This window comes from Martes martes (genome assembly GCF_963455335.1).
Source record: "Martes martes genome assembly, chromosome: 10".
In the NCBI taxonomy this organism is placed as follows: Eukaryota; Metazoa; Chordata; class Mammalia; order Carnivora; family Mustelidae; genus Martes; species Martes martes.
The window spans coordinates 56053037-56113984 of record NC_137898.1 but is presented as its reverse complement, the minus strand read 5'-3'; the positions used below and the strand labels follow the sequence as shown (position 1 = coordinate 56113984).

Below are 60948 nucleotides of genomic sequence, written 5' to 3'. Positions count from 1 at the left end.
CATTGAAGTAGAAAGTGACAGTGAGATTGTGCATATGGACATGGCTTCCTCTGATGGGGCCAATGACCTAATGACAAGGAGATTTCACATGTAGGCATAATGTAGTTTGTTTCAGAGCAAATGCAGTTTTGGTAAAAATACAAGCATTGGTCTTATATATGAGTTGTTGTGCCAAATCCAGTCATTCTTTCTATGGCTGTTACCTCAAAGTTTATCTTAAGGGGTAGAAAACACTTAGGATTCTTAATAGGCTGTTAAAAATATATAAATATATATGTGTGTATATATATATATATATATTTTTTTTTTTTTTTTTCTGAGAGGTTTCTGTTTTTATAGATTCATGTCTGTTCAACCTCATTCCAAAGTCAGTAACTCCACCTTTCTCCTTGCGGGTTTCCCTGGCCTGGAACGGGAATACCCTTGGCTCTCCATCCCTTTCTCCTGTATCTATGCTATGGTACTCTCAGGGAACTGCCTGGTGCTGCACGTGATTAGGACAGAGCCGAGCCTGCATCAGCCCATGTTCTACTTCCTGGCCATGCTGGCCCTCACTGACCTGTGCATGGGGCTGTCCACAGTACACACAGTGCTGGACATCCTGTGGGGGCTCAACCAGGAGATTGGTCTGGACGCGTGCATTGCTCAAGCCTTCTTTGTTCATGGTCTATCATGCATGGAGTCTGGAGTCCTACTGGCCATGGCCTTTGATCGCTTCACTGCAATCTGCAATCCTCTGAGATATACATCCATTCTCACCAATACAAGAATCATCAGCATTGGTGTGGCCATTTTAGGGAGGAGTTTCCTGTTCATCACTGCTCCCATTGTCCGCCTAAAGTTCTTTGATTACTGCCGCCCCCATGTCCTCTCCCACTCTTTCTGCCTGCACCAGGACCTGCTTCGGCTCGCCTGCTCTGACATCCGCTTCAACAGCTTCTATGCCCTGGCTCTGGTGATCTGCACACTGTTTTTGGATGCAGTGCTCATTCTGGTCTCCTACGTCTTGATCCTGCACTCAGTATTGACTATTGCATCCCGGGAGGAGCGATTCAAGTCCTTGCAGACCTGTGTCTCCCACATCTGTGCAGTTCTAGTTTTCTATATCCCAATCATTGGTCTGACTATGGTGCACCGTTTTGGAAAGCACCTCTCTCCTGTGGTCCATGTCCTCATGGGCAACATCTATATCCTTTTCCCACCCTTGATGAACCCCATCATCTACAGTGTCAAAACCCAACAAATACGTATTAGGATCCAGAGATGGTTCACTAAACCAAACTGAGCACTGGAGGTTAATGTGTTCTAAGGAAGGGAAGGGAGTGTTTGCGATAGGAATGACAAATTACAACATGTGGCAGAAGTAATACATTTTTATGTAATATTTAACAGATTAAAAGCAGACTTTAGAAAACAATCATTTTCTAATTTAGTTTTCCAAAGCTAGAGAAATATGCAGAGGATATGTTCTTGATCTCATTCCCTAATTTTAAAATTCAGTATGATGTTAGTTAGCTACAGTGAGTTATGTTCCAGAGTGTGTCAATGAGCACTTGCCTGGGTAATTCCCAAGTTTACAGTACCATTCGTGCTTTTTGACTTCTAATTCAGAGTGTGATTTTATTTTCTCGTGGAACTGGTATATTTGTACATTTACTATGTATGAAATGAATAGCCTTTACATATTATTATCAGTTATTGCAAGTCGACTCTGTTAAGGTTGTTGAGAGGAAAATTTTACTCTATCCTTCAAGGTTCTCCTAAACTGGTCTAAAAATTAAATTGGCATGAGACAGATTAACAGGGAAAAAAACCAATATTTAACCCCATGCACATTAGAGGCCCAGTAGTAAACTTCAGACCCTAAGAAATGACCAATGCATGAAGTGGGGGTTTTTTTCTTTGTTTTGTTTTGTTTTGTGTTAAGATTTTATTTATTTGAGAGAGAGAAAGAGAGCAGGAGGAGAAGGAGAGAGAATCTGAAGCAGACTCCGTGCTGAGCACAGAACCCCAGGCAGGGTTCGATCCCATGATGGAGAGATCATGACCTGAGCTGATAAACAACAGTGGAACTCTTAACCGACTGAGCCACCCAGGCTCCCCAGCATGAAGTGTTTGTTCATTTTAGACAAAGGATAATTTATCTGCGAGGAATGGACAGGACAAAGAAACCTTATGCTCAGGAGCTTGAACCAGTAAGGAACTGTAATTTGGACTAGAATCTGGGCTGAGGTAATATGTTAGTAGTAGTTACAAGCTGTATTTATTTTTATCTTTCTATTTTTTTCACAAGGTTTATTTATATAGGCTCCTTTGGCCCTACATTCCCTACCTCAGATGATAGGATGTCTCTTTACCTCTTGGTGCAGACAGGGTACCTTTCTCAAGGGAGATGGATCTCCTGCTTTCTGGAGACAAAGAAGAGTCAGTATTCTTGTACTGGCTGTTTCTTAAATTACTTCAATTCAAAATAATCTTTATGACATTATGTCATACTTTGGGGCCGCTTTCCCTGGGCCCCAACAAAGTCACTCACACCTCACCTCTTCTACCTGTAATTAAGCCAACGTGCCAGGAAAGCCCATTCTGACTCCCTATAGAATACTGGATGGGTAGGTTAGATTAGAGTTGAGTGCAAAAGACTTGGTGAACACTGACAGAATCGACTATCACATCTCTACATATGCTACCGTGTGCCCTGAATCTGTATAGCTTACAGTGCTCATGAGAGCTGTCAGTTGACTTCAATCTTGGTGTCAGCATATGTGAAATTTTAAAGACAGTTTGAGTAACCTCTTTATTTTTAAGGGAGGTTGCTAAGGCCGAGAGATAGAAGTAAAACGTCGGTAGCTAGGTTGGGGATAGAATTGTGGTTTTGAGACTCCTTTCAATGTATATTTCACTTCTAAGTCTCATCCTCTTCATAGATAAAATTAGGAAATTCAATTCAATCATAAAAAGCAGATGTAATTTTTTGGGTACTTGCTTTTTAAAAATATTGACCTCCTAAAATAAAAAATAAAAAATAAAACACATAGTAGCAATCTCAAGATGTTTTTCATTTCTTTAAATATCGTCTCCTAATGACAGCTGTGTACTAGCCATGACTGGGCAGCAGAGTCACCAGCAGAGACAAATTACAGTTAAGCCGCAGAGATGGGAGGAAGAAAATTGTTGCACATGTACCTTCAGGTAATGAAGTTCCACCATCAATATCCGAATAAACAGGGAAAAATTCAAGTTTGAAAATTATTGTTTGGCTTGTTAACTTTAATTTGTCTTTTAATATTTTATTAGAAAATTAGTGTGACTCTTTTTAGCTTTTATCTGTTTATTTGAGTAAGTGAGAGAGAGTGTGAGAGTATGAGTTTACAGATTTGTACTTTATTTTAAATAAATTGTTACTAAATTGATAGCATATTGAGAAAGTAGCTATTAAAGCATTGTATATGTGTATATGGATATATATCTACATATGCATATTTGTGTGTATACATATTTGTGTATATATACATATACACACACACATGTAGTCAATCCCTATTATTTACAGATTCTGTGTTTGTAAATTCACCTACTTGTTAAAATGTATTTGAAACCTCAAAAGCAATGCCTCGGTGCTGTCACCATCAGTGGAGATCTAAGTTTTTGCAGAGCAGCAAAAACTTTGAGTTGCCTAGCACACACGTTCCCAGCTGCGGTTGGACAAGGCAAAGCTCTGCCTTCTGGTTTATATCTAATAGGCGTAAATGAGTATCCCTTTCCGTGGTCTATTTAACACTCTGTTCTTTCCATTTGGTGGTGGTGGTGGTGACGGGAACTGTTGAAGATGGCCCCAAGCATGTTGTGGAAGTGCTGTCCAGGCTCATATACATAGGCTGTGGTCCATCTCACAGAGGAAATAAGCGTGTCGGATAAGCTGCCTTTAGATCATAGCTTTGTTGTCCGTGAGTTCAATATTAATGCATCAAAAATGCTGTACATTCAGAAAAGGCACGAGGAGGTTTACCCATCTGTGTATGAGGCTCTGCCTCAAGTGCTAAGGTAGCATCGAGAATATGTGATGAAACTATGGCAAAGAGAAGAAAGTGACTAAATTTGTGAATCCAGGAGGTAATGACAGATTAAATAAAGTGTAATGGATGGCACCGTTGTAGGGTGAAATTTGAAGGAATCTACAAACACACGACCCAGAGCCAGGAAAACGGGAAATGCTTCTCAGCTAGTGTCTTACTACAATGAAATAGCGCATGAAATTCATTATTTGTAGGAAATACGTATTGAAATGTGCCTTTAGACAGAAGCATACACAGATTATGTAAAACTGGTTATGGAAAATGTGATCACAGGCTCAAAAGCAAAAGCAACGTAATGGTGTGTTTCGCATTGATTAGTGCAGTGTTTTCGGCAATTCAGGAGAATATAACTGCAGCAAATAACAAAATGATCTGTATATGGGGAGCCTGGATGGCTCAGATGGTTAAGTGTCTGCCTTAGGCCCAGGTCATGATCTCAGGGTCCCAGGGTGGAGCCCTGCATTGGGCTCCCTGCTCAGCGGGAAGCCTGTTTGCCCCTTTCTCTGCCTGCCTCTGCCTACTTGTGATCTCTCTCACTGTCAAATAAAATCTTTTAAAAAAATAGGTGGTATTTATATTTGTACTGCAATTCTATTTTTACTAATGCATAGAACAAAATTACTTAGAGCTATGAAAAGACGAAATTGGGCATAAACGCTCATTACATCATGAATGTGTTTCCAAAACTCTTTATTGAGAGAAAAAGTTAACTGAATTATGGTACTTCTATAATATTCATTGTCACGGGCATATTGGAAGTGAAAAATCCCAAAAGCGGTACGTTACAAACTTGCCTATATTATTACAATAGTAGCTAAAAACTGTGCAGAACAACATTTATGAGATGATCTAATAGTACTTAAAATAATTCTACATGTATTGAAGTATAGAAAAGCCTGAATATCGGAGCACCTGGGTGGGTCATTGGGTTAAGCCTCTGCTTTCAGCTCAGGTCATGATCTCAGGGTCCTGGGATTCAGCCTGGCATCAGGCTCTTTGCTCATTGGGGAGCCTGCTTCCCCCTCTCTCTCTGCCTGCTGCTCTACCTACTTGTGATTTCTCTCTCTGTTAAATAAATAACTAAAATCTTAAAAAAAAAAAAGCCCAAATATCATACTCATTAGGGAGAAGTATTTTATATTGAGTTTTATACAATTAATAGCATTCTTTAATTTTAAAATATATATTTTTTCAGAAGGATTTTTGTCAGGATGTGGAATTATTTTAACTGACCCATGGAATTTTCATATACATAGACATCACAAACTATTTCATATATATTACAGACCATATATACATTTTGTGATTGGCACAGTTTTCTAAGCATACCCAAAACTGTATTAAAAAGGGAAAAATGAGGAAAATTCAAAATGTTTTGTGTATAAACTCCAAATTATAATTCAGCCCAAAAGGAGCAAGAAGGAGAAACTAGAGGCAAAAGCTTACCCGATGAACAAGTAAAGAAGAGATTAAAATGCCATCAGAGATGTTCTGAAGCTGTAAGATTCCAGAGAGGAGTATTTCTGATGTTGGAGAAAGCTGACTTTCTGAAGCCCCATTTGCCAAGAAGTTGGGGTTAACATAGAGCATGAACTCAGCCATTAATACCTCGCTTGCAAAAATGTTACACAGAGGCTGTTATGGGGGGCAGGGAAGGTTTTCCAGAAGAGTATAGGCCTTTGGAATGCTGAGGTCTGCAATGACCACTGTGCCATTGGAATGCCCAGGGAAGCTGCCTTCCTGGAAGCTTGCTTAGCCCAAACAGAGGCCCTGTGATCTAAGTTAGGTATGCACTGTCCCTTAGGCTATGTCTAGCAGGACTCCTAGAACAAGCAGATTAGCATATCTTTCCCCAAAACAGATCCTCCTAGTTCCAGTAAGACCCCTTGTCAAACATCACTGCCTGAGAAACAGTGATAAGCATTTGTGAGTATCCTGAAGGACCTACAAAAGTTCGAGAGCAAAGAAAAGCCAAGGCTTGTGTCTCTGAGCCTTGGCCCCCACACCCCTTGCCTTCTCCTCTCTTTCACAGCAAAGTCTGGAGTCATCCTTCATCTGTCAGTACAGGGGTTGTTGGCCATTCCAGGCACCAAGAGCCATCTGCTATTTCTGACCCAAAAGCAAGATTTTTCCCAGCAGAAAGCTCATTTTGAGAGTCAGAAAACAGAGATTTTGGGAACTCTGGCAGAGCATAAAAGACAAAAGTAGGCAACAAAAAGATCTCATTCCAGGCGAGAAAGGAGGAACAGAGACCTGACACTGACAACGTGTGTTAGTTTCCAGAGGAAACATTTGCTAACCTCTGAAACTGCATGGAATGGGAAGTCAAAGAGTATGCAGAGAGCATTTGAAAAATAAAGAAGGAGTTTGGGGCAGTCTTCCCCCCCCCCCCTTGACAAACAAAGAGTATAGCCCATACTGTGGATTGTACCCTTTCTCAGAGTTGAAAGCCTGGGCAGGTTAAGCCTTAGATGCAAAAGTGCCCCTGGCCAATAAAGTTGTAGAATAAGCTTCAACTCAGTCATATTTTGATCAGATCAAGGTAAAAGTCCTATATGGAGTTGATCACAGAGCAATGGCTGAATTATTACTGGAGGACAATATAACTTCATCTGGCCTTCATAATTTTCATATAGGAAATCTAACACCCAATAAGAAATCAGTAGGCACAGCAAGAGCCAGGAACATGAGTTCATGAACAAGGCGAAAACAGAAGAAACAGAGCCACCCACGCGTGTATTTATTGTAAATAGCAGTCAGGGATTTTAAAGTAACAATGCTTAATGGGTTCAAGGAAATAAAAGGATGGATGACAAAGGAATTTATTAGTTTCTATAAAATAAAGAGTTGGGGAATTTTACCAGGAAGATAGAACATACTAAAACTTAAAATAAAGAGAGACAGATAGAATGAACCAGATGGACGTTAGAGAATTCTGAAGCACAAGAGCTAAACCTAATAATTCAGGAATGCAGAATTACAGAGAAGACAGGATTGCTGAGCTAAAATAAAGGCTAGTAGAAAATAACAAACCTGAGATTTTCCGAGAATAGAGAAGGAGAAGGGTTTCACAGTGATATAAAGGTCAATCAACAAGGAAGATCCCTCAACTTTAGATCTTCATGCACTCAATAAAGGAAGTGTCTCACTACCTAGAGCTCAAAAATACAAAATTCAAGGAAATCAGCAGCTCAAACAGGAGACATAGAGTAATCCACTTGCATAATGGAACATTTGCACACACACTTGTATTAAAAGCTGAAAATACAAGCGAAGAAATTGAATGATAGAAATATAAAGTCACCTAAAACTAACAAACTTGACTATGCACACAAGCTATGTGAATATGGATAGAGATAGAGGTATAATAACACTCCAGTCAACAAGTACAGGTGTATGAAAAGGACCACTGACTGGGTCATACATAAAGCTTTAATTTTTTTTTTAAATTAACTTTAGTGTGGTATGAATAAACTGAAAAGTAGTGGTTCAGCATTTCAGCTCAAGCACAGTAGGAGTGATACGGATTTTCACAATGAAAATGATGATGGTGACAGCCATGATGACCGTGATAACCCCTCTTGTGTCCTCACCAGTTACCACACCCCATGGGAAGGGCCTTACATAAATGCTTTCATTTTGTTACACCGTGACCACCCTGTCTCTCGTTCCCAATGAAACTCCTATTATTCTTCCTTGTTGATAGTTTAGTTGCTGAATTTATGAGAGTCAGTTGTATTCCAACACATGTAGTTCATAAGTGGCAAAATAATGTTTTGAACCAAGCTCATTTTGACCTCAGAATTCATGCATGTAACCAACTTCTGCAATGGTTTTCTTCCTTACCTAACTGAAATCTGCTTTTTGTATCAAATATTCTTGACAAATATTTGACTGTTTGTCCTCACTTTTTTTGGTCTTGCAAAATACTGCTTCTCTATGAAATATTATCATTGGTATATAATCACCTTAATGCATAACAAAATGTACTTTGCTTTGTATGAATAAGTAAAACATACTTTGGAAAACCAACATAGTGAGAATCTTAGCCACCAGAATTTCTGACCAGGTGTCTTAGATGAAAGGGTTATTGTTGGTTGAATCGGGAAAAATTTGAACAAAAGTTAAGAATAATGCTGTTTATAAGAAGTCTAAAACTTACCCTCACATCCCCCCCAACAAAAAGATCAAATACCAGAGCTTTTTTCAAATTGCTTTTTATACAAATAAAGAAATTAAATGAACACTGAAGAAGAATAAAAAGATTAGCATGGCATTATATGCCTTAGTCCCAGATTTGTGGAACAAATATATTTTAGGTTAAGAGAAGAAGCAAATTGATTTAACATGAATTACTTAGTAGAGATAGGATTTGAGAACAAGGAGATATTTATAGATGTTTATATCAAACATAGTTCTGACTATATTTAACAAAGATATATTCAAGGGATGAATTTTTAAGGGAAAAGTAAATAGTAGGAAGATTTTAGAATAGTTGGAGAAAAAATGTATTTGGATTTGTATATTATACAAAGGAGGCTGATATAGTGCTCTAAGTAAAAAACAATCAGTGTTAAATATCACGTTCCACTACAATCTGCAAAAGGATCTCGATTTGTCTTTTCTGCCCCAAACAGGATCAGGTGCTAAGGAAGTCATGTGTTGTGGCTTTTCTTATAGCCAGCATTTAGTATTTCGGTGTCTTATCTGTTCTTCTATTTCCTCAATTTCTAATGATTGCCTTCTAACATAAACTCAATATCCTGTGGGATTATTTAATTCAACCATTCATTCATTAATTCATGAAGTATGACAATATTCCAAACTATTAACTGGATTTTCACATTACATAGAACAATAGATGAGCAATGAAATCCGTAAGGGGAAGTATTTCCATCAAATATCAAGCCTGGTCTTTAGAACGGAACATTTTTACTACCTTATCTCGGATGTGTTTGGTCTTCACCCCATAGACAAGGGGGTTGAAGAAAGGCGGAACCAGTAGGTAAAGTTTGGATAAGGTGATATGTATATGTGATGGAATATATGATCCAGACCTGTGGGTGAAAAAGGAAAAAAAAGCCAGGAGATAGAACTGGAAGAAGACACATATGTGGGGAACACAGGTATTAAATGCCTTCAGACGTGCCTCTTTCTGGGGCAGGTGGAAGACAGTGATAAATATTTGTATGTAGGAGAGGCTGATCAAAATGAAGTCCAGGCCACCAACAATAAAGGCTCCAAGGAGACCATAGAATTTGTTGATGGAAACATCTTCAGTGGCAAGCTTCACGAGGGCCATGTGTTCCCAGTAAGTGTGGGATATTAACTTGGTTCCATAAAATTTCAGACGACACTTTATGAGCAATAGGCGTGGGATGACCAGAATGGCAGGCCGCAGTGTCACACCAACTGCAATGTGCATGACTAGTTGTCGGTTGAATATGGTGGCATGTCTCAGAGGATAACAGATTGCTACATAGCGGTCCAGAGCCATAGCCAGCAGAACCCCTGATTCAATACCCTGAAATGTGTGGATGAGCCACATCTGAAAGAGGCAAATATCAAAATAGATCTCTGGCAAGTGGAACCAAAAAATTCCAAGCATCTTAGGGACAATGCTGGTGCTGAGTGCAATGTCTGTAGCTCCCAGCATGGCCAGAAAGATATACATAGGCTCATGGAGGCTGGGTTCAGTTTTGATGATGATCAAAAGCAGAGAATTTCCCGCCAAAGCAATGATGTACATAGCACAGAATGGAATGCCTATCCAACACTGTATAGTCTCCAGACCAGGGATCCCAATGAAGGTCAACACAGAGGGCATGAACATGGTGCCATTTGTAATAGGCATGGCAGTTCAGGGCCTTTTAGAGCAAAGGGGTATAGATTGCCAAACTGCGATTCTATGTATTCTAATATATCCTATTCTCATCCAGTCATACAATCACTGATTGACAAAAGTAGGAGAACCGACTTTATCAGCTTAGTTTTCATTAATTAGAAAATGTGAATGGAAAGGTTCACAGTATACAATTTAGTAAAAAAATCCACCCCTGTTCAGTGATATCCACCACAAGACAACTGGGTATTTGGACACCATGCTTAAGATGAGGATATCATGACCAGGCTGCTGAGTGGTGGTGTCCTTCCTCCCCCAATCCATCTTCTCTTCCTTCCAACCTGGTCATGGGAATCGGAGAGAAAAATGTTGGAATGATACTGTAGACAGAGAAATATGAAAATTCACTCTACTTTGAGCATGAGTTTTTTGTTTGTTTCTTTTCTCTCTTTTTAATTCTCCAGTCACGTCAGAAAAACTAGTTATTTCTGTAGAACATACCAACACTTCTTTGACAAAGAATCGATTGAAGTTCCCTTTCTAGGGTTGAGACTCCATTAATGGGGTCCTAATGATGCTCCTTACCTTGAACTTCCTGATCACCAAGAGATTTCCAAATATGCTATAGTTGCGGCACTCTGACTCCATGCAATGGCAGGGACATAATTTTGAATGGCAATTCTGATTCAGGACACGAGTGTTGAATAGGAATGCTTCTGTTAGATAAGCACCCACAGTTCCTCAATGCTCTTTTTTGCACATATCATTCAGGAAGGCCAGTTTGACAGTATTAAATAAAATCAAAAGGGTTAAAGAGTACCTGGTGTAAAAGAGAAACCGTGGGTGTCTCACCAGGACAGACATGAGGAAGAGGCTGAGGTGATGTGGGGGGAGGTCAAGTGAAAGAGATTGGGAGCCCAGGGTTGGCAGAGATGATCCTTGTATAGACATTGGGGCTGCATAGAGCTGAAGGAACTAGAGAGTTCTAATTTTTATCTTCCACAGAAGCTGACACAAGAAAAATGTGAGGGAGTGGGGTGCTTTGAGAATTATCCAAGTGATTCCATGGAGGATAGTTGCCAAACACATAGGTACTGTCAGGTGGAAGTGCCTGGGGAGTCAGCAGAGACAGGAAGAGAAGCCTCCAAGACAGAATTCTCATTGCAATACACAGGCTGCTGCCAAGTACACTTCACACTCTCCAACAACTGTACACCAGCAACTAACCCTAGTTCCCTTAAGGCGCTGACAAGACTCTGCAAGGGTAATTTTTTTAAAGTGAGCATAGAGAGATTGCCTAAGTGAGTAGCTGTCTGACTCTAAATGAGGCCGATCCATACTTCTTCAAAGTGTTGTTTCCTTAAGCATTTTGAAACATTTGCCCGTAAATCAAGTCATACCCTCCAAATATTAATCTGACGTTTCTCCCTGGACTCCAACAACCCTACTTGCTACTCAGAAATTTTAAATTTGGGATGCCATGGAGCTTATTCTTCCACATCATCCACCCACAGCAGCACTCCTGGCAGCCCACTGTATGTGTGCTGAGGCCTTTGCAAGCCTGCCCTGCCTGTCTGCTATGCAACCCTCACTCTCAGAAAGACCTCCTCCTGGGGAAGAAACACATGCCCTGCAGGCACTGTCCCCTTTTTGAGTTACTCATCTTCAGTTATAATAGCACAAGATTCAAGTTACACATGATCTGCTCTCCTTCAAGGAAAACAGCTGCACTTCTGCCCACCTTCTCTGGTGGCATGCTGCTAACTTCCTTAACCTCCCAATGTTCTAAAGCAGACCCTCCAGTCTATCATGACTGCTGTTGAATTGTAGCTCCTAAAACATCAAAGTCAGACTCTATCAAAAAGTTACTTGTACTCTTTCCTTCTATGATTTGTAAGTTTGCTTCTGGAATCTACATTCACTGACTCTACTTGTGTTCATCCCTCAACACATAGAATTTCATGCCCAGTTAACCAGCTACTCACTTACTTAGTATCCAGAAGCAACAGTGGGAAGTGACTGGAGCAGGAGAAGGTTGCTCTTTGCTGGTCCCAGCGGTGGAATATCTGTGTTTTCTGACATCATTTTCCTTGATGACCAAACTTGATAAGCTTCTTGCAAATCTTGAGACATTTTTTACTCCCTGTGGCAAAGAAGGACAGTTAGAGCCAGAGGACCAGCCACCATTTCTCAGGAGGAGCGTCTCACTCAATTCCCAGGAGACCTGAAATGTATCTAGTGCATCCAGGAGCTGACAGTGTTGAAGTAGGTTCTCTTGGTCAAACAGCACAGTGTGTTCACACTATCACAGATTGGGATTCCTCGTTCTCACTTATATAATGGAGAAATGGAACACAAAATGGGGAATGCATAGCGTGGGACTCCATGTCTTGCCTGAGCAAAGTGGCCAACTTTACCTAAGCGTTTTAAGGAAGGAAATTGGAAATAAAACAAATGGGAGCCTCTTCTCACTTATCTCACTTATATACTCTTGGCCATCCCGTGGAGATTCAAAGGGTTTCCAGATGCAGTACCATGATCCCAGGGAGGAGGATGTTTGCAGGTTGTGGGGAGGAAGTTTGGAAGTGGGAGGGAGCCTATTGCATAGTCAGCTCTCTTGTCCATCTGTCTGATTCCCAGACTATGCTATTTGTTTGTCCACCTTTAACTTAAGGGCATCTCTTCCTGCTCTTAAGAGAGCACGCCTTTTGGAGGAAGTCCCTCATTCCTTGCATCATAGACATCACATATGCCACAGAGACATGTACCTCCACCCATTAGCTGGTCCATGTGGTTGCCTATGACCCTGGACTCTGCCTCTAATTAGCTGCAACGCTCAGTTAAAGGGGCCCTCAGAGGTGGGAGTGAAGCAGCTCTTCAGTGACTGTGCATTCAGCATGACTTTGCGGGCAGGTCTTCTTTATACCTTGAAAAGTTGCTATGTTCCCGAATCTGCAGCATGGAACAACTCTGACCTGGAAAGGAGACAAAAAGGGCATGCAAAATACCAAACAGATCCAGGTGTGGATTAAAATCTCTTGGACCAGGCTCTTGTGTTTCACATGGAAGTTCTCTCAGTAGACCAGCTGTGGTTTGTTCATCAAGGAGAACAGGAGGGATGATACTGTGCTCTGAAAAACCATCTCTAGGGATAGCAAAAGTAGATTTGATATAACTAAAGTACAGCATTCTCAAGTCCTGGTCAAATGCCAATGCTAATGGCATCAGTTAATGTGCTAGCTGGTGTGGACATTCCACTGGCAACCTGAGAGAAACAAAATGCCACAGCAAAATATACATTCCACAATGCTGTGAGGTCATTTCAACAGCTCGTGGTGGGAAAGAGCCAACTTTTGGAAGGAAATAGCTCTGCTCCTTCCTAGTCAGGACTGAAACTTGGGCTGTTTGTGCTTCTGGATATTTATTGTAACTCTCCAGAGCCTCATGTCCATCACTGGTAAATGAGAATAAAGCAACAGACACTCTTTTTCCTTTTTGAAAACATTTTATTTATTTATTTGACACAGAGAGAGAAAGAGACAGAGAGAGAATAGTAAAAGCATGAGGATGGCAGGCAGTGTAGAAGCAGGCTCCCTGTTGAGCAAGGTGTCTGATGTGGGGTTGCATCCCAGGACCCTGGGATCATGACCTGAACCAAAGGCTTTACCAACTAAGCCACTCAGGCACTCCACAACAGATGCTCTTAATTGACTTCTGAAGTGACCTCTGGAGCTCGCTGCCACTCTCCCTTCCCAGACACACACCAACTGATGCTCTAGGGAGTTGAGTTGGGCTCCCCTCAGCCTTTCTCTCCTTTCCTCATCTGCTGGTATTTGAACTGGTCAACGGCAGCTCTCTTCCTCTAAATTCAGTATATGCATGCTATGTTTGTTTTTATAATTATATGTGTCAAGTAAATAATTGGTAAATAACAGAAAAGAAAGTCAATCAGTGTAACTTACCATGTAATCAAAATAGTAAAGTCTTGTGATCATTTCAATAACTACAGAGAAAACATATGAAAATATTCAATATGCATTTAAATAAAAGCCATCAGGAAAGTAGGAGTAGTGGAGAACTTGTTAAACTGACGTAATGTATCCCTGAGAAACCCAGCTAATATATTTAAAAGTGTAAAACCAAAAAGTCTCCATTAGATTGAGAGAAAGGCCTGGATGCCTACTGTCATACCTTCATTCAACATTTGTACACAGGTCCAAATCATAGCAATGCTACCATCATATTCTATTAGTTTTGATTTTTTTTTTCAGAAATATCACACAGTTATCTCCATTCTTTATATTTTTGGCTATAGTCTCTAAAAATTCATATGTTTGCCATTTTCTTCCCTTGGAGGGATAATGTCATCAAGTACTCAGGATGCACAATGGTAGCCATAACTTCTTGAAATATTGAATCCCCTAATATGGAATTCAAATGAATTAATTAAATGTTTATTATCTTTTTAAATATCTTTTTTCCTTGTCTAATATCCACAAATGTGTTTTCTTCCTTCTATCATGGTATTTGCCGTTTCTTACTTTATATACTTCATGTTCACGTGAATTTGACTAAGCACCAAAATGTTATGACTCAGATTTATTTGTTTTCTTCAACAAGACTTTATTTCCCAAAAAAATATCCTCCACCTTTGCTGTTTGAATGCTATCATCTCCTCCATTTTCTGTAGTGGTATGTTTTCTTGGGTTTTTTTCTTCCTCTGACTATGTCTAAATCCAGCATTGGAGATCCCTGTGTTCTCTCTGTGTGTTCATTTCTTTTCAGTAAGCATCTTATTGGTTCACTTGAAGCTTGAATGAAGAAAATTAAACCAGATAGCTATTGTTGAAGCATCCTGACAGAGGTCGAAGGGATGTGGGCAGAGGAACAGCAAAGATTAAAGATGTGAAATCACTGTTTTAAGAGTCAGTCTGTCCTCTGCCAGTTTTGTGTTTCACTCACACTTTATTTCAGGATTCCATAATGATCATTCAAGACATCATCTTTGTTTATCTAATTAATATGGGAATAAACTCCTTTCTATGCAGATATTCTCTATACTGATGTTGCATACTACCTCAAGCCTTCAGACTGGTTCCTTTGGAATACCCCTGATCAGTAGCAAGAAAATGTCTGAGGTGTTCATTATCCAAAGTCATTTTTACAGAGGTTCTAAGAAGTCTCAGGCATTGATTGCCCCATATATTGTGGAACTGAGTATAAATAAGATACGGTTTTTGTACTCAAGATACTTGCATAGACAGTTACTAGGGGAATTGGATTTCTATGTGTTCATTTCTGGAACTTCAACCTTCACATTTGGGTGAAACTCTAATTAGATAAAATCATTTACATGTATGTCTATAGAAGGATTGTTTCTGTATAAGTACTGATCACATTTTCATTCCTGAAAAAAAAGCATATCAGTGAATGAAAGAACAGACCACAAAAGATTTACACTGCATGAGTCAAATGTGTAAAATTCTTGAGAATACAAACTACTCCCTAGTGACAGAAAGTAGATCGAGGTTTTTCGGGGACCAGCCAGGGATATAAGGATGTTCAGTAGGACTTGGTCAAAAAGGAGCATTGGAAACTTTTAGGAGTGGTGTTTCAGTTCATTATCTTAACTGTTGTGATGGATCCATAGGTGTGTAGATGCCAAAATTTATCAAATTTTATACTTTATGTATGTGCTAGTTTATTATATGTGAATCATATTTCAATAAACTGTTTAAAAAAAAAGAATATTTTTCATGGTTTGTTTCCCTCTCTGATTTCTTCCCTTTCACTTTTCTTTCCCTTCCTCTGTGGTCCTCTCCATGATTCCTTGTGTTCCACATATCCATGAAATCCTATGATAATTGCCTTTTTCTGAGTGACTTATTCCACTTAGTCTAATCCCCCTAGTTCCATCCGTGTTGATGCAAATGGTGAGTACTTATCCTTTCTGGTGGTTGAGTAATATTCCATTGTATATATGATCCACCTCTTCCTTATTCATTCATCTGTTGAAGGACATCTTGGCTCCTTCCACAGTCTGGTTATTGTGGGCATTGCTGCTATGAACACTGGTTGCAACTGCCCCTTATTTTCACACATCTGTAGCTTTTGGGTAAATACCTGTTAGTGCAATTCCTGGGTCTTAGGGTAGTTCTATTTTTAACATCTTGAGGAAACTCCATAGTAATTTCCAGAGTGTCTGTACCAGCTTGCATTCCTCCAACGGTGTAAAAGTGTTCCTCTTTTTCCACATCCTTGCCAGACCTTGTTGTTTCCTGTCTTGTTAATTTTAGCCATACTAACTAGTATAAGGTGGTATCTCATTGTGGTTTTGATTTGTATTTCCCTAATGGCTAATGATGTTGAACATTTTTTTCATGTGTCTGTTAGCCATTTGTTTGTCTTCTTTGGAGAAGTGTCTCTTCATGTCTTCTGCCCATTCATTGACTGGATTATTTGAAGGGAGGTCAATGGAGAGATGGTGTAACAAGGTGATGGATATTAAGGAGGGCATGTGAGGTCATGAACACTGGATGTTATACACAACTAATTAATCGTTAAACACTTCATCAAAAACTAATAATATATTATGTATTGGCTAATTGAATATAGTAAAATAAATAAATATCTTTAAAATAAAATAAAAGTAGAAAACAAAAACAAAAGAAAGCATATTAGTGAATATGCTTTTCTAGAAATCTTTTTAGTATATTTTTTCCTATGCATCATTATCACCGTTTATACTCTATGTCCATATCTACTTGGTGTTGCTCATATCATTATCATTGGTTTTACATTATTTTTGTATTTACCAATATTTTAGACAGTATAGAGAAACAGGTAAATGATCCCAAATGTGTCAAAATATAGATACAAAAGCAAATACTAGAAAATGAGATAAAGGGTCCCTGGGTGATTCAGTTGTTAAACGTCTGCCTTTGGCTCAGGTCATGATCCCAAGGTCCTGGGATCGAGCCCTGCAACTGGCTTCCTATTTGCCCTCTCCCACTCCCCCTGCTTGTGTTCTCTCTCTCACTGTGTCTCTCTCTGCCAAATAAATAAAATCTTAAAAAAAAAATAGAGAAAAGAAAAGAGAAAAATGAGATATAGCTAGAAACATAGTTATGGCCTGGGTTACCAATTTGAGAATATTGATATATGATATGGTCCTTGGAAGAATCTGGAATTGTCCTATTTTCTGTAATTTTGTTTCTATGTAGGTCAAAGTGTTGCCAGAGAGAAACCCCTATATTTAAACTAATAGGAAAAATACACAGGAAAAAGAAAATTTTGAATTCAGGCCATAAGAGAATTTATTTCTTATATGAAGAGCAAGAGCAAACCATTGTTCTTGACTATTTCATAGTTGTTGAACACCTCATTCAATTATAAGCTACTAATATTAAATACTTTTTGAACTTCGATGTTTGTGGAAGATATTAATTTTTCACCATATGATGTTCCTGCTTGACTCAACCTAAAATGTCTGTGGAAGGAGCCAATAATGATCAAGATGGATTTTTGGAGAAAAATATTTTCAGGACATGGTCACGAATTTGTTTAGTCTTCACACCATAGACTATAGGGTTGAGGAAAGGAGGGACTAACAGGTACAGGTTTGATAAGAGGATATGAACATACGATGGTATGTGAGCACCAAACCTATGTGTGAAGAAGGAGAAGAAGGCAAGGAGGTAGAACTGTAAGAAGACACAGATGTGCGCAATGCAGGTATTAAAGGCCTTGAATCGTGCCTCCTTCTGGGGCAACTGAAACACAGTGATAAAGATTTGAATGTAAGACAAGGTGATGAAGATTATGTCAAACCCTAAGATACAGAAGGCAACAAAAAGACCATATATCTTGTTGATGCGGACATCTTCAATGGCCAGCTTCACGATGGCCATGTGCTCACAGTAAGTGTGGGAGATCACTGTGGTTCGATAGAGTTTAAGACGACATTTGATGAGCACAATGGATGGTGCTACAAGAATAGCAGCCCTGAGTATAACCCCAACTGCAATGTGAATCAGGAGTTTCTGGGAGAGGATTGTGGTATGTCTCAGGGGATCACAGATGGCCACATATCGATCTAGGGCCATTGCCAGTAGGATGCCTGATTCAACTGCCTGGAATGAGTGAATAAACCACATTTGTAGAAGGCAGGCTGCAAAGGAAATCTCTGGCAAGTGGAACCAGAAGATGCCTAACATTTTGGGAAGAATGCAGGTGCTAAGTGCAATGTCCGTGGCCCCCAGCATGGCCAAAAATATGTACATGGGTTTATGGAGGCTATGCTCATATTTGATTATACCCAAAATTAGGGAATTCCCAATCACAGCGATGAAATACATGACACAGAATGGAATCCCAATCCAATGCTGCACTGACTCCAGCCCAGGAATGCCAGTGAGTGTCAGGACAGGGGGCATGAAGACAGAACCATTGGGTGTGAGCATGATGATTTGGTCTGTAGAATCAAATAGTGGTGTTGCTGTTTCATCTTCTATTCCTCATCAAGACTACAAGAATAAAAAAAATAAGAAGAAAATACTTTATTTTAGCAAAGTATACTTTAGTCAGGTAATACATATTTCATCCTCTCGATCCTATATATATGTGAAAGATAAGTGACATGAAATCTTCTAAGCCTAAGGTGCACGGCCTTTTGATTTGATACATTTGCATATTGCACTTTGAGTTCCATTGTAGTGTTAGCCAACGCTCTATCACATCGCTTTGTTATGTTTTCTTTCTCATGGTTGGAAAAATGAAGATCTAGTCTCTTGGTAAGTTTGATGTTTTTAATACATGATTTTTGTTTGTCATCACTATCTGTGCCTTAGATCTTCAGAACTTATTTATCTACTAATAAAATAACTCCTCTCTCTTCTTGTCCTTCAGACGCTGTTACACATAATTTTTATTTTTAATTTTTGCTTATTTGGCTTTTTGAATATTCCCCATATAATGATAGCATACAGTGTTGGAATATCTCTCTCTGATTCTTCTCACAGATCATAATGTACTCAGAGTTCACCATTTGGTCACAAATGGCAGGATTTTTTTCTTCCTCCTGCATGAGTAAACTAATCATCACAGAAATGCAAATGAAATGAAAGCCAGTGAAATATCACCTCAGTTCCATTACAATGGCTGTCATCATTCAGAGATAACAAATGTTGTAGAGGAAGTGGAGAAGAGAGAACAATTGTACCTAGTTAGTGGGAATGTTTGCCAATCACTAAGGAAAGCAATGTGGAAGTGCATCAAAAACTTAAAAACAATCTACATGTAACCCAGCAATTCCACCTCTAATATATACACACAAAGGCCTGGAAAAGAGGAATATTGAAGAGAAATATTCAGTCTCTTGTTCACCACCACAGCATTATGCACAATAGCCAAGATACAGAAAAAAACCTCAGTGCCCATCAACAAGTGAATGCATAAAGAAGACGTGCAATGGAATATCATCCATCTTATTGTATCTTTTCAATGAATCCTTTCAAATTTTCTCTTTTCAGAAAGTCATTGTACGAACAACCATCAGGTTGATGTTTCCACATGCTTTTATCACTTTCAATGACAAAAGTTAAATGGATAGGGCAGTTTTTTCTATTCCATGACTAACAGAACAAAAAGAGTTTCCTTGTATCTTGTGTTTTCCGCTCATCAATATGTGTTTTTTTGGGTGACCTGCTAATTGGACCTGGAAAAATTTATTTAATGCAGAGTACAGGCATTTTGAGAACTAGACTCCAACTAGGCTGTCAGCAGCTATGGTGCTGCTGACTGATTCTGCTGACCATAATCAGAAGACAAGTTTGACCAGAGTATTTTTCAGTTTTGCAGCTCATCAGCCTGTCTTCTCAGCATAGCGTCTTCCCAGTCTGATCCCTCTCTCCTCCATTCAGAGTGTTTTCAACCTAATTTGTCAAAGTTTCTATGTTTTTGCAAAACCTAATCATGCATGGTGCAACTTTTCCTGCTTCTTCTCTGTGAAAATAAATCAATTATTTTTAATTCATGGCTGTCTTCTGTGGCAGTTTCTATCAGAGTTTGTTCCTACTGTGCCCTGCTTTTTGCACATCTCTTGTATGTATTTGAAATGCCAATCTGTGCTCTCTGCTCTTCTCTCTGCCCATCAGTAATCATTTTTCAATCCCTAAGGCTGAATATGCATTTATTCTTAAGTATTTGTAAAACAATAGCACTCTGTGAAATTTAATGTTTTCTTTACTTATACTTTTATGTTTCTTAGTCTCTGTCCTTTGCTGCTCAATCTAACACATTAAATTATAATCATCAGGGTCTCTCATGAGTGTATTTGTCTTATCATTTTCAAAGCCCTTGCGAATTTTCTTGTCTGGTGATTCCTTAAACTGGCATTTATATTTTCTTCAAGAAAGTGTTTTTTCCTCAGATAATGTAATAAACTAATTTACTAGTTATATTCATTTTCTTTTAGCAATTTCTAAGCTCATTTAAAAATGATTTCAGCAAGTATAAAACAGATAAAGAAAGGATAAGGGTCTAAAATGAGAGATAGGCCATTTAGAAAACATCAGATAATCACATCTTGTCCACATTCCTTCAAGTTCTGTCTGATAACTTTTGATTATCCCCGAGACGTGAAGTTCTCTAAAACACATCTCGGTCAATTGCAGGAGCACTTATTACTCCATTTTCTTATAACTTAATTCAACTCTGAGTTAGGCTTTCCTATCCAAGACAATTTGTTTTGGAAACCTTCCTTTTTGCAAATATATGATTCAATCTAGATTTTCCTCAAATGAGAAGGTTATATTATTAACCACAAATAGAGTTTATGTGCTAATGATTTGTTATTATCTACCTGTTTCAGGCACTTCAAAAAATATTTGGGCAACATGTTGCAGTTATTTATCCTGTATTTGGAAGAATCTTCATTATCCTGAGTGCTTGGAATTCAAAACTAGTATTTACCATTTATTGAATACATATTGTATTATTTTTGTTCCTAATACTTTTAAGCATTTTAAATTACATTGTCTGCCTTATCTTATGGTATTTATATCATTAGTCCATTACATTAATGAAAAACTAAGACTTGCTGTTGTTCTAAGTGGATCTACTTGGATCCAAATTCCATGGCATACTAACCCAGAAAAAACAAAAAAAGATTTGTCTTCTGAGATTTTTATCATTCAATTCAGTAAGAATTATGAGCTATCTTTCAGTATGTGAATAGGTCAGGCTGGATTGTACAAGAGTTTTTAATCAGTTTGTGCCTTTTCAGATTCTGAGGGAAGAAACTTCTATAGTACCTTCTTATTTCACCGAATAGATAAAATCCATAAATATAAACATGCTTACTATATTCTGTACATATGAAATAGGTCCAGGTTTACATATCAGATCATTCACATACTGGCTAACATTGTGATTTGGCTCAAAAGTGTGTGCTACTCTCTTTAACAAGTGTTGGCGTTTGGGAGATTTAACATGGCTACATGGGTCATACCTGACCTGAAGAATACTTAGAGGATAGTGTGCAAAATTCAGCTTGGCAGAAGTTTATGTGGTGGTCAACCAGAAGGAGGGTAAAAAGGAAAGGAGCCAGTAAACACACTATCAGATAAGTAACATGGGAAAACGTTCCTTCAAAGTATATTCATCATGTGAAGAAAGTAGTTTCCTTCCTTCGGGATAATTTTACATTTCCAGCTTCATGAGGCCTCATGGCTATTCTTCTAGAGCAGGTTTTCTCACTCTCTACACAACTGGCATTTTTGATTAGATAGATTTTATATTATGTGTAATTCTCTACATTGTCTTAGGCTGAGCAGCATCCCTGACTCCTACCCTTTAGATCGGTGCAAATTATTCTCTCTCATCAGGAAAATAAAAAAATGTCTCATGCATTACCAAATGTCACCTTCATGTGTGGGGAGGGGTACACCATACCTGGTTACTAACCATTGATCTAGAGTTTTACATAGGAGAAAAATATTCCTTAATTTAAAAAGAACATCTTGTAGCTTTAATAAAAATGGGCAGATTAAATCTGTTTATCAAGGAGAATCATTATTCAGGAGATAGTAGCCAGATAAAGGAGGTGAAAGAGCATTTCGAGAGGAAATACTCTGGATAAAATCAAAGAAGCATGAAAATGCACAGTTGGATTGCAAATCAATAAGTAATTTCACATATGAATTGTGTCATAAGCAGAGATGATGTTTTTGGGGGCTTAGGAAAAGGGAAGAATAACAAATAAGGATACAATTGAAAGAAAATAATTTCAAAACCTTAGGTGGAAAAACAGGGTTTTTTTGCCTTTAAAAATCCACTCCATCTGATCCAGAAGGATGAGATCTGGCATAGGGAGAGGATGTTAGAAGAATACTTGTGATAGGATGGGATAGGATGATGTGACCTTGCCACATCAGAAGAGTAACACAGGAAGAATATTTGTGCTACTTGATGACTTGATGGAGAAAGTCATGGAAGGAAAGACTAAGATGTTCACGGTTTGAGAGTAACGAGTAACGGCACTGGATGACAAGGACTAGCTGGAAGCAACCGTTGTGTGTACACACGTACATGTTCTGAAGAGGGAGGAGACAAACCTTAAACCCTAAAATCCAGGGAACAGGAAGAACAATCAGGGGTCTCATTTGCAGCAGGAACCCTGAACCATTAGTGTTACTTAAACCTAATTCTGACTCAGGCTGATTCCCAGAACATAAAGAAGGAAGGGATTAGGTCTAAATTCACTCTCCCAACACTCTATGGAAACCTTTCCCTCTACAAGATCTCTGACATTCACCGTTTGATCTCTGCCTCAACACCCCAGGGATAGACCCTCTGTTTCTGAGCAAGCTTGTCCATTGCAGGACTGCTCCAACTGTCAGACAGGTCTTCTTCCTGGTGAGCCTCAAACCGTCTCCTCTTCATTTTCACAGAAGTCCTCAATCCACCTTCTGAAGAACACATCAGCCATGGGACATGGACCTGAAGTCAGTCAGGACAGTTTGCATCCTTGGGATATCCCTTAGCTGTGCATGCTCTTCAGGCAGTTCTAAAACTTTACATTGTCTCAATTCCTTATTACTGAGGCAAAGTTAACTGGTAGAAACACACTACATGGGAACTGTGAGGATGAAATGACGCAATGCATTTAAAATATTAGAAAGAAACATAAAATGTATTACTCTGCCTGAATGCCAGTAATTCATTCCTAGAAGTTACCCTGTGCTTCTCCTAGCTCCATCAGATACTTGACGAACACGTTACCAGATGGGATTTCCCCTGAATGACTTGAGGGTGTCATCGCTACTGGAACTCTTCCAGTCTAAACCTGTACAATTTCCTGACCTAAAACAAATAAGCTTTCCGTGCATTGATCAGCCCTGATCCTCCTCGAGGCTCCTCCTACCTGTGAGGCTCACTTTAAAATTTCTCACCCAGTGTGTGGTTAACTGACTCAGAAATATTCTGAACAGCAGCATGGACAAAATCTTCTCCCCATTTGAACAATCAGCTACTCTAAGACCCCATTGCTCTTTTATCGTCCTGCCATCTTCTTGGAGCATAAAGGTGTTGTGTTCTCCTTGAAAATAATCCTCCGTGTTCCCCACACTCAGTGCAGATCTAAGGCCCAAGGACTCACCTGGAATCATCTGTGGTAACATACGTAGAAGCCACAGAGTGAAATTCTTTTGGTGTTTCCCATAGTGAGGATGGCTGTTTTGTACTACCGTTGCCGCCTGGGGATTTTTTGCACCAGTCACTGGTGAGCTTTAAATTAGCCCGGGACAAGGGTGAAAAGCAGGCACAATATGATTCAAAACCTAGGAGACTATGTCTCATAGCACATCTGCATCTAGTAAAAACTCTCATATCCTGGTATCCTTGGGGATACCAGAAACTTCTAAGAGAAGACAGTGCCCCAAGACAACATAAACCGTCAATGACTTTTATACAAATAATGAACCAAAGAAGGCCAGTGAAAACATCTCAAGGTCTTCATACTAATCAGTGTAGACATGCTGACAGAGAACTAAATGGAATATTTCTATGTGATTCACAAAGAGTCTCAGTCATGTTCAGAATTCAGATGATGTAATGATGTGCATTTTTCAAAATTTTAGTGCCAGTCAGAATATCTATTTCTGGTTTCCAACTATGAAGGATTATTCATGCCTGACATTTACTTAGGTGAAAAAAAAAGGTTTGAACTTAAAGAGAGATTTTAATCTTTTTCTCAAGCAGAAGAATGGAAAAGATTCAGAATCTTTGTGTGGTGAAAGAAAGAGTCTAACAAGTCTGCATTCCGTGCATCTGTCTGAAAGACTTGATGGCCTTAGTTACAGTCACACGGTATTTGTCTTGTGTCTTGGGTTAGGTCCTAGGGAGTAGACCTGTTCTTTTTGCATTGAAAGGATCTCTGGGGGCGCCTGGGTGGCTCAGCCAGTTAAACCCTCTGCCTTCAGCTCAGGTCATGATCCCAGGGTCCTGGGATCGAGCCCCGCATTAGGCTCTCTGCTTAGCAGGGAGCCTGCTTCCTCCTCTCTCTCTGCCTGTTTCTCTGCCTTCTTGTGATCTCTGTCTGTCAAATAAATGAATAAAATCTTAAAAAAAAAAAAAAAAAGAAAAAGGATCTCTGACTCCCATCTTGTCATAAACTGCCATAAAATTACATTCATCCTAGAAAAACCAGTGGTGTAGGATGGGCTATGCGGTGAGCCGGGTGAGCGCCCAGGGGCTTAAGAGAACTGGTTGTGGATATCTCCTCCCAACTGCGCACTCAGTGATGTCATGTTGGCAGACTGTATACAGCCATACCCGGGGCCATTACCCCAGTAAAAGGAGCAATTAAGTACATCAGAGTTTCAACTGTCCATCAGGGTAACAGTGATGGGCTTAATATAAATAAAATATTTTCAGAGAAAACAAGAAGAACCCTCTTCAATTATAATATGAAGGAGGCTGAGGTGAGGTCAGCACATTCTGAACTACAGTAAAGAGTAGGAAATAGTAAAAGAGTAGTAAACTACTCTTTGTCTAGAGAATATAATATTATTTTTAACATATGGAATGAGTCACAAGATACTTTTGGGAAGTGCCCAAAGTGTTTGAACATCCCAGAATCATAAAGCTATTGAAAGTTAGAGAGACAATTCTCTTAGATACTGTTTAGTTAAAACCCATTAGAGCTACAGAGAAATAGGATGTTTTGGAAACAATGGCACTCCTTATTTGGTAATAGGTACATTTCTTTAAAGCTTCTAAGGATTTTACTAAATAGAAATAATCGCCTGTGAGAAATAAAATAGGGAGCACAGAGCACACATTTTCAGATGTGGCTCCTTATTCCACAAGTTCTCTATAGATAACCAGAAACAGAGGTTTAATTTTTAAATGGAACAGTGTTAGAAATGGAGTTGAATAGGTTTTACTGCAATGGTTGACAAAGTTTATCAAGTGAGAAGTTGTAAATTTATAGGAATTATGAGGAATCCAAAACAGAAGGGCATAAATATGTAGAAAATAAATGGGGGAACAGATAGAGTCCTCATCTAGAGTCGAATGAAGAAAGTAGATATGAAAGACAGGGCAAAGCTTGGGATACCAGAAATGATTCAGGAGAGGGCTATAGAGCAATTGAGAGTGATTTTTTAAAGATTTTATTTCTTTATTTGTCAGTGAAAGAAAGAGAAAAAGAGAGCACAAACAGGAGAAATGGCAGGCAGAGGGAGAAGGAAGTTCCTCACTGAGCAAGGATCCCCAGGGAGAACTCGATCCCAGGACCCTGGGATCACAACCTAAGCCAAAGGCAGACACTTAACTTACTTATCCACCCAGTCTTCCTGAGAATTTTAATGACCTCTTTATTTACTAATGACTGAATTTCTAAAAATGTGAGGTCCTAGTCATTACAGAATGTCATTCTTTGATCAAAATCATAGCTTTTACAAATTACATATCTTGAATCAAGAAATTATCAAGCTGTAAAAGAGAGAAATTAGTAGACTATAAAATAAAGTGTTCAGTTATTTCATGCTTTCCTAGCCTCTTCAACACTATTGCCCTAGTGTTAGTGTTGAAGCTTGCTTTAGCAAGCTCAAGATCATCTAATCATATACTGAATGTCACCAAATATGCCAGTAATGTAGCTAGAGCTGTGTTTTTTGTGGCTGAATCTCGAGTGAAGGAACCAGTCAACAAGGGCCATTCTATGAAGAGAGTTTGTGTCAGCAGATGTATATTTAGAAGAGACCAGTTAGTCAACCAAATCCTTGATTTTCAAAGCTTTGCTCCTCAGTGTTCAATTCTACAGCTTTATAGATCATGGATTATTTCATTAACTCTTTCTTTCTACATTAATCAGAACTAGAATAGGAATCCTTTAGTAACAATCCCATTGTCTGACTTATTCAACAGAAAGGAGCTGCCCTGGGAGCATTACCTGACAGGTACCGATGGTAGGAAGGCAAGTAGGAGAGGATGTGAGTGAGTGCGGGGCAGGTGGGATGGAGTGGTTATCCTTGGAAAAGCTGGTAGAGAAACAGTATGGGGTAAACTGGGGATAGTGAGACTTCCTCACCATTTGTTGTTGGGAACCAGTTCTGCTCTTACCAGACACCTGAAAACCATCATCTGTCTTCATAACACTATCCCTCATAACTTTCATCTCATCCACCTTTCCCTTTCCTGAGATTCTAGTCTCACTCTCTTATATCTTGTGCTGGGCAGCACCTCTTCTTCTGCCTGCACCGTCAGTAACAGCCCTCATCAACATCATTAACTCTGATCCATTTGCTGCTGGAACCATATCCAATATACTGACATCCCTGTGATAGCCTTTCCTGCTTTTCTTCTGTCCCTGCAAAACAAATCTGACCCTATCCCGTAAGTCCATCCGAGATCCTATTGGTGGATTCATCCTCCAACAAAACTCACAGCAAGATCTGTATCACACTGAGGCAGCAGCATGAATTTATTGAGCTTGAAATGTAGAAGAAAGTTGCTAACTACCAATTAAAATATCCCCCAGTGAATGTGGAGACGGAGGAGGTCTGAACATGGACTGAGAGATTTCATTGCCACTAGCCCAAGCCCCCAGGGACCTGGGAGCTCAGGATGATGCCCTCTACGGTTCATACGCATCTAATGTCTCAGAAATCATTACTGAAACTGGCAACTAGCTCTCTTCTTTTCTCTTCCCCTACAAGGTAAAGGCAGACAAACTCATATACATAAATTATATTTTGATGAGTTCAGTTCATTTTCTGCTATACTCGCTTGGAGATCATGTAAAGCACATGTAAAAGTAGACATGCTCCAATGCCATGAGGTCTATGAAAATAAACATCCTTGCGATCCTTCTTTCACTGAGTCTCAAAGTTTATACAATTGCCTGATATCTTGCACATTTCAAGTTAAAGGAATTAGTTTTCAGGTATGAGACCACTCATGATATGGTTGGTTAAGAAGGAGGTTCGAATTGAATTGTCTAATTTTGAATCCAGATTCTGCCACTGTTTAAATCCGAATTGGGGGCTTTATACTTGGCTTCTCCATGTTTTCCTTTCCATATTTCTGTCTTCATATATTTGCTCTGTGGATAAGAGATTTTAATCTATAAATTTACTTAGTATGGTACGCCGTTAGAGTTTTTGTGGAATAAATGCATGACCTTAATTATTGATGTTTTTTAACTTAAAATCAGGATATAGAGCTATTGCTATCAATAAAATATGATATTATTAAATTATTTGATTTAGTTAATAAAGTATGTTAATGAAATATGATGTCATTAAGTTATTTGAATTTGGAACACCTCTTTTGTCTGCTTGTTCTTGCAACTGGAAAGTAGGAATATAATGCTATTTTGAGAATTACTCTTATTTGTTATGCAAGTTTGGTTAAAAGAAGTAATGTGTGTTTATGCTTTCATTCTTGCATTCAATATACATTTATCATTAAAATGTGTCGTGTGTTATCCAGGTCATGAGCACAGAGATATTTCACATGATCAATGTGGAAGAAGCAGTTGCGTAAAGAAGAAATGGAGGGGGAGGATAATGAGATACCAGCTGTGAAAGCTTTACATGGGGTATAGAAAACAAAAGAAACAAATGATCAATGTTACTTGATGAAAGGACATTCCATACTAAATTCTAAAAGCTGAATAGCAGTTCAGCTAGCAAAAATGCATACATGTTAGCATACATGAGAGAAGAAACTTTATAGATGCAAGAAGCAGATTATTTTCTATTTTGAAAAAAGGCAAGAAATTTAAAGCCACTTGAAAACAATTTTTACATAATATATGAGATGACAGAGAAGTGTTTCACAGTGATGAAAAGATCAGTGAGAAAGATCCCTCAACTTCAGATCTTCACATGCCCAATAAAGGGAGTATCTAACTACCGATAGCTTAAAAATACACAAACGAAGGAAATCAGCAGCTGGAACAGGAGACATAGCGTAATCCACATTCATAATGGAACACTTGCACACACACTTGTATTAAAAACTGATAGTACAAGCGAAGAAATCGAATGATAGAAATATAAAATCACCTAAAAGTAACAAACTTGACTATGCACACACAGTTGTGTAAATATGGATAGAGATAGAGATATAATAACACTTCAATCAACAAGTATAGGTGAATGGAAAGGACCACAGCCTGGGTCATACATAAAGCTTTAATTTGTGTTTTTAAAATTAACATCGGGTGGTGGGTATTAGGGAGGGCACGTATTTCATGGAGCACTGGGTGTGGCGTATAAACAATGAATTCTGGAACACTGAAAAGAAATTAAAAAAATAAAAATTTTAAAAAATAAATAAAATAAAATCAACATTGAGGTGCCTGGGTGGCACGGTTGATTAAGCACCTGCCTTAGGCTCAGGTCGTTATCCCGGAGGCCTGGGATCTAGTCCTGTACTGGGCTCCTCCTGGTCTGTGGGGAAACTGTTTCTTCCTCTCCCTCTCTCTGATGCCCCACCTGATTGTTCTGCCTCTCTCTCTCTCTCCCTTTCTCTCTCTCTCTGTGACAAATAAATTTTAAAAAAATCTTTAAAAATAAAAAAAAGTAAAATTAACTTTAGTGTGGTATGAATAAACTGAAAAGTAGTGGTGCAGCATTTCAGCTCAAGCACAGTAGGAGTGATACGGATTTTCACAATGAAAATGATGATGGTGATGGCCATGATGACCATGATAATCCCTCCTGAGTCCTCACCAGTTACCACACCCCATGGGAAGGCCTTACATAAACGTTTTCATTCTGTTACGCCACGACCACCCCGTCTCTATGTCTTTCACCCAATGAAACTCCTGTTATTCTTCCTTGTTGATAGTTTAGTAGCTGAATTTATGACAATAAGTTGTATTCCAACACAAGTAGTTCATAAGCGGCAAAATAATGTTTTGAACCAAGCTCATTTTGACTCCAGAACTCATGCATGTAACCAACTTTCACAATGGTTTTCTCCCTACAAAACTGAAATCTGCTTTTTGTATCAAATATTCTTAATAAATATTTGATTGTTTGCCCTAACTTATTATGGGCTTGCAAAACGCAGTTTCTCTATGAAATACTACCATTAGTGTATAATTGTCTTAATGAATAACAAAATGTACTTTGCTTTGTATGAAAAAGAAAAAACATACTTTGGAAAAGTAAGGAAGTATGAATCCTAGACTCCAGAATTTCCTTCCAGGTTTCTTAGAGGAAAGGGTTATTGTTGGTTGAATCAGGAAAATGATTGAGCAAAGGTTTAGAATAATAATCTATAATTAGTCTAAAAATTACTTATATATCCCCTCCCAAAAAAATCAAACACCAGAACTTTTCTCAACTTCATCCTTATACAAATGAAGAAATTAAATGACCACTGAAGAACAACAAAAAATAAGCATAATATTATATGTCTTAGTTCCAGATTTGATGGAACAAACATATTTTAGGTCAATTGATTTGACCTAAATCAATCTGATTAAACATGAATTACTTAGTAGGCATAGGCTTTGAGACAAAGGAGATATTTATAAGATATTTATTTCAAAGTTCAGATTATATTTAACAAGGCCATATTCCAGAGATGAATTTTTAAGGTACAAAGTAAACACTAAAGAAGATGTAAAAAAAAAAAAGAGTTTAAAAAAAAAAGAAGATTTTAGAATAGTTGGAGAAATAATGTAGTGGAAATTGCATATTATATAAAGGAAGTTGATTTTAGTGCTCTAAGTATAAAAGAATCAGTGTAGGTATTATGTTCCTCTACAATCTGAAAAAGGATCTCAAATTTGTCTATTCTGCCCTGAACAGCATCAGGTGGCTAAGGAAGTCATGTGTTCTGACTTTTCTTATAGCCAAGAATTTAATATTTCAGTATCTTATCTGCTCTTCTAATTTCCCTCTGTTTCTTCTGACTGCTTTTTAACTTAAAGCCAATATCCTATGGGATTGTTTAATACAATAATTTGTGTATTTATTAACTTATTCATAAAGCCTGATGATACTCCAAAATACTCGCTGGACTTTCACATCACATAGGACCAATAGATGAGCCATGAAATCCATAAGGGGAGGTATTTCCATCAAATATCAGCCCTGATATTTAGAACGGAACATTTTTACTACCTTATCTCGGATGTGTTTGGTCTTCACCCCATAGACAAGGGGGTTGAAGAAAGGTGGAACCAGTAGGTAAAGGTTGGATAAGGTGATATGTATATGTGATGGAATATATGATCCAGACCTGTGGGTGAAAAAGGAAAAAAAAGCCAGGAGATAGAACTGGAAGAAGACACATATGTGGGGAACACAGGTATTAAATGCCTTCAGACGTGCCTCTTTCTGGGGCAGGTGGAAGACAGTGATAAATATTTGTATGTAGGAGAGGTTGATCAGAATGAAGTCCAGGCCACCAACAATAAAGGCTCCAAGGAGACCATAGAATTTGTTGATGGAAACATCTTCAGTGGCAAGCTTCACAAGGGCCATATGTTCACAGTAAGTGTGGGATATTAACTTGGTTCTGTAAAATTTCAGACGACACTTTATGAGCAACAGGCATGGGATGACCAGAATGGCAGGCCGCAGTGTCACCCCAACAGCAGTGTGTGTGACTAGTTGTCGGGTGAATATGGTAGCATGTCTTAGAGGATAACAGATTGCTACATAGCGGTCCAGAGCCATAGCCAGCAGAACCCCTGATTCAATACCCTGAAATGTGTGGATGAGCCACATCTGAAAGAGGCAAACATCAAAATAGATCTCTGGCAAGTGGAACCAAAAAATTCCAAGCATCTTAGGGACAATGATGGTACTAAGTGCAATGTCTGTAGCTCCCAGCATGGCCAGAAAGATATACATAGGCTCATGGAGGCTGGGTTCAGTTTTGATGATGATCAAAAGCAGAGAATTTCCCGCCAAAGCAATGATGTACATAGCACAGAATGGAATGCCTATCCAACACTGTATAGTCTCCAGACCAGGGATCCCAATGAAGGTCAACACAGAGGGCATGAACACGGTGCCATTTGTAATAGGCATGGCAGTTCAGGGCCTTTTAGAGCAAAGGGGTATAGATTGCCAAACTGTATTTCTATGTATTCTAATATATCTTATTCTTATCTAGTCATACAATTACTGAATGACAAAAGTAGGAGAACCAACTTCATCAGCTTATTTTTCATTTTTTAAATGAGTCTGGAAATGTCAAAGGAAAGATCAAAGTATGCACGTGGGTCAAATCATCCACCCACACTAAGGGATATCCACTGCATGACAACTGAGTATTTGGACACCATGACTATGATGAGGCCAGCATGATCAGACTGCTGAGTGGTGATGTCCTTCCTCCCCCAATCCATCTTCTCTTCCTTCCAAACCTGGTCATGGAAATCAGAGAGAAAAATAATTGGAATGAAACTGTAGACAGAGAAACATCAAAGCACGAAACAAGAAAATCCACTGTACCCTGAGCCTGACATTTCTCTAGTTTTCTCTCTCCTTCTTATTCTCCTTTCACTTCAGATTAGCAAAGCTGGTTATTTCTGTAGAACCTACCAACACTTCTTTGACAAAGAATCGATTGAAGTTCCCTTTCTAGGGTTGAGACTCCATTAATGGGGTCCTAATGATGCTCCTTACCTTGAACTTCCTGATCACCAAGAGATTTCCAAATATGCTATAGCTGCAGCACTCTGACTCCATACAATGGCAGGGGCATAATTTTGAATGGCAATTCTGATTCAGGACACGAGTGTTGAATAGGAATGCTTCTGTTAGATAAGCACCCACAGCTCCTCACACTCTATTTTCCACATATCACACAGGAAGGCCAGTTTGACAGTATTAAATAAAATCAAAAGGGTTAAAGAGTACCTGGTGTAAAAGAGAAACCGTGGGTGCCTCACCAGGACAGACATGAGGAAGAGGCTGAGGTGATGTGCGGGGAGGTCATGGAAAGAGATTGGGAGCCCAGGGTTGGCAGAAATGATCCTTGTGTAGACATTGTGGCTGCAGAGCGCTAAAGGAACTAGAAAGTTCTCATTTTTATCTTCCACAGAAGCTGACACAAGAAAAATGTGAGGGAGTGGGGCGCTTTGGGAATTATCCAAGTGATTCCATGGAGGATAGTTGCCAAACACATAGGTACTGTCAGGTGGAAGTGCCTGGGGAGTCAGCAGAGACGGGAAGAGAAGCCTCCAAGACAGAATTCTCATTGCAATACACAGGCTGCTGCCAAGTACACTTCACACTCTCCAACAACTGTACACCAGCAACTAACCCTAGTTCCCTTAAGGCACTGGCAAGATTATGCAAGGTTAATTTTTTTTTTAAAGATTTTATTTATTTATTTGACAGACAGATCACAAGTAGGCAGAGAGGCGGGCAGAGAGAGAGGGGGAAGCAGGCCCTCTGCTGAGCAGAGAGCCAGATGTGGGGCTCGATCCCAGGACTCTGAGACCATGACCTGAGCTGAAGGCAGAAGCTTAACCCACTGAACCACCCAAGCACCCCGCAAGAGTAATTTTTTTTAAAGTGAGCATAGAGAGATTGCCTAAGTGAGTAGCTGTCTGACTCTAAATGAGGCCGATCCATACTTCTTCAAAGTGTTGTTTCCTTAAGCATTTTGAAACATTTGCCCGTAAATCAAGTCATACCCTCCAAATATTAATCTGACGTTTCTCCCTGGACTCCAACAACCCTACTTGCTACTCAGAAATTTTAAATTTGGGATGCCATGGAGCTTATTCTTCCACATCATCCACCCACAGCAGCACTCCTGGCAGCCCACTGTATGTGTGCTGAGGCCTTTGCAAGCCTGCCCTGCCTGTCTGCTATGCAACCCTCACTCTCAGAAAGACCTCCTCCTGGGGAAGAAACACATGCCCTGCAGGCACTGTCCCCTTTTTGAGTTACTCATCTTCAGTTATAATAGCACAAGATTCAAGTTACACATGATCTGCTCTCCTTCAAGGAAAACAGCTGCACTTCTGCCCACCTTCTCTGGTGGCATGCTGCTAACTTCCTTAACCTCCCAATGTTCTAAAGCAGACCCTCCAGTCTATCATGACTGCTGTTGAATTGTAGCTCCTAAAACATCAAAGTCAGACTCTATCAAAAAGTTACTTGTACTCTTTCCTTCTATGATTTGTAAGTTTGCTTCTGGAATCTACATTCACTGACTCTACTTGTGTTCATCCCTCAACACATAGAATTTCATGCCCAGTTAACCAGCTACTCACTTACTTAGTATCCAGAAGCAACAGTGGGAAGTGACTGGAGCAGGAGAAGGTTGCTCTTTGCTGGTCCCAGCGGTGGATTATCTGTGTTTTCTGATATCATTTTCCCTGATGACCAAACTTGATAAGCTTCTTGCAAATCTTGAGACATTTTTTACTCCCTGTGGCAAAGAAGGACAGTTAGAGCCAGAGGACCAGCCACCATTTCTCAGGAGGAGCGTCTCACTCAATTCCCAGGAGACCTGAAATGTATCTGGTGCATCCAGGAGCTGACAGTGTTGAAGTAGGTTCTCTTGGTCAAACAGCACAGTGTGTTCACACTATCACAGATTGGGATTCCTCGTTCTCACTTATATAATGGAGAAATGGAACACAAAATGGGGAATGCATAGCGTGGGACTCCATGTCTTGCCTGAGCAAAGTGGCCAACTTTACCTAAGCGTTTTAAGGAAGGAAATTGGAAATAAAACAAATGGGAGCCTCTTCTCACTTATCTCACTTATATACTCTTGGCCATCCCGTGGAGATTCAAAGGGTTTCCAGATGCAGTACCATGATCCCAGGGAGGAGGATGTTTGCAGGTTGTGGGGAGGAAGTTTGGAAGTGGGAGGGAGCCTATTGCATAGTCAGCTCTCTTGTCCATCTGTCTGATTCCCAGACTATGCTATTTGTTTGTCCACCTTTAACTTAAGGGCATCTCTTCCTGCTCTTAAGAGAGCACGCCTTTTGGAGGAAGTCCCTCATTCCTTGCATCATAGACATCACATATGCCACAGAGACATGTACCTCCACCCATTAGCTGGTCCATGTGGTTGCCTATGACCCTGGACTCTGCCTCTAATTAGCTGCAACGCTCAGTTAAAGGGGCCCTCAGAGGTGGGAGTGAAGCAGCTCTTCAGTGACTGTGCATTCAGCATGACTTTGCGGGCAGGTCTTCTTTATACCTTGAAAAGTTGCTATGTTCCCGAATCTGCAGCATGGAACAACTCTGACCTGGAAAGGAGACAAAAAGGGCATGCAAAATACCAAACAGATCCAGGTGTGGACTAAAATCTCTTGGACCAGGCTCTTGTGTTTCACATGGAAGTTCTCTCAGTAGACCAGCTGTGGTTTATTCATCAAGGAGAACAGGAGGGATGATACTGTGCTCTGAAAAACCATCTCTAGGGATAGCAAAAGTAGATTTGATATAACTAAAGTACAGCATTCTCAAGTCCTGGTCAAATGCCAATGCTAATGGCATCAGTTAATGTGCTAGCTGGTGTGGACATTCCACTGGCAACCTGAGAGAAACAAAATGCCACAGGCAAAATATACATTCCACAATGCTGTGAGGTCATTTCAACAGCTCGTGGTGGGAAAGAGCCAACTTTTGGAAGGAAATAGCTCTGCTCCTTCCTAGTCAGGACTGAAACTTGGGCTGTTTGTGCTTCTGGATATTTATTGTAACTCTCCAGAGCCTCATGTCCATCACTGGTAAATGAGAATAAAGCAACAGACACTCTTTTTCCATTTTTTAAAAAAAGAATTAATTAATTAATTATTTAATTTGACACACACACACACATACACACACACACACACACACACACAGGGAGAGAGAGCGAGAGACAGCACAGCAAAGGCAGGAGGAATCGCAGGCAGTGGAGAAGCAGGCTCCCTGTTGAGCAAGAAGCCCGAGGTGTGGTTGGATCCCAGGATCCTGGCATCATGACCTGAACCAAAGGCTTTATCTACTTAGCCACTCAGGCATCCTACAACAGATGTTCTTATTTGACTTCTGAAGTGACCTCTGGAGCTCGCTGCCACTCTCCCTTCCCAGACACACACCAACTGATGCTCTAGGGAGTTGAGCTGGGCTCCCCTCAGCCTTTCTCTCCTTTCCTCATCTGCTGGATTTTGAATGGTCAACAGTCAGCTGTCTTCCTCTAAATTAGTATATGCATGCTATTTTTGTTTTTATAATCATAAGTGTCAATTAAATATTTGGTAAATAACAGAAAAGAAAGTCAATCAGTGTAACTTACCATGTAATCAAAATTAAAAAATCATGTGATCATTTCAATAACTACAAAGAAAACATATGAAAATATTCAATATACATTTAAATAAAAGCCATCAGGAAAGTAGGAGTAATGGAGAACTTGTTAAACTGACGTAATGTATCCCTGAGAAACCAGCTAATACACTTAAAACTGTAAAACCAAAGTCTCCATTAGGTTTAGAGAAAGGCCTGGATGCCCACTGTCATACCTTCATTCAACATTTGTACACAGGTCCAAATCATAGCAATGCTACCATCATATTCTATTAGTTTTGATTTTTTTTTTCAGAAATATCACACAGTTATCTCCATTCTTTATATTTTTGGCTATAGTCTCTAAAAATTCATGTTTGCCATTTTCTTCCCTTGGAGGGATAACGTCATCAAGTGCTCAGGATGCACAATGGTAGCCACAACTTCCTGAAATATTGGATCCCTTAATATGGAATTCAAATGAATTAATTAAATGTTTATTATCTTTTTAAACATCTTTTTTCCTTGTCTAATATCCACAAATGTGTTTTCTTCCTTCTATCATGGTATTTGCCGTTTCTTACTTTATATACTTCATGTTCACGTGAATTTGACTAAGCACCAAAATGTTATGACTCAGATTTATTTGTTTTCTTCAACAAGACTTTATTTCCCCAAAAAATATCCTCCACCTTTGTCGTTTGAATGCTATTATCTCCTCCATTTTCTGTAGTGGTATGTTTTCTTGGGTTTTTTTCTTCTGCTGACTATGTCTAAATCCAGCATTGGAGATCCCTGTGTTTCTCTCTGTGTGTTCATTTCTTTTCAGTAAGCGTCTTATTGGTTCACTTGAAGCTTGAATGAAGAAAATTAAACCAGATAGTTATTGTTGAAGCATCCTGACAGAGGTTGAAGGGACGTGGGCAGAGGAACAGCAAAGAGTGAAGATCTGAAATCACTGTTTTAAGAGTCAGTCTGTACTCTGCCAGTTTTGTGTTTCACTCATACTTTATTTCAGCATGCCATAATGATCATTCAAGACATCATCTTTGTTTATCTTATTAATATGGGAATAAACTCCTTTCTATGCAGATATTCTCTATACTGATGTTGCATACTACCTCAAGACTTTAGACCGGTTCCTTTGGAATACCCCTGATCAATAGCAAGAAAATATCTGAGGTGTTCATTATCCAAAGTCATTTTTACAGAGATTCTAAGAAGTCTCGGGTGTTGATTGCCCCATGTATTGCAGAATCGAGTATAAATAAGATATGGGTTTTATACTCAAGATACTTGCATAGACATTTACCAGTGGAATTACATTTCTATGTCTTCATTTCTGGAACTTCAACGTACACATTTGGGTGAAACTCAAATTAGATAAAACCATTTACATGTGTGTCTATAGAAGGATTGTTTCTGTGTAAGTACTGATCACATTTTTATTCCTGAAAAAAAGCATGTCAGTGAATGAAAGAAGAGACCACAAAAGATCTACACTGCATGAGTCAAATTTGTAAAATTCTTGAGAACACAAACTACTCCCTAGTGACAGAAAGTAGATTGAAGGTTTTTGGGGGCCAGCCAGGGGTATAAGGAGGTTCAGTAGGAATTGGTCAAAAAGGAGCATTGGAAACTTTTAGGAGTGGTGTTTCAGTTCATTATCTTAACTGTTGTGATGGATCCATAGGTGTGTAGATGCCAAAATTTATCAAATTTTATACTTCATGTATGTGCAAGTTTATTAAATGTGAACTATTTCAATAAACTTTAAAAAGCACATGAAAGCATATTAGTGAATAGGCTTAACTTTTCTATAAATCTTTTTCGTTTATTTTTCCTATACGTATTCATCACTGTTTATAGTCTATATCCATATCTACTTGGTGTTGCCATATCATTATCATTGCTTTTACATCATTTTTTATTTACCAGTATTTCAGATAATATAGACAAACAGAGGTAAGTGATTCCAAATGTATCAAAATAAAGATAAAGAATAAATATTAGAAACTGAGATAGCCAGAACTATAGCTGTGGGTTAGATTACCATTTTGAGAATAGTGATGTATGACATGGTCATTGGAAGAAACTGGAATTATCCTAGTTTCTGTAATTTGGTTTCTATGTAGGTCTAAGTGTAGCTAGACAGGAACCCCTATGTTGAAACAAATGGGACAAATACACAGGAATAACAGAACATTTTGAATTTAGGCCATAAGATAATTTCTTTCTTATATGAAAAGTAAACCACTGTTCTGTGGTATATAATAGCTGTTGAATGTGCCATTCACTTATGAGCATCGAAAATTAAACAATTTTGGACATAGGCATTTCTGGAAGATATTACCTTTTCACCACATTGATGTTCCTACATTAAATGAAATTAAAATATCTGTAGAATGCACCAGTTATGATCAAGATGGTTTTTTAGAGAAAAATATTTTCAGGATATGGTCACGAATTTCTTTGGTCTTCACACCATAGACTATAGGGTTGAGGAAAGGAGGGACTAACAGGTACAGGTTTGATAAGAGGATATGAACATACGGTGGTATGTGAGCACCAAACCTATGTGTGAAGAAGGAGAAGAAGGCAAGGAGGTAGAACTGTAAGAAGACACAGATGTGCGCGATGCAGGTATTAAAGGCCTTGAATCGTGCCTCCTTCTGGGGCAACTGAAACACAGTGATAAAGATTTGAATGTAAGACAAGGTGATGAAGATTATGTCAAACCCTAAGATACAGAAAGCAACAAAAAGACCATATATCTTGTTGATGCGGACATCTTCAATGGCCAGCTTCACGATGGCCATGTGCTCACAGTAAGTGTGGGAGATCACTGTAGTTCGATAGAGTTTAAGACGACATTTGATGAGCACCAGGCATGGTGCTCCAAGAATTGCACCCCTGAGTGTCACTGCAACTGCAATGTGAATCAAGAGTTGTTGGGAGAAGATGGTGGTATGTCTCAAGGGGTCACAGATGGCCACATATCGATCTAGGGCCATTGCCAGTAGGATGCCTGATTCAACTGCCTGGAATGAGTGAATAAACCACATTTGTAGAAGGCAGGCTGCAAAGGAAATCTCTGGCAAATGGAACCAGAAGATGCCTAACATTTTGGGAAGAATGCAGGTGCTAAGTGCAATGTCCGTGGCCCCCAGCATGGCCAAAAATATGTACATGGGCTTATGGAGGCTATGCTCATATTTGATTATACCCAAAATTAGGGAATTCCCAATCACAGCGATGAAATACATGACACAGAATGGAATCCCAATCCAATGCTGCACTGACTCCAGCCCAGGAATGCCAGTGAGTGTCAGGACAGGGGGCATGAAGACAGAACCATTGGGTATGAGCATGATGATTTGGTCTGTAGAATCAAATAGTGGTGTTGCTGTTTCATCTTCTATTCCTCATCAAGACTACAAGAATAAAAAAAATAAGAAGAAAATACTTTATTTTAGCAAAGTATACTTTAGTCAGGTAATACATATTTCATCCTCTCGATCCTATATATATGTGAAAGATAAGTGACATGAAATCTTCTAAGCCTAAGGTGCACGGCCTTTTGATTTGATACATTTGCATATTGCACTTTGAGTTCCATTGTAGTGTTAGCCAACGCTCTATCACATCACTGTGTTATGTTTTCTTTCTCATGGTTGGAAAAATGAAGATCTAGTCTCTTGGTAAGTTTGATGTTTTTAATACATGATTTTTGTTTGTCATCACTATCCTGTGCCTTAGATCTTCAGAACTTATTTATCTACTAATAAAATAACTCCTCTCTCTTCTTGTCCTTCAGACGCTGTTACACATAATTTTTATTTTTAATTTTTGCTTATTTAGCTTTTTGAACATTCCACGTATAATGATAGCATGCAGTGTTGGAGTATCTCTCTCTGACTCTTCTCACAGATCATAATGTACTCAGAGTTCACCATTTGGTCACAAATGGCAGGATTTTTTTCTTCCTCCTGCATGAGTAAACTAATCATCACAGAAATGCAAATGAAATGAAAGCCAGTGAAATATCACCTCAGTTCCATTACAATGGCTATCATCATTCAGAGATAACAAATGTTGTAGAGGAAGTGGAGAAGAGAGAACAATTGTACCTAGTTAGTGGGAATGTTTGCCAATCACTAAGGAAAGCAATGTGGAAGTGCATCAAAAACTTAAAAACAATCTACATGTAACCCAGCAATTCCACCTCTAATATATACACACAAAGGCCTGGAAAAGAGGAATATTGAAGAGAAATATTCAGTCTCTTGTTCACCACCACAGCATTATGCACAATAGCCAAGATACAGAAAAAAACCTCAGTGCCCATCAACAAGTGAATGCATAAAGAAGACGTGCAATGGAATATCATCCATCTTATTGTATCTTTTCAATGAATCCTTTCAAATTTTCTCTTTTCAGAAAGTCATTGTACGAACAACCATCAGGTTGATGTTTCCACATGCTTTTATCACTTTCAATGACAAAAGTTAAATGGATAGGGCAGTTTTTTCTATTCCATGACTAACAGAACAAAAAGAGTTTCCTTGTATCTTGTGTTTTCCGCTCATCAATATGTGTTTTTTTGGGTGACCTGCTAATTGGACCTGGAAAAATTTATTTAATGCAGAGTACAGGCATTTTGAGAACTAGACTCCAACTAGGCTGTCAGCAGCTATGGTGCTGCTGACTGATTCTGCTGACCATAATCAGAAGACAAGTTTGACCAGAGTATTTTTCAGTTTTGCAGCTCATCAGCCTGTCTTCTCAGCATAGCGTCTTCCCAGTCTGATCCCTCTCTCCTCCATTCAGAGTGTTTTCAACCTAATTTGTCAAAGTTTCTATGTTTTTGCAAAACCTAATCATGCATGGTGCAACTTTTCCTGCTTCTTCTCTGTGAAAATAAATCAATTATTTTTAATTCATGGCTGTCTTCTGTGGCAGTTTCTATCAGAGTTTGTTCCTACTGTGCCCTGCTTTTTGCACATCTCTTGTATGTATTTGAAATGCCAGTCTGGGGATGCGTGGGTGGCTCAGTTGGTTAAGCAGCTGCCTTCAGCTCAGGTCATGATCCCAGGGTCCTGGAATTGAGTCCCACATCAGGCTCCTTGCTCAGCAGGGAGCCTGCTTCTCCCTCTGCCTCTGCCTGCCTTTCTGTCTGCCTGTGCTCACTCTGACAAATAAATAAATAAAATCTTAAAAAATAAAAAAAGAGTCTTTGAAATGCCAATCTGTGCTCTCTGTTCTTCTCTCTTCCCATCAGTAATCATTTTTCAATCTGTAAGCCTGAATATGCATTTATTCTTAAGTATTTGTAAAAACAATTACACCCTGTGAAATTTAATGTTTTCTTTATTTATACTCTAATGCATCTTCTGCCCACTGAAAATACAATGAAATCTCTTCACATTGTTTTTCAAATAGTTATATCCATCCTATTCTTAGTCTCTGTCCTTTGATGCTCAATCTAACACATTAAATTATAATCATCAGGGTCTCCTTATGAGCGCATTTGCCTTATCATTTTCAAAGCCCCTAAGAATTCTCTTGCCTGCTGATTCCTTACAACTGGCATTTATATTTTCTTCCAGAAAGTGTTTTCTCCTCAGAATATGCAATAAACTAATTCACAAGTTATATTCATTTTCTTTTAGCAATTTCTAAGTTCATTTAAAAAATGATTTCAGAAAGTATAAAACAGATAAAGATATGAGGATAGTCTAAAATGACAGATAGGCAATTTTTTTAAAAAACAGACAATCACATCTTGTCCACATTCCTTCAAATTCTTCTGATAAATTTAGATTGTCCTTGAGACTTGCGAAGTTCTCTAAAACACATCTCAGTCAATTGCAGGAGCATTTATTACTTCCTTTTCTTACAACTTAATTCAACTGTGAGTCAGGCTTTCCTATATAAGACTCCTTGTTTTGGAAACCTTCCTTTTTGCAAATATATGAGTCAACCTAGATTTTCCTCAAATCAGAAGGTTATATTATTAACCACAAAGAGAGGATTATGTGCCAGTGATTAATTTGTATGTACCTGTTTCAAGCACTTGAAGAAACAATGGGGCAACCTGTTGAAGTTATTTATCCTATATTTAGAAGAATCTTCACTATCCTGAGTGCTTGGAATTCAAAATTAACAGTTACCATTTGTTAAATACATGCTACATCATTTGTGCTCCTAAGACTTTAAAAATTACATTGTCTTCCTTACCTATGGTATTGACATCATTAATCCATTATATTAAAGAAAAACTAAGACTTGCTGTTGTTATAAGTGAATCCACTTGGATTCAAATTCCGTGGCATACCGATCCACAAAGAACAAACAATATTTTGTCTTTTGAGATTTCATCATCCAATTCAGTAAGAATTACGAGCTGTCTCTCAGTGTGTGAATAAGTCAGACTGGATTGTATAAAAATATACAATAGTTTTTAATTAGTTTGTGTCTTTTCAGATTCTGATGGAAGAAACTTCTATAGTACCTTCTTATTTCACAGATAAAATGCATACATATAAACATGTTTACTATATTCTGCACATACAAAATAGGTCCAAGTTTACACATCAGATCACTCATATACTGGCTAACACTGTGATTTAGCTCAAAAGTGTGTGCTACTCTCTTTAACAAGTGTTGGCATTTGGGAAATTTAACATAGCTACATGGGTCGTACTTGACCTGAAGAACTCTTAGAGGATAGTGTGCAAACTTTAACTTGACAGAAGTTTATATTGTGGTCAACCAGAAGAAGGGTAAAAGGAAAGAAACCACTAAACGCACTATCAGATAAGTAACATGGGAAAACGTTCCTTCAAAGTATATTCATCATGTGAAGAAAGTAGTTACCTTCCTTCAGGATAATTTTACATTTCCAGCTTTATGAGGCCTCATGGCTATTCTTCTAGAGCAGGTTTTCTCACTCTCTACACAACTGGCATTTTTGATTAGATAGTTTTATATTATGTGTAATTCTCTACATTGTCTTGGGCTTAGAAGCATCCCTGATTCCTACCCTCTAGATAGGTGCAAATTATTCTCTCTCATCAGGAAAATAAAAAAATGCCTCATGCATTACCAAATGTTACCTTCATGTGTGGGGAGGGGTACACCATACCTGGTTACTAACCATTGATCTAGAGTTTTACATAGGAGAAAAATATTCCTTAATTTAAAAAGAACATCTTGTAGCTTTAATAAAATTGGGCAGATTAAATCTGTTTATCAAGGAGAATCATTCAGGAGATAGTAACCAGATAAGGAGGTGAAGAGCATTTCAAGAGGAAATACTCTGGATAAAATCAAAGAAGCATGAAATGCACAGTTGGATAGTAAATCAATAAGTAATTTCACATATGAACTGTGTCATAAGCAGAGATGATGTTTTTGGGGGCTTAGGAAAAGGGAAGAATAACAAATAAGGATACAATTGAAAGAAAATAATTTCAAAACCTTAGGTGGAAAAACAGGTTTTTTTTTTTTTTTTTTTTTTTTTTTTTTTTTTGCCTTTAAAAATCCACTCCATCTGATCCAGAAGGATGAGATCTGGCATAGGGAGAGGATGTTAGAAGAATACTTGTGATAGGATGGGATAGGATGATGTGACCTTGCCACATCAGAAGAGTAACACAGGAAGAATATTTGTGCTACTTGATGACTTGATGGAGAAAGTCATGGAGGAGAGACTAAGATGCTCACGGTTTGAGAGTAATGAGAAACGGCACTGGATGACAAGGACTAGCTGGAAGCAACCATTGTGTGTACACATGTACATGTTCTGAAGAGGGAGGAGACAAACCTTAAACCCTAAAATCCAGGGAACAGGAAGAACAATCAGGGGTCTCATTTGCAGCAGGAACCCTGAACCATTAGTGTTACTTAAACCTAATTCTGACTCAGGCTGACTCCCAGAACATAAAGAAGGAAGGGATTAGGTCTAAATTCACTCTCCCAACACTCTATGGAAACCTTTCCCTCTACAAGATCTCTGACATTCACCGTTTGATCTCTGCCTCAACACCCCAGGGATAGACCCTCTGTTTCTGAGCAAGCTTGTCCATTGCAGGACTGCTCCAACTGTCAGACAGGTCTTCTTCCTGGTGAGCCTCAAACCGTCTCCTCTTCATTTTCACAGAAGTCCTCAATCCACCTTCTGAAGAACACATCAGCCATGGGACATGGACCTGAAGTCAGTCAGGACAGTTTGCATCCTTGGGATATCCCTTAGCTATGCATGCTCTTCAGGCAGTTCTAAAACTTTACATTGTCTCAATTCCTTATTACTGAGGCAAAGTTAACTGGTAGAAACACACTACATGGGAACTGTGAGGACGAAATGACGCAATGCATTTAAAATATTAGAAAGAAACATAAAATGTATTACTCTGCCTGAATGCCAGTAATTCATTCCTAGAAGTTACCCTGTGCTTCTCCTAGCTCCATCAGATACTTGACGAACACGTTACCAGATGGGATTTCCCCTGAATGACTTGAGGGTGTCATGGCTACTGGAACTCTTCCAGTCTAAACCTGTATAATTTCCTGACCTAAAACAAATAAGCTTTCCGTGCATTGATCAGCCCTGATCCTCCTCGAGGCTCCTCCTACCTGTGAGGCTCACTTTAAAATTTCTCACCCAGTGTGTGGTTAACTGACTCAGAAATATTCTGAACAGCAGCATGGACAAAATCTTCTCCCCATTTGAACAATCAGCTACTCTAAGACCCCATTGCTCTTTTATCGTCCTGCCATCTTCTTGGAGCATAAAGGTGTTGTGTTCTCCTTGAAAACAATCCTCCGTGTTCCCCACACTCAGTGCAGATCTAAGGCCCAAGGACTCACCTGGAATCATCTGTGGTAACATACGTAGAAGCCACGGAGTGAAATTCTTTTGGTGTTACCCATAGTGAGGATGGCTGTTTTGTACTACCGTTGCCACCTGGGGATTTTTTGCACCAGTCACTGGTGAGCTTTAAATTAGCCTGGGATAGGGGCACCTGGGTGGCTCAGTGGGTTAAACCTCTCCCTCAGTTCAGGTCATAATCTCAGGCTCCTGGGATGGAGCCTGGTATAGGGCTCTCTGCTCAGCGGGGATCCTGCCTCCCCACCTCTCTCTGCTTGCCTCTCTGCCTACTTGTGATCTCTGTCTGTCAAATAAATAAATAAAACCTTTTAAAAAAATAAAATAAATTACCCCAGGACAAGGGTGAAAAGCAGGCACAATATGGTTCAAAACCTAGGAGACTGTCTCATAGCACATCTGCATCTAATAAAAACTCTCACATCCTGGTGTCCTTGGGGACTGGAAGCCAAATTGACTGTCCTTCCAGAAACTTCTAAGAGAAGACAGTGCCCCAAGACAACACAAACAGTAAATGACACTTTTTTTTTTAAGATTTTATTTATTTTTTTTTGGCAGAGATCGCAAGCAGGCAGAGAGGCAGGCAGAGAGAGAGGCAGGAAAGCAGGCCCCCCACTAAGCAGAGAGTCCGATGCTGGGCTCCATCCCAGGACCCTGAGATCATGACCTGAGCAGAAGGCAGAGGCTTTAATTCACTGAGCCACACAGGCGCCCCAGTCAATGACACTTTTATACAAATATGAACCAATGAAGGCCTATGAAAACATCTCAAGGTCTTCATACTAATCAGTGGAGACATGCTGACAGAGAATTAAATGGAATATGTCTATGTGATACACAAATAGTCTCAGTCATGTTCAGAATTCAGATGATGTAATGATGTGCATTTTTCAAAATTTTAGTGCCAGTCAGAATATCTATTTCTGGTTTCCAACTATGAAGGATTATTCATGCCTGACATTTACTTCGGTGAAAAAAAAGGGGTTTAAACTTAAAGAGAAATTTTAATCTTTTTCTCAAACTGAAGAATGGAAAAGATTCAGAATCTTTGTGCGGTAAAAGGAAGAGTCTAACAAGACTGTATTATGTGCATCTGTCTGAAAGACTTGATGACCTTACTTACAGTCACACAGTATTTGATTTGTGTCATTGGGTCAGGTCCTAGGGAGTAGACCTGTTCTTTTTGCATTGAAAGGATCTCTGACTCACATCCTGTCATAAACTGCCATAAAATTACATTCATCCTAGAAAAACCAGTGGTGTATGATGGACTGTGCGGTGTGCCAGGTGAGCACCCAGGGGCTTAGGAGAACTGGTTGTGGATATCTCCTCCAAGCTGTGCACTCAGTGATGTCATGTTGGCAGACTGTATACAGCCATACCCGGGGCCATTACCCCAGTAAAAGGAGCAAATTACGTACATCAGAATATTAACTGCCCATCAGGGTAACAGTGATGGGCTTAATATAAATAAAATATTTTCAGAGAAAACAAGAAGGACCCTCTTCAATTAGAATATGAAGGAGGCTGAGGTGAGGAGGTCAGCACATTCTGAACTACAGTAAAGAGTAGGAGGGACGCCTGGGTGGCTCAGTTGGTTAAGCGGCTGCCTTCGGCTCAGGTCATGATCCCAGTGTCCTGGGATCGAGTCCCACATCGGGCTCCTTGCTCGGCAGCAGCCTGCTTCTCCCTCTGCCTCCGTCTGCCAGTGCACGCTCTCTCTCTCTCTCTCTCTCTCTGACAAATAAATAAATAAAATCTTTTAAAAAAAAGAGTAGGAAATAGTAAAAGAGTAGTAAACTACTCTTTGTCTAGAGAATATAATATTATTTTTAACATATGGAATGAGTCACAAGATACTTTTGGGAAATGCCCAAAGTGTTTGAACATCCTACAATCATAAAGCTATTGAAAGTTAGAGAGACAATTACTCTTAGATACTGTTTAGTTAAAACCCATTAGAGCTACAGAGAAATAAGATGTTTTGGAAACAGTGGGACTCCTTATTTGGTAATAGGTATAGTTATTTAGAGCTTCTAAGGATTTCACTAAATAGAAATAATTGCCTGCGAGAAACAAAATAGGGAGCACAGAGCACACATTTTCAGATGCGGCTCCTTATTCCACAAGTATTCCATAGATAATCAGAAAAAGAATTTTAATTTTAATTGTGTTAGAAGTGGAATTGAATAGGCTTTACTGCAATGGTTGATAAAGTTTATCAAGCGAGAAGATATAAGTTTATAGGAATCATGAGGAATACAAAATAGAAGGGCCTAGGCATGCCTATATTATTTGTGGAAATGTCTGAATTCATATGGGAGTCCTTATCATGCAGAGAGGAGATGAATCAGGGAAAAACTTATGTGGGCAGAGTCCTGACTGCCAGATTCAAAAGCAGATTTGGGTATATTCATCCAATGACATTTCATTCAGACATAAAAATAAATGAAGCTCTAAATAATGATACAGTGATTGTATTGCATAGAAATATGTGCTTTTCACACTTACAATGAATATATTATGTGGTTGAATTACTATGTTTTACACCTAAAACTAATGTGATATTGTACCAACTATACTCAAAAATAAAGTAAAATAAAAAGTTTTGTTTATCCTGTGATATAGGTGAAACTTGAAAGCTTTATGCTTTGTGCAAGAAGTCAGGCATAAAAGGCCATGTATTGTATTATCTGCTCCTTGAAATGTCCAGGTCAGTTGAATCCATAGAGAGAAAATCAGGCATGTGGATTCCATAAACTGGGGATAGGATGAGTGGCAAATAGCTGGTAATGGGAATAGGGTATCTTTTTTGAGGTCATGAAATTGTTCAGGAATTAGAGAGTAGAGTCAGTCACACAACTTTTTAACTTTACTAAAAACCAGTATCTTATACCCTTTAAAGTATGAATTTTATTTTAACCCGTGGGTAATTTTATACTAAGAAGGTGAAGGTGGAGAGAGGTCACATATTGCAAGTTACTCTATCTGAATTAGTCATTTGGAAAAAGGTCTGCAAAAACCCAGAAGGTGAAGTCATGTCAGTTCCTCTACTAACCTACAAGTCTTTACATATTAGCAAACACTCTTCACTTGCATGACTGATTAACTAACCTTTCTTTGTATATCTATATATCATGCATTCTTTCTTTGGAAAAACAGACAATTCTTGGGATGCCTGGGTGGCTCAGTCAGTTAAGTGTTCACGTTCAGCTCAAGTCATGATCCCAGGGTCCTGAGATCAAGTCCCACATGGGGCTCTTTGCTCAGTGGGAAGCCTGCTTCTCCCTCTGCCTGCTGCTCTCACTGCTTGGGTGCACTCTCTCTCTTTCTGATAAATAAATAAATAAATAAATAAATAAATATTTTAAATATAGAAAAAGAACAGAGACATGTCACATGTCTCTGTCATGTCACAACACAGAGACCCCCTAGCACTAAGAAGCAGGATCCCCACTTGCACAACCTCTGAGCACTGGGATAACTTCTGTAGCTGGCACCATGGCTTCTGCACATAATCAAGAAATGTTACAGGTCTCGGTACTCCCTTTATTGATTAGTGCCCTAAGCCCATTTAAACATCTCTGGGCCAGACAGAAACCACAGAATGGCCATTGGATGAGGGTCTGCCTTCTCCCCAGGTAGCCAGCCTCCTGAATAATGCCCATATTGCTTTCTGATCAACACTTTTCTCTTGAGTTTTGGCCTTTCCAGGCACAGGCAGCCAAACTTGGGTTTCCTTATCAATGGGCCAGTGCATTTTTGCTCCATCACCTGAAAGCCAACATCTAGAGTGAGAAGAATGAGCTCCTACACCCCATGGGTCAAAACTTAGTAGGATTCAGACCTCTTTCTTTGTCTGCTCACGTCCTAGGAAATACCCATGGCTTATTGGAAGCTCTCTCATGAAGTCCTGAGAAATAAAACCCTTGGAAATGTTAACTCAATATTTATTTATCAGATTTTAAACACACAAATTAAAAATGAACTCAAATCAGAAAGTGCTCAAAGGAAACAATAAAGTACTTTATAGAAAGGATTTACAAGTAGAAGAAAAACAGCATAATCATTGCACTCTTTTTTAAATGCTAATTATGCCCTGGGGCAAATGCTACATTATATGTTAATTCGAAAAACATTTAAAGATGCTAATTACAAGGGGAGACAAGATGGCGGGGAAGTAGGAGGAGGCGCCTTTTCAACCTGTACCCTAAAGTGAGCTGATTACCTACCAAAGAACTCCGATCACCCATGAAATCAGCCTGAGATCAGAATTATACACGTCTGGATCTCTACGGGGGCCAGAAGACGCCAGTGGGCAGGTAAAGCGGAGTGGGAACGTCGGACTGATATCGGAAGATAAACAAAAGGGGGAGGGAGCCACCAGAGGCGACCGATTGGAATATAATACCCCAATACGAGAGTGCCCTGCATCTGGGGACCAGCATTAACTTGGAGTCTTGTTGAAAGCACTCAAAATAGCAAACGATCGCGCGGGGAAATTGTGGGAATCGGGGAGGCTAGGGATAGGGGCTTAAGTCCCCAGACCCAAGGCAGCCTCCCCTGGCGCTGAGCCAGAGAGTGCGGTGGAGAAACCTGGTCTTTGTCCCGGAGCCGCCAGTGCGCCCGAGAACGGGTGGAGTCCGGCTCCCGTGAGGGGCTGGGAGCAACACCAGACGGCAGAACGCGCACCTTACTGAAGATGGGCGCGTGCCTCACCCTCCCATGAGAGAGGTGCACGAACGCCCAGCCTGGTGTTCTCGGACCCACGCGGCGATAGAGCCGATAGAGCTGGAGGCGCCACGCCCCAAACCCTCCCCTGGGAGAGGTGCGCACAAGCCCGGCGCTCTTAGCCCCAGCCAGCGGGAAAATCTCAGTGTGCAATCGCTGCTTGGAACCTCTCTGGCGCTCTGGAGCTGCCCAGACAGCCACAGCTGCCTTGGTTTTGCATACAAGCAGGAGATCCTGCGTCCCCAGGGACCGCGACTCAGAACCTGCTCTGCCAGTGGCCCAGCGGCTGCAGCACCTGCAGGGGAGCAGACTGAGGCTTCTCTCTGAGAGGGAGGTTGGGGTACAGTTTTCTTTCCTCTAAACCTCCAAAAACCATCAAAAGCTGTCAAGGCGAGAGAAAAGAAGTGAACAAACATAAAAACCTCCAGAGAACAAAAACCTGAAAAAACTGTTTTTCTCAGAGCCCACCCCCTTGAGGGGGTCGGGAGGACTTAACTCAGGGAACATCATTGACTGAAAACCCACGTGGCAGCCCCCTCCCCCAGAAAACAAATCAGGAAAGAAAAAAAAAAAAAAGACTACAAGAGAACAACCACCACTACTTCATAGATACAACTTTTATTTTTAATTCTTTCCCACTATTCTGGTTCATTTTTTTTCTTTTTTTATATAGATAATTTTTTAACCTATTTACCATCACAGTGAGATGTCCAGTACATCAAATTCCATGATAAACTTCTAACCTGAATTTTTTGATACATACACATGTGTTTTTCTTTTGCTTTTCCATTTTCTTAATTTTTAAAAAAATTTTTAATTTAGTTTAGTCCAGTTTATTCCTTTTTTATTTTTATTTTCTAATATTCATATAGAGTTAAACTTCAAGGTAACCCCCTTTCTCCAAGCAATGCTACCCCTATAGGTGAACCAATTTTTAATCCCCCTTTTTTCTTAGGAAAGTTGAGTCCTTTAACAAAGATATCAAGATACATCCAGGAAGAATCAAAATAACCTTCCTCGCCCACACCGAGAATCTATAACCATGCTCCCATCTTTTTCTTCTGCCAGTGTCTCTGTGTATTTATGTTTGTCCTGATAGTATATAAATCTTATACTTGGGGTTCTTCTTGACGAGGCTCCTCCTTTTTTTTGCTTATATATATATATATATTTTCTCTCGTCATATACTTTTATCAGTCTTTTTGTTTGTCTGTTTTTGTTTGTATACGTCATAAATCTTACCCTGGGGCCCATTTGGGCTGAACCTTCTCTTTTATCTTCCCTTTTTTTCCTGTCTCTCTCTCTCCCTCTTTTTTCTTTTTCTTTTCTTTTTTCTCTCATTTGGGTGGGGAATCCTGAGTGCTCAGAAGCGTTCCAGGGTGCACCTTGACTGCACCACCGTCAATACATCCAGCTACATCTGTCCAGTCATCTCTCACCAAAATGACTAGGAGGAGGAATCCCCAACAGAAGAAAAATACAGAGGATGGGCCTTCTGCAACAGAGCTAACGGCTATCAACATAGACAATATGTCAGAAAGAGAATTCAGGCTAACAATTATCCAGGCAATAGCTAGGTTGGAGAAAGCCATGGATGACCAAACGGAATTGATTAGGGCAGAATTGAAAGCGACCAGAGAGGAGGTTCATAATGTTAGGGCAGAACTGAAGGCCACCAGGGATGAGGTTCACAACGCTCTCAATGAGTTCCAATCTAATCTAAATTCTCTAAAAGCTAGGGTAACTGAGACAGAAGATAGAATTAGTGATCTGGAGGACAAACAAATAGAGAGAAAGGATCAGGAGGAAGCCTGGAACAAACAGCTTAGAAGCCACGAAAACAGAATCAGGGAAATAAATGATGCCATGAAACCTTCCAACGTCAGAATTATTGGAATCCCTGAAGGGGAGGAGAAAGAAAGAAGTCTAGAAGATATAGTGGAACAAGTTATTCATGAAAATTTTCCCAATCTTGCGAATGGAACAAGTATTCATGTACTAGAAGTAGAAAGGTCCCCCCCCCAAGATTATAAATTCAAAAAAAACATCCAGGCACCTCATAGTAAAATTGAGGAATCATAATTGTAGATACAATCTCTTGAAAGCCGCTAGGACAAAGAAGCTCCTTACATACAGAGGAAAGCCCATCAGAATAACGTCAGACCTGTCCACAGAGACCTGGCAAGCCAGAAAGGGCTGGCAAGATATATTCAGGGCACTAAATGAGAAGAACATGCAGCCAAGAATACTTTATCCAGCAAGACTGACATTCAAAATGGATGGAGAGATAAAGAGTTTCCAAGACCGACAAGGCTTAAAAGACTATGCAACCACCAAGCCGACACTGCAGGAAATATTAAGGGGGGTTCTATAAAAGAGGAAAAATCCTAAGAATAGCATTGAACAGAAATATAGAGACAATCAACAGAAAGAAAGACTTCAAAGATAACACAATGTCAATAAAAACGTATCTCTCAATAATCACTCTCAATGTGAATGGCCTAAATGCACCCATAAAACGACACAGGGTTGCAGATTGGATAAAACGACAGGACTCATCCATATGTTGTCTACAAGAGACCCATTTTGAACCTAAAGATACACCCAGACTGAAAGTGAAGGGATGGAGAAGCATCTTTCACGCCAATGGGCCTCAAAAGAAGGCCGGGGTAGCGATTCTCATATCAGATAAATTACATTTTAAACTAAAGACAGTAGTCAGAGATACAGAAGGACACTACATCATTCTTAAAGGGACTATCCACCAAGATGATCTAACAATTGTAAATATCTATGCCCCCAATATGGGAGCAGCCAATTACATAAGAAAACTATTAATCAAGATAAAGAGTCATATTGATATGAATACATTAATAGTAGGAGATCTTAACACGCCTCTCTCAGAAATAGACAGATCATCGAAGCAGAAAATCAATAAAGAAATAAGAGCATTGAATGACACATTGGACCAGATGGACCTCATAGATATATACAGAACATTCCACCCTAAAACAACAGAATACTCATTCTTCTCAAGTGCACATGGAACCTTCTCCAGAATAGACCACATACTGGGTCACAAATCCGGGCTCAACCGATACCAAAAGACTGAGATTATTCCCTGCATATTCTCAGATCACAATGCTTTGAAACTGGAGCTCAATCACAAGGAAAAGTTCAGAAGGAACTCAAATACCTGGAAGCTAAAGACCACCTTGCTTAAGAATGCTTGGATCAACCAGGAGATCAAAGAAGAACTTAAACAATTTATGCAAACCAATGAGAACGAAGACACTTCACTCCAAAACCTATGGGATACAGCAAAGGCGGTCCTAAGGGGGAAATTCATAGCCATCCAAGCCTCCCTCAAAAAAATTGAAAAATCCAGAATACACCAGCTGTCTCTACACCTTAAAGAACTGGAGAATCAACAACAAATCAAACCAACTCCACACGTAAGAAGGGAAATAATCAAGATTAGAGCAGAGATCAACGAGGTAGAAACCAGAGATACAGTAGAACGTATCAACGAAACTAGAAGCTGGTTTTTTGAAAGAATCAATAAGATCGATAAACCATTGGCCACACTAATCCAAAAGAAAAGAGAGAAAGCCCAAATTAATAAAATTATGAATGAAAAGGGAGAGATCACAACTAACACCAAGGAAGTAGAAACAATCATCAGAAGCTATTATCAACAGTTATATGCCAATAAGCTAAGCAACCTAGATGAAATGGATGCATTCCTGGAAAACTATAAACTCCCAAAATTGAACCAGGAAGAAATTGACACACTGAATAGACCAATATCCAGTAACGAGATTGAAGCAGTGATAAAAAACCTCCCAAAAAACAAGAGCCCAGGACCTGACGGATTCCCTGGGGAATTCTATCAAACTTTCAAAGAAGAAATAATACCTATTCTCCTGAAGCTGTTTCAAAAAATTGAAGCAGAAGGAAAACTTCCAGACTCTTTTTATGAAGCCAGCATTACCCTGATCCCCAAACCAGGCAAAGACCCTACCAAAAAGGAGAATTTCAGACCGATATCACTGATGAATATGGATGCTAAGATTCTCAACAAGATCCTAGCAAACAGGATCCAACAGCACATTAAAAAGATTATCCACCATGACCAGGTGGGATTCATCCCTGGGTTACAAGGATGGTTCAACATTCGCAAATCAATCAATGTGATAGAACAAATCAATAAGAGAAGAGAGAAGAACCACATGATCCTCTCCATTGATGCAGAAAAAGCTTTTGACAAAATCCAGCATCCGTTCCTGATTAAAACGCTTCAAAGTATAGGGATAGAGGGAACATTCCTGAACTTCATCAAATCTATCTATGAAAAACCCACAGCAAATATCATCCTCAATGGGAAAAAGCTTGCAGCCTTCCCATTGAGATCAGGAACACGACAAGGATGCCCACTCTCACCACTCTTGTTCAACATAGTATTAGAAGTCCTAGCAACGGCAATCAGACAACAAAGAGAAATAAAAGGTATCCAAATTGGCAAGGAAGAAGTCAAACTCTCTCTCTTCGCAGATGACATGATTCTTTATATGGAAAACCCGAAAGACTCCACCCCCAAACTACTAGAACTCATACAGCAATTCAGTAATGTAGCAGGATACAAAGTCAGTGTCCAGAAATCAGTGGCTTTCTTATACACTAACAATGAAAATACAGAAAGGCAAATTAGAGAATCGATTCCATTTACTATAGCACCAAAAACCATAAGATACCTCGGAATAAACCTAACCAAAGAGGTTAAAGATCTGTACTCGAGGAACTACAGAACACTCCTAAAAGAAATTGAAGAAGACACAAAAAGATGGAAGACCATTCCATGCTCTTGGATCGGAAGAATAAACATCGTTAAAATGTCTATACTGCCCAGAGCAATCTATACTTTTAATGCCATTCCAATCAAAATTCCACCAGTATTTTTCAAAGAGCTGGAGCAAATAATACTAAAATTTGTATGGAATCAGAAGAGACCCCGAATTGCAAAGGAAATGTTGAAAAACAAAAATAAAACTGGTGGCATCACGTTACCTGATTTCAAGCTTTACTACAAAGCTGTGATCACCAAGACAGCATGGTACTGGCATAAAAACAGACACACGGACCAGTGGAACAGAGTAGAGAGCCCAGATATGGACCCTCAACTCTATGGTCAAATAATCTTTGACAAAACAGGAAAAAATATACAGTGGAAAAAAGACAGTCTCTTCAATAAATGGTGCTGGGAAAACTGGACAGCTATATGTAGAAGAATGAAACTTGACTATTCTCTTACACCATACACAAAGATAAACTCGAAATGGATAAAAGACCTCAATGTGAGACAGGAATCCATCAGAATCCTCGAGGAGAACATAGGCAGTAACCTCTTTGATATCAGCCACAGCAACTTCTTTCAAGATATGTCTCCAAAGGCGAAGGAAACAAAGGCAAAGATGAACTTCTGGGACTTCATCAAGATAAAAAGCTTCTGCATAGCAAAAGAAACAGTCATCAAAACAAAGAGGCAACCCACGGAATGGGAGAAGATATTTGCAAATGACAGTACAGATAAAAGGTTGATATCCAGGATCTATAAAGAACTCCTCAAACTCAACACACACAAAACAGATAATCATATTAAAAAATGGGCAGAAGATATGAACAGACACTTCTCCAATGAAGACATACAAATGGCTACCAGACACATGAAAAAATGTTCATCATCACTAGCCATCAGGGAGATTCAAATCAAAACCACATTGAGATACCACCTTACACCAGTTAGAATGGCCAAAATTAGCAAGACAGGAAACAACGTGTGTTGGAGAGGATGTGGAGAAAGGGGAACCCTCTTACACTGTTGGTGGGAATGCAAACTGGTGCAGCCACTTTGGAGAACAGTGTGGAGATTCCTCAGGAAATTAAAAATAGATCTTCCCTATGACCCTGCAATTGCACTGCTGGGTATTTACCCCAAAGATACAGATGGAGTGAAAAGAAGGGCCATCTGTACCCCCAATGTTTATAGCAGCAATGGCCACGGTCGCCAAACTGTGGAAAGAACCAAGATGCCCTTCAATGGATGAATGGATGAGGAAGATGTGGTCCATATACACTATGGAGTATTATGCCTCCATCAGAAAGGACGAATACCCAACTTTTGTAGCAACATGGACAGGACTGGAAGAGATTATGCTGAGTGAAATAAGTCAAACAGAGAGAGTCAAGTATCATATGGTTTCACTTATGTGTGGAGCATAACAAATAATATAGAGGACAAGGGTAGATGGAGAGGAGAAGGGAGTTGAGGGAAATTGGAAGGGGAGGTGAACCATGAGAGACTATGGACTCTGAAAAACAACCTGAGGGTTTTGAAGGGGCGGGGTGGGAGGGTGGGGGAACCAGGTGGTGGGTATTAGGGAGGGCACAGATTGGATGGAGCACTGGGTGTGGTGAAAAAACAATGAATACTGTTACGCTGAAAATAAATAAAAAATTTAATTAAAAAAAAAAAAGATGCTAATTACAAAGACAATCATATTTCACCAGATTGTCAACACTTAAAAATCTCAAACATAACCAGTGTTTTTGAGAATTCAGACATACAAATGCCAATAGTCAGTGTTATAATTGATACAATCAATCTCTTTGAAGGATCACTTGAAGTTTCTAGAAATCATTAAAATGACCCTTTACAAAATATATTTTCCTTTTTCATGTAAATTCCTGTTCAAGAACGTATTCTATATTTGTCCTAGTCAATGTGTGGGAGGATAGAGAGTCCCGGTGATCCTCTTGACCTTGCAATGACCCATTTGTTTTCCTTTGTCTCCTTTTTAGGTCTCAGATTGGAGGTGGTCCTGGTACATCAAAGGCCACAATAATGGAACAATCTGGACTCTAGCATAAATATTTTACCATAATGACAATTGAGGATGGTGCAAACAGCTTCCAGTTTCACATTCTGTCTCCCAGTAAGCTTTATATTCCCACTATTTCTACGATAACTGTCAGGACTTGTCATTGTAAGATATATTTCAAACTTCTCCAAAAAAGCTTGCAATTATAGCAGACCACCCTGTGCTAACCTGCTGTTTGGTTTTGGATAGCCCACTAGCTGAGTACAGTTTTCACAGATGAACTCCTGGAATCAATGTGGTGTAGGGAATATCTGACTTTCAGCCCCACTTAAGCAGAATGCTATCTCCCAGAAAGAAAGAAATTCTATTCTTCTACTTTTGACTGAATTATAGAAAAACTACACAATTATGATTATTATTGCTTATATTAGAATTTGAATATCATTAAAACATTTTGTGCAAATATATTTTTTATCTTCCTATCTAAATACTTATGTAATAGTCTTGAATTGCCCCCTTGCCCACAAAGCCTAAGCTATGTACCAGTCTCTTTCCATAGGAGTTTGCTGAACCCTGACTTAAAAATTAAGAAATTACTTCTGATGCTATCTTAGCTTTATTCCTAAGGAAACTATGTTATTTAAGAACAACAACCCTGGGACGCCTGGGTGGCTCAGTCCTTTGAGTATATGCCTTCCACTTGGGTCATGGTCTTGCAGTCCTGGGATGGAGTACTGCATCAGGCTCCCTGCTTGGCAGGGAACCTGTTTCTCCCTCTCCCTCTGCCTGCTGCTCCCCCTGCTTGTGCTCTCTATCTCTGTCAAATTAATAAATATTTAACAAAAAATAAAGAATAATCCCTATAGGCAATCAATTATAGTCATATCATATATTAATCATATAATAAATATTGACATTGAACATATTTTCAAAAGATGCCCCAAGACATCCCCTAGATTTACAAATAGTCATCCTCAGCAGTCATTGATAATGTGATGAGCCTGAATCCATTAAACAAGACAGAGTATCAGCCATTTATACAACATGCAGTCTATTTTATAGGTGCATCGATTTTAACATCATAAATCAAATTATGGACATTTGCACACATATGTATATTTTCCATCATCATTCAGCAAATGATCTATGAGTTGAATTTTTCAGAAACAGTCCACTTAGCCTTAAGCTCTGAAGTTGTTAATCTTAGTTAAAACACTCCATCTCTTCATTAATTTAACAGCCTTTCTTGATTAAAAAATGTGATGTCTTATATCCACTGAGAAGATATGTTATCACATGCTGGATAGGTACACACACAGAGACATTTACATGCACACAAAAAACATGTTTTTACCTCATGGAGAAAACCTCTAATGATACATAATAACTTTCAGAATAAAGTCCAACATCTTTTCAGGGTGTCCAGGGTATTCTTTTTTTTAAATTATTTTTATTTTATTGTATCTTATTTAACTTAGAGTATAGCTGACACATGTTACATCATTTCCAGGAATACAGAATAGTGAATCAACAAGTCTAAACGCTATGGTATGTTCACAGCAAGTGTGACTACAATCTGTCACCATACAAAGCTAACAGAATACCTTTGACTCTATTCTTGATGCTGTACTTTTTATCCCTGTGACTTTTTCATCCCATAACTAGGAGTTATATCTCCTGCTCTCTTTATCCAATTTGCCCTCCATGGCCATATTTGATATCATAGCATCTGTGCCTCTTAAAATTGTTTCTTACATCAGAAAAAAAAAATCTGTGCTGTTGATTAAGCACGTTCTCTAATTCATGTCACCTCTATTGCCTACCTGGCATGTTGTGCCCTTTCTTACTGGGCCAATCAGTCATTATTCCTCAGGAGCCAGGCTTCCTAATTAAAAAGCAAAGAACATGATTTTAACTCTCCTGCCTGCTGTTTTCAGTTGAATTTCAATGTTTCCTTACCTTACACTCAGTGCGTACTCCTACAAGTTCTTGTTCCTTTCCCTCTCTCTTTGTTTCTCTCTTCTTTCCTCCCAGAAATACAAGGAAACAAATCCATGAAAATTAAGCACTGTGTCAAATTTACCACTCTGCTACTATTCCCTTGTAGGATAGTTAATATATTGTGCTTTAATAACACTTGATGAAGTAATAAAGAAATGACTAGTAGAGGGAACAGAGAAGATACAGATATATAAAATGGATCACATGATTTCTCATGATTTTTGCATCTCAAAATTCCTGAATGACTCTGGAGATATATTGAAAATTTTATATTATCATCTCTTATACATAAAGGTTTTGTTTTGTTTATATGTTTGTTTGTTTTGTTGCAATGTGCTTAAAATACACTTCCTCAAAAAATTTTTTAGATAACTAAAAATTTCAAGACACACCAATACCTTGTTTTCACTGAGTATCAGGACACCCTAGAACAATGGGTTTGAGTGCATTTAATTTAAGGGATAGATGTATATTTGTGAAAACTTTGGGAGAAGAATCCATTTAAAAAAAAAAAAAAAAAGCTGAACCAGGGACTGAAAAAGAGAAGAGAAAAGGAAATATCATATCTTCACTATTTTGTCTTTGTGTTTCTTCTTCTCATTACCCAGTTGTATGCAAAACCCCAATGACTGATAGTGGTCATGGAGTATGATGACATTAAAATCATAAAATGCACACAAATTGCACAAAATAAATATACAACATTGAAGCAGCTCAAATAATGTGAATTGCTGAGTATTATATGTTGTTTTGAGAGACTGTTACTATTGCATGAAAGGGAAGGCCGCAGGTGTTAATCTCAGTAGATTTTATGAACACAACATCTTTACCACATGAATGCGGATCTGCCTGGTCTTGGCACCATATACAAGAGGATTGAGAAAAGGGGGGACCAGCAAGTAGAGGCTAGAAAAGAGGATATGGATATAAGGGGGAACATGAGCACCAAACCTATGTGTGAAGAAGGAGAAGAAGGCAAGGAGGTAGAACTGGAGGAAGACACAGATGTGGGCGATGCAGGTATTGAATGCTTTCCACCGAGCCTCCTTCTGGGGCAAACGAAAAACTGTGAAAAAAATCTGTATGTAAGACAACGTGATGAAGGTGAGGTCAAATCCTGCAACAGTGAATGCCACAAAGAGGCCATAGATTTTGTTGACCCGCACATTTTCTGCAGCCAGCTTCACAATGGCCATATGTTCACAGTAGGAGTGGGAAATGATGGTTGTGTGGTAAAATTGAAACCGGCACTTTATCAGTACTAGGCATGGGGCTACCAGAATGGCAGCCCTGAGTGCTATCCCAGCCCCTATTTTGTAGACCAGCTGGTGGGTGAAGATGGCGCCGTATCTTAGTGGATAACATATGGCCACATAACGGTCCAGAGCCATGGCCAGGAGGATGCCTGACTCTATGCCCTGAAATGTATGAATGAGCCACATTTGAAGCAAACAAGAGTCAAAATAAATCTCTGGTACATGAAACCAGAATATGCCAAGCATCTTGGGCATAATGGTGGTTGCAAGTGCAATATCTGTGACTCCTAGAATGCCTACGAAAATGTACATGGGTTCATGGAGACTGCGATGTGACTTGATGATGATCAGAAGCAGGGAATTTCCAAACATAGCAATGAGATACATGGCACAGAATGGAATCCCGATCCAGCACTGCACAGACTGTAGGCCTGGGATCCCTATTAGTGTCAATACAGAAGGCATGAAGACTGTAATGTTGGAGGAGAACATAATGTCTTTGGGTCTCCAGAAACAAAAGAATAAACTGTCTCAGTCAGTGGTACTCATCTCTTCTAATTCCTTTTTTATCCAGTCATCATAGTGAATCTCTCTGATTTTGGCATAATTCTAAGAATTATTCAACTCATTTATACTACTGAAGGTAAAACAAAATGAAACAAAACAAAACAAAAACACCAGATCCATGGATACCCATCACTGTTTCAGGAGGGAATTTCTCAAGTATTAGTCCACTAAAAGAGCTTATGTGAATTCATTAGATGCATTAGAACCACCAGATCATCTGAGTAGGGAATCAACTGCTGATCTCTCTGTTACGTCTTCTGGAACTGTGGACAAAATAATTATACTTGTTTATTTTGCTTGGAAAGACATTTGAATTCGACCTTGATGAATCTCTCCATTTCCTATATTCCAGTTACCCAGTGGTACTATTATTCTATCCTCTCTAGGTCTAGAATCATCAATTTGACCCAGCAAAGCTGACTCTCACCCACATATAGTATAAAAACTTGCTATTACAGAGCAGAGAGTAAGAGCTGACATCCAAGTGTGTAATATATGTAGATATCTGCATCTATCTATATTGTCTATATCTGTGTAAGACTAGATGTCCTTTCAAAGGAGTGTGAAGGAAGAGTATTGGAAAATATTATGTAAATCAATGTACTTTGGCTATTCTGGGTCAAAATTCCATTCTATTTTTACCTTTCTTACAAGATTACATCTTATTTTGCCTATATTTTTAACAACTGAAATCCTGAAAATTAGTTATATGCTTAAATTTACTGACATTCTGTAATACACACTAGTGAACACCTAGAAGCAAAGAAATCTCTAGGAAGCAGGAGGACTCATTATTGCTGACTACAGGAGGTAGAAAATGGGCAAATGGGTAACATAGAAAAATAGAGACCAGTTTTCTGCGCCCCATAGTTCAGAGCCGCCATTAGCTTAAGAATTGGCCAATTTAGGTTCATTAATTCTTAATGAAA

The 60948-nt window shown here is 39.1% G+C and overlaps 5 protein-coding genes across 6 annotated transcripts; 1 reads left to right on the top strand and 4 right to left on the bottom strand.

Moving 5' to 3' along the window:
- Window positions 1–343: 343 nt before the first annotated feature.
- LOC308350102 (olfactory receptor 51V1-like) lies at window positions 344–1285 on the top strand (the record flags this gene model as incomplete). Its single annotated transcript, XM_080815106.1, has 1 exon — window positions 344–1285. The coding sequence occupies one exon, from the start codon at window positions 344–346 to the stop codon at window positions 1283–1285; it is 942 nt and encodes a 313-aa protein (XP_080671232.1).
- Window positions 1286–8979: 7694 nt separating this feature from the next.
- On the bottom strand, window positions 8980–9930 carry LOC308350064 (olfactory receptor 52A5-like; the record flags this gene model as incomplete). The annotated part of the gene is made up of 1 exon (XM_080815064.1): window positions 8980–9930. One exon carries the CDS (start codon window positions 9928–9930, stop codon window positions 8980–8982), a length of 951 nt encoding a protein of 316 aa, XP_080671190.1.
- A 7499-nt stretch (window positions 9931–17429) lies between these two features.
- Window positions 17430–31481, bottom strand: LOC308350074 (olfactory receptor 52A5-like; the record flags this gene model as incomplete). 2 transcript variants are annotated; one of them, XM_080815075.1, is made up of 2 exons in its annotated part: window positions 17430–18046; window positions 31151–31481. In XM_080815075.1, 2 exons carry the CDS (start codon window positions 31479–31481, stop codon window positions 17430–17432), a joined length of 948 nt encoding a protein of 315 aa, XP_080671201.1. The 2 variants fall into 2 exon arrangements, with proteins under 2 accessions (XP_080671201.1, XP_080671200.1); XM_080815074.1 differs by having other exon boundaries at window positions 17430–18213; window positions 31300–31481.
- A 6635-nt stretch (window positions 31482–38116) lies between these two features.
- On the bottom strand, window positions 38117–39115 carry LOC308350150 (olfactory receptor 52A5-like; the record flags this gene model as incomplete). Its single annotated transcript, XM_080815153.1, has 1 exon — window positions 38117–39115. Exon 1 carries the CDS (start codon window positions 39065–39067, stop codon window positions 38117–38119), a length of 951 nt encoding a protein of 316 aa, XP_080671279.1. The 5' UTR covers window positions 39068–39115.
- Window positions 39116–59005: 19890 nt separating this feature from the next.
- Window positions 59006–59944, bottom strand: LOC308350117 (olfactory receptor 52A1; the record flags this gene model as incomplete). The annotated part of the gene is made up of 1 exon (XM_080815121.1): window positions 59006–59944. One exon carries the CDS (start codon window positions 59942–59944, stop codon window positions 59006–59008), a length of 939 nt encoding a protein of 312 aa, XP_080671247.1.
- Between the last annotated feature and the right edge of the window lie 1004 nt (window positions 59945–60948).